The sequence below is a fragment of the Trachemys scripta genome, chromosome 4 (assembly GCF_013100865.1).
Source record: "Trachemys scripta elegans isolate TJP31775 chromosome 4, CAS_Tse_1.0, whole genome shotgun sequence".
NCBI classification, from domain to species: Eukaryota; Metazoa; Chordata; order Testudines; family Emydidae; genus Trachemys; species Trachemys scripta.
The window spans coordinates 73,645,497-73,709,901 of record NC_048301.1 but is presented as its reverse complement, the minus strand read 5'-3'; the positions used below and the strand labels follow the sequence as shown (position 1 = coordinate 73,709,901).

Here is a 64,405-nt window from a genome sequence, read left to right as displayed (position 1 = left end):
GCGAGGCGATATCACCTCCGTCGCGGGCGAACTCACCGTCCAAGGAGCCGCTCAGGAAGGTGGCCACGTCTCGGTCAGAGGGAGGTCTTCCGATACGCTTCTCCACAACGGTGCGCAGGGCAGTCGTCGCGATGGACCTCACCTTGGCGTCGGGGCACGTCAGGAGCCGGAAGGCGTGTGTGACGACAGCGATGTCACATAGGTCTCCCATGCGGGGGACGTTGGCGCCACCGTGCCTGTGTGCGATGTAGATGAGCTCATTGTCTCCTTAGCAGAGTTTAGCACTACAGCTGGTTTCGGGGATTTTTCACCAAATGTTTTGTTGTTGTTGTTGTTTGTTGCTAAAATCAAAACTTTTCATGGGAGAGGGTTGGTTTCAATGAAAATGTCATTGGGACTGTTTCTTGGGTCCAGGATGAAGACCCCTGAATAGCCCAGTGGATATAGGAGATCCAGGTTCAGAGCCCTTCAGATCCATGTTCTGAACCAAGCAGAGCGGGCACTGGAACCTACCACTACAGTGGGCTAGGTAAGTGCCCTGACCACTGGGCTATAAACTCTCTCTCTGGCCCAATGAATAGTTGATGATGTATCTAGTGAAACAGCTCCATAGACGAGAGTGAGAGAGCCCCACCACAGAATAGGCAATAGCCTGTTGGCTCAGGCATTCACTGGTTTCTGTACAAAAAATTTTTGAACAGTCTTGGTTTTGTCCCAGTATAGAACGGGAAACTTTTTGAAATTTTTTTTTTCACATGAAAGGAAAACCATTTCCCATCCAGCTCTCCTTAGCACCAGGTTACATGATTTAGTTCACTACCACGGTCAGACAGAAAACTGACTAAGACACTGTACATGAAAGATCAGAATAAAAGGCAGGGTACCAAGTTTAGGGAAGTGTCCCACTGGTGCCAGGGATCAGGATTATAGCTCATCATTAATAATACAGGCATGTGAATAAATGAATTATACAGACAATACCAAACAGGGAACAGCCGTGAACACCAAAGAGGAGAGGAAGATAATCCAAGGAGGCCTAAACAGATTGAGTCTTGTTTTATTTCCTGCCCATGTTTCCAATCTGGGGAAATGAAGCTAATCCACCTGAGGAAAAGCAAGCTAAACCCAAGGTCCTCAGTGGGAGAGAGGAACCCAAGGAGAAGGCACTGATGAGAGGGACTCAAAGGTGGAGAGTAGGCAGCAAATAAGTGTGTGAAGTTGCCAATGCAATATGGCTGTGAAAAGGCCAATGCAATTTGAGATCTGCATAAGAGTCTTCACGTCTCTGAGCAGGGAGGGGAACAGTCCCTCTTTGTATGGCTTTGGTGCAACCATATCTGAAATATCAATCCATTAGCCATTGCAGCTGCTCAGCCTGACATGATGCTCCCAAAAGTGATTCATGCACAGGGTGATGCCTCCACCACTGTCCTTCCTCCGGGACACTGCTTCGGGAGGGCAGCTTTAAAGTATGCCAGAGGCTGTGTGGGAGCCCTGCTGGTGGGGATTGTGCAGTAATTTGCTGACTCAGTGCATCCCCAGCTGTCATATTCACACCCTTTCTCAGCGGAGACCCTAGATGAGCATTCAGAGGTGTGAGATATTAATATATACGTTAGCGAACATCTTTGAAAAGTCTAGTGTAGACAATGCGCGCTGCTTTTAATGTGTTACGATGGCTGAGTGAAAATGTAGGGGGGAGCTTTAACTCGACCTGTTTAGCACACCTTATAATAAACACTACATAGGCTTTTCAAATGTGCTAGGCAGACCATATTAGCTAACACATGCTAACATCAGACCTTTAAATCCTAGTCCATACAAGACTTTAGAATTTGTGTTGGCTACCTGTGAGCCCCTCAAAAGCTGCTGGGGGCCCTCAGAAATGGTCTTCACCAGCAAAAGCCAAGATAGACCTTGGATGAATTGATCTTATGCATTCCTTTCTGTGTACTGCATCACCAAAAATACTGGCAATTTGGAAGTTATTCTGAGAAGAGCAACAAAATGAGCCAAGATCCCTGTTCTTTACAGTGTGGCATAGGGCCCTGAAATACTTTCCAATTTACTATTCAGTGTCTGATGTATCTTTCGTGCTAAAACACTGGAAGCAGATGTAGCCCAACCAGTCATCTCATACCCTGTTCATATACTGACCTCTATTTACCCATGGAACAGCAACAGCACAGGCAGAAGCACCGTTAGCTTCGCCTACACTGCCCCCTCCAGGGCTAAGGGGGGTTTCATCTCCCTGGCCCATTCAATCCATGATCTCTCATTGTGATGGGGGTGGACTTTTGTCCAGTAAGCACTAGACTGACACCCACCACTTCATTTCATATAGCTGTTTCATGTAGCATTTCACTACCACAGTGTACCTGGTCTGGGTTTGAGCTAGTGACCTGCAGGTAAAAAGCTGCACAGACCATTACTGCTCCCCTGAGCCATCCAACTCACTAGAATGGAATTGCTTCTAACATCAAGATTATTGTGAAGCACTTTCAGATCCCTTGACATGATAAGACATGCAGGGAAATGTAAGTTGCTGTGTTTTGGTTTTTAAATTTACCCTAAGGTTGTCCAACCATTTGTCACAATCTAAAGAGAATGTATGTTGTTCCTCTCTTTATTTTCTCTCTTTTGATGTATCTTTGTTTTCCTTCTCTATGATGATGGTCATATGGAAAATGGACACTTGCAGGTGCAAAACAGCCATAGATCATAGACAGCACAGCTGTGCAGCAGCTTGGTCAGAGGGTAATGTGTGGTTAGGTGAACAGGTTACAGTTCTCTTGCTGGATGGTGAGTTTCCTTTGAGATATTTCTTTCCAGCCATAGCTGTGTTTCTTCTCTACCACCAGACACTCTATCCATACCTGCACCCAAATCCTCCTATATCCACTTCCTTACACCAGCCATCAACGAGATCCATCAAGCTATCGCCCCTGTTAGTCGCAATGGGAACAATGTATAGAGTATGTGCTGCTCTTGCTGTCTCTTCTCTGACTGATGGCTACAAAACCTCCTGGGGCACGTAACAACCGGAAGGCTGGCAATTAAGAGTGGCAGGCAAGAAGCTTTGGAGGTCCAGAAAAGACAGAAAACCCTGGTAAGAAGCAAAATATTTTGTTTATAGGTCAGTAAGCAGGGGAGGTAAGGGATTTGTTTAGTAGGCTAAACGGGTGGGAAGGGAGGAGATATGAATATGTCCCCACTAGGCAGAGATTGTTACATGCTCCAAAATGACTGTATAGGGAGCACCGTGACAGTACCTGATGCTTCACCTAACACGTAGGCTGACAGAATTCCTACCCCTAACAACTTACCGTCTAAACTCCAACAACTACACCACATGGGACAGGTGTTCAGGTGCAGAGACATCACTGGCGGCATCAGCATAGAAGGCTTCACAGAAGGAGTAGGTTTTCAGAAAGGATTTGATGAGAAGAGAGAGAAGGCACATGGCACCGATAGAGGGGTCTGCTCCAAGCATTGGGCACAGCATGAATGAGGGTCAGAAAGCAACAGGGGGAGGTATGGAGGCATACAGGAAGTGAGAGACGGTGATAGCTGGAACTGCCAGCCAATAGGACAGCGTTGGAACTTGATTAGGGCTGAGTTGACCTCTCTGGCTACCAAAAAAAAATTGGATGTTTGCTGTCTTCTGAGTTGCTCATTGGCTGGCTAATTTTGCAGCCCTGGTAGAGCAGGCTCTGCTAGTATATCTAGCAGCAGTGCTCCCGATCTGGGACAGATAGCGAGAGTCACAGATAAGCTGTCAGAACTTGAAAATGGACCTGAAGATGCTCCTAGTCTTTATTGCACCTCTCCTTTATTCAACTCTAGGCTTCCCTGTTCAGGTGAGAGCGATTCCACTCAACCCTTCTGTTTACTGTGTTTGATCGCTGCTTCTTTGACTGGTGGATGAGCCTTTTTAATATTTCCCAGCTGTGTTTCTAAAAGAAATACATTAGCTTGTAACATTATTTTTATATCAGTCTTTGAGATTACTTCTTCCATTTGCTCTTCATTTGTTGTTGTTGGATTTTTTGAGTTAACATGCAAAAATGAAAACTTAAATATATTGGTTTTGCAGGAACGCAATGGACATGCTGGTGCAAGTAAGTAGGATTTATACAATACTTTAAATATAAAAATGTAAAGAAATTGCTGACCACTTACCAAAATAAGACTGTATGAAACAAGACTCTTGTAGCCAGATCCTCAGATGGAGTAATTCGGCGTAGCCCCATTGAAGTTAACAGAGTTATACCCATTTACACCAGATGAGGTTCCTGCTCTTGGTAATAAATGTGCCACTAAATTGCACTTATCTGGTTTCCAGTGAGATTTTGGCTTTCTGCTCAATTTCCCATCTATTTCATAGAAGCACAAATGAACTGTCAGAGAACAATACAACTTTTATTGTAAAGCACTGTCCTTACAAACACTTTACTGAGTTCAATAATGAATAGCAGCAGAAGGAATGAGAAATTAAGAGGTGCAGACAAAGGAGTAAAGATGTTTTCAGTTGAAATGTGAAAAGAGATGGAGTCACAAAGGCATACAGCAGCACTGGTCAGGTGGCATAGAAAAATGCACATGGACCAGCTGTGGTGAGGACAAGGGGAGTTTTAAGAAATAAGGTCAGTACTGTATGTATATAGTGAGTGGAAGAGAAATAGAGAGATGGTGTCAACTGGAGAAAGGCCAAGGTTTTATACACAAAGAGCAATTTTGCACTAGATCCTGGAACAGGTGGGGAGCCAGCATAGTTGTTTGAGGATGGGGTGTGCATATGTATGTATGCGCATGTGATTGTACAGGTCTGAAGGCAGGTAGCAGCAGCAGTACATGCAGACAACTGGAGAGTTGGGAGGTAGAGAGGCCATTGAGAAATGAATTGCAAAAGTCCTGGAGAGAGGAGATGAAGGCAAAGCTTTTAGTAGAGGTAGAGGGGAGGCAGTTGCAAATGGGTAATGTTGTTGTACAGCTTATATGTATACACCTAGAGAGAGAGACAGAGACAGAGAGAGCACTTTTCATTAGTAGATTTCAAAGTGCTTCACAAACTTTTTAAAAATGTATTCATTCTCACAGCAGCCCTGTGAGGCAGAGAAGTGCTGTCATCCCCATTTTTACAGCTAGAGAAATGAGCCACAGGGAGACTAAGGGACTTGCCCAAGGTCACACATGGAGGCTGTGGCAGAGAAGGGAATTGAACCCAGACCTCCCAAGTCCTAGGCCCTAACCACTGGACCATACAAAGACATAAAACAAGCAACCATAAAGCCTCATCTAGGGCATTCACTTTTATTTGTTTCATCATGAGAAATAGAGGGAAGCTATTGAAAAGCTCTAGAAAAGAGCCATGGAAATAGTTGGAACTCTAAATGGGACTTAAGTGCAATAAGAAATTGCAAAGACTGTAATGATTTATCCCAAAGGAAGAACTGTTAAAAGGGATTTGCGTGAGATATTCAGAACTGTTAACTGGCTCCTTTGTTCCCTGTTTCATAATGTGAGAACAAAGGGACACTCTGTGAAATTAGAGGTCAGTAAATTTGGAGCCAACTGAGGGACACACTCCATTGAGTAGTCAACCATTGGAGCTCACAGCTGCAGAGGGTCCTTGATGGAAATATTATGGGATGATTGAATTTCACAATGCACAGAAGAAGTTTTAATTTACCTTTGTTACAATTTTTATCTCTTCTGTGAAATCTGGTATTTATGGCGTCACTAAGGAAACTTTGAACTGCATCATTCTATGTCATACCTGATACCCTAAGCCCATGCAATCAGGCATGTGGCACTGACAGGTGCATTCTGGGACTTCTACCTGTAGACACCCTAATAATTTAAGACCATTTAATGGCAGCTTGGAAATGAGAAAGAGGGTGCAAGGAATCTTTCCTTCCACTCAGCACACACATGCAGGGGGCAAGCATAATTTGGCTGGCAACCCTTGGGAGTTTGTGGTCAAGCCACCTGTACTAACAGCCCCAGAGGGGAGCAGGTCCGGGAGGGATGGAGGTTCCTAGTGAACACCAAACAAGCACCAGTCAAGCCCTCATGCTTTTCCCAGGTGGTGCACCAACTTCCTCCCCCAAGAGGTGCACAGATATTATGATGAATGCAGCATAAAAACAGACAGACAAGCACATAGGATGTGCCCCTCTTACTATGCTTCAGCTCAGGGGTGAAGTTACAAGGTTTGGGTAGTTTATCTTGCTACGGTTTTAACATCCATGTTTCCTCTTGTAGATGTTACTGTTTATCCTACGAAGAGTGAAGTGACCCCTTCTAGTGACATTTTACAGTCCTCTCAAGGTAAATGATGTAAAAACCTAGGCCCAGTAACTTCCAGTCCTCTCCTGGTTAATATGTCTGCCTCTAATAAATTCAGTCATGATAAAAAATATAGATCTAAGATAAAGCAATGCAAATCCAGCATCTTGTTTACTCAGACTGTAAATCACAAGCATCTTACTGTGAGATCAGGAGCACTGCTCTGCATTGTCTCTATCTTTGCTTGTTTACAGGAGTGTCATATAGCTGGAGTGTTTCCTGGCACACAGTGTTAATGTGCTCTGGACAAGTTAGGCTTGAGAGTGCCGCATCATGTGCAGGCGTGCAAGGGAGCATTCACCTTCTTGCACCTGGGCACATTCTGTTCCTTGTTCTCCCCAGAAACTTGTCCTAAACCCCGCAAAGTGAGCCAGGAGGGGCCAGGCCAGGCATCCTGCTTTTTCACACAGGCCAGTGGAGCCTCCTCGTGTTGTGCTCTGAAAGCGTGGTGCAGCTGCCTTAAAAGAACAATATGCACCAGTGCTTTGTTTGTAATTGATGCTTCTAGCATTTTAAAGAATTCTTGCTGGGATCCTCAAAATCACCCAGAGAACCTTTCCCCCAAGGAAAGAAATGCAGCAAGTTTGGAAGTGATTTGGAACTACATACTCTGTTATCGTGCTCCCCATTCTCCAGACCCCTGAGTAAGACTTCAGGAAGCTTTAACACCTTTGGTTCCTTCTACAAACTACACCTCCACCGTGTAGACAGAAAATGAAGGGTTTGGCTTTACTAGGATTTTACAAGCCAACCAATGTAAACAATATAAAAATGCAACAATACAAAATAAGATCTAGTTTTCCATCTGTCGCTCTCAAACTCAATAAGGCTAAGAAAAAAGGTACCCAGTAATGCCATGTAAAAGCTGTGTCCTGTGTATTCTGATTTTCAAGACAGGACACCTAAATAGGGCTTCAAACTCTTTCATGTGGACACTCAGTTCAGTACGTAGGTACCAAACATTGGCAGTGAAATGCCAACACAGGTGCACAAATAAAAAATGTCATCTTGTCTAGATGTCCAAACTTCAAACTTATGTTTGCCACATTTAAAGAAAAGTTCTCTAGAAAATAGATACATTTTAGTGGAAAAGCTTGACCACTCTTCCTTATTTTCTACTGGTCACATCTCGGCAGACATGTAGGGTCTGAAAAGCAGTGGAAGCATGGCAGTTCCACTCTGCAGGGGAGGCAGATAGTAAAAAATCTTGGCTGAAGGGGCTGCACCCTTTGAATGTCCCAGACCTGCTCTGCCAGAGCTCCATCTATGATAGGACTGGAGGAAGCAATTTGGCCTTTGGCCAGGAGTTCAAGATCTAAGGCCAGATTTACAAATGTATTTAAGTGCCTAAAGATGGAAATTGGTGCCTAGTGAGATTTTCAAAAGCACCTAAATGAATTAGGCACTTGACTGACTAATAGAGTCCCCCATATTTAGTGATTTTTCATATGTTTCTCAATTAGTTCAAACCATCTCTAAAATTTACTGCCACTGAAGAATTTTTCAGGTTGCACTGAGCTTTCAGGTTCAATGGATCAGAATTGACTGAAGTTTGCTACAGTTACATTTGATTTCAGTGGCGTTACACTGATATAAAACCGAAGTAAGAGAGTGGAGAATCAGATCCAAAGGCTTTTTGGAATTTGTTCCCTATAAAAGGAATTTTTATTGTGGCTTTTAACTATTCATTACGTAAGAAGAGATGGGTCTATTCTGTTCTCCCTATGTTTGTGTAACATCCATTCATGTCAATCCATTTGGTTTGAGTTGTGCAAACCAGATTCAGTGGGGCCAAAGATTGGGTCCTTAAAGGGTGGTAGTAAAAAAAAAATAATTTGACTTATTCATGAAATTGTTTTAACTAAAAAATAATCACAGCTCTTGGGGGATTGCAAGATTTTGTGCTTCTTAGCAGCATAAATACATGGCTTTATGTCATGCCTGCTCATAAATTTCTTTTGGGCGTGATTCTGATTTCATACATGCTGGTGTAAATCAGGAATATATTGAATGAAATCAATGGAGTAACCCCAGTGTGACAATCAGGACCGGTATATGCTTTGGGAAGGGCAAACTGACATCCTTGCATTTCTGTGCAGAAGCTGAGCTAGCTACAGAGACAGATACACAGGAAGACGTTTTTAACCGAATTTTGAAAGCTAACGCAGGTAATAACTTCAAAGTTATAGAAGTATCTTGGGTGTTTTCAGTGTTTTTTTTCTGCTGCCTTTTATAGCAGTTGGCCCAAATATTTCTCTGGTCTTATGAACATGAAGTGCTCTAGATAAACTTAGAGAGAAGACACATACCTTTTAGCTAAGCAGTCTTTAAATCTGCCAATCTGTCCAGTTGTGCCTAGCACATTTAGTGTTGAAGATTATATATATTTTGGAGACATCTGAACTGTGGAGGCAGATTAATAATGGCTTCAGCTGTAATTTTGGATGTCTTTGTACTTTTTGGATTTAGAAACAGATCTTTGAATATTTAAGTCATTGTTTAATTGTCTTGAATGCAAACATCTTGTGAGTAGCCATGGGTCTTCAGCCATGATAAGGCTTCAGGATATTTGGTGGCTGATCAGACCCACTCTGTCCCCATTTCAGCCTCTTTTTTTGAGTCTTCTGGATGCTTTTGGATCTATTTTGTTAGTTTTCTTCTCCCTCTGTTCTCTGCTTCTCCCCCTTTCCCCCTTCCAACAGTCTTTTGAAATGACTTTACTCCAGCACATAGAAACAGTCTCTCATGTATCTCTCTACATACGCTCTTCTCTCTGTCCATTCCTGAATCCTCCATTCCTACGCCCTTTTTGCTCTCTCTTTTGAATTTTGATTATTGAAATGTTGATATTTTTAAGGTAGCATAAGCCTCTCTCTGCCAATTCCATCACCCCTCCCTATCTAAACCCTACCTAACTGAGCCAGAACTTCCATTCAATGAAAACAACCCTCTCATCTTTTCATATTACGTTCCTCTTTCTCTCTGCACAGACACCACCCAGCGCTTGCGTGAAGGTGACATTGTTATGACAAAGAGCCGAAGTGCTATTGGCTGTTCAGATCGCTCATGTTTTTGGCCCCAATCCAGCGATGGCATTGTCCGTGTCCCCTATGTCTTCGCTCCCGACTATGGTGATTTGCATTTCTATAATATTTTTTTAATTAATTGTCATTGAAATGTTAATTAAATTCCAAATGCAAACTTAGAAAAAAGGGACAATGCAAATATTTGATGCAACACATGCCACTAGTTCACTTATGACACACATACATAGATAAGCTGTACATTACAGTGAGAAAAGGGAGCAAATCGTCGCAAGGTGATTGCACCCATCCTGCCAACGATTCTATTCTCTTGTAGACAGTGATGGCACTTCTCTGTAATGAGGTATTATTATTAAATACACTTTATAAGACGTATCTATTGCATCACCCTTCGGATGCATTCATTATTTTTTGAATCACACGTGTAGCAAAAGGGTTGCCCATAATAACAGACAGTAGCTGGACCATCCCCAGATTAATCAACCACCACCCCCTTCATCTAAGACAAGAAACGCAGAAACCAGCCTGCTGTCCAAACCCTTCTCAGGCCAAGTCCTGAATACAGAGAAGGATCTTGCACTAGGCCATAAAAGCAGTTAGGGTGAAATTCAGCATGAGATCGACTTGCCACTTAAATCCCTCATAAGCACTATTTTGAGCATACATTGACTTTTATGCTTCAAATAATTGTTCTTGTGTGACAAGTAATTTAACCCTTTCTTCCCCAGATGAGGCACAAATACGGTGGATTAGTGAAGCCATGGCAGAGTTTGAAATTCTAACGTGTATTGATTTTGTGAATCACACAACAGAATCTGACTATCTAAATATTAAGTCAGGGAAAGGGTAAGTCCTGCTGGCACTGACTCTTATTAAAAATGTTATTCTAGCCCACTTTTCATGTCGCTGCTTCTTTAACCTTGAGAGGATGTAGAGAGGACAGTGAACTGGATTTATTTGAGAAACTCCAGGCCGTTTGAGTGTGCAAAGTATCCTGCTCAGTGTTAAGCAATGAGGAGCAACATTAGGAACTAACCAAATGCAGACTTAAAACAGCTCACAAATCCAGGAAAAGCAGCATTAAGGTAGAAACTGCATCCCCAGTGCTGCTGTGCCTGGGCACTGTGACACACACTTGAGCACAATACATGGCAAGCTGCCATGATTCTTAATTTGCATCAGGACGTATCAATTCTAATAGAGTATGGAAGAATTAGTCCTCTAAGTCAGGGGTACAGCAGGCTGTCAAGGCCAAAAATCCATCCAAGAGGAGGACTGTCCAATATCCCTGTGATTCAAAATGCCTTCAAGTTTGCTCATTCTCTAAAAGAAGCCGCAAGCTAAACTTTACAGTAGTTTTAGAAAAAAATCATGTTTCTAAGGAACAGTGGGTGAAATTCCCCCTGTGCAGGAGGCCAGCACACCGGAACGGAGGACTCTGCACCACTTAAGGGCTAATGTGGAACTTAAGTGTTGCCTAGGTCTTGCACTGGCCCTCCGCCCTGGCGTGAGTTTTACCCTAGTATGTGCCCCTAATATCACAACAGACAGAAGAGAATGACCATTCACTCTTTTAATAAACTGTGATTTGAAATTCTCTGCACAGTCCCCAAGGCTAGTTGATATCAAACTTTTCCTCTCTTTTGGTGTTTGTCATTCTCAGCTGCTGGTCCCACTATGGAAAAACTGGAGGTGGCCAGATTGTGTCTGTGATGAAGCAAGGCTGCATGTGGAAAGGGGTAATTCAGCATGAACTGAACCATGCACTGGGCTTTCTACATGAACAGGGTCGAAGTGACAGAGACAGTTATGTAAAGATTATGTGGGAGTACATTAGTTCAGGTAGGTACACTTGTACTCTTCTTTAATGCAGATACTGGATTAATTAATGTTTTATTGTTCCAAGCTGGTCCTTGTTCCTGGAAAAGAGGGAAAATTGATACATCTTCTAAGTATGATATTGTATATTACAGGTAATAAAGGCAACTTTAAGAAAACTGATAATTCCAACAACCTGGGCCTTCAATATGACTATTCCTCAGTGATGCACTATGGCACGTAAGTTGGAATGTGGGATTTCTTTTCTTGAAGGCACATAGAGCTCAAATCTCTTGTTGAAACTTAGGAGACACAATTACTCTTCATAATTATCAGCTTTACGTTTTTTCTGAGGAAAATATGAATGGTTGTGATTCAATTCAAACAGACCCTTTCTGCAAGATAAGTTCATTGTCCTTTATCTCCCCATTAAAGTCATTTGAAAGTGAGATAAGGGTTGTTCCAGATTTACTCTCCTTACATGACATCCAGATCAAATTTATACAAAATATATTTTTGCCAGCCCTGTTGTTTGATCTTGTATCTGAAAGTCTCAAGGCAGCAGCTTCCGAGAAGAGCTCCTCATTTGTCACTGCTGAGGACGTTGATTACTAGGCCTCAACCATAGATAGGTGTATATATGACCTATTGGTGAGTATAGTGTGTTGTGGAAGTGAGTCCAGGCACACAAATAGGCATGGGCTAATGCTCTGTTATTAGCAGTACTACATACTACTTCTCTGTATTCCAATACCACGTGCACTAGACTATCTCTACAGGTACTCATGTGGACCTCATCCCCATAGTATCTGAACACCACCAAGTTAAATATGACAACAGTGTGCTCTCTCTCTCTTCCCAGCCACTAAGAGGCAGACTTAGAGGGCTTTTTCACAGTGGGTAAGGGTGGTTGGTTTGGTTTTGGGGGATTGTTTTGTTTTTAGTGAATCAATGGAAAGTTGGAACAAAGAGGTGGGCTTTACATTTAGTTCTCAGTGCAGTGAGGTTAGTGGTCCTTCTATTATGTGGTAGTAGGGTCTGTAGTCTTAAGACTGGCTCCTGTGAAGCTTCTCTCTTCCATGGTCATGATCCTCCATCATTTCCTTGTAGTTTCGTTGTTCCCATGGAAAACAGATTTCGCAGGAGATCATGATCATGGAGGGAGGTGCAGCTTCACAGATATCTAGGACCAGTTCCATGCAAGGCTTTGAAAATCAGGACCTTGACCTTGAATTGGTCTCTGTGTTAAGCCCTCAGTAGAATTGGGGTTCTCCAGGTCCAGTCTGGTGGCTTTAAAGGACACATTTCTTCAGGTGATCTTAAAGTCCACTGTCAGCTCAAATTTGTCCTCAAATTTAGATTTTTGTAAAAATAAGCTTTAAGACAAAGAGAAATGTCATAATGATTCCCCCCACCCCCACACACACCGTGGAAACTATTTTCCTTCAACAAAACCTATGTATCACTTAAGCTAAAGTGTACTTTATTATTATTGGCCAAATTCATCCTTAAGGTAACTCCATCAATTTGGCCCATTATAACCATAAGGCTTAAGTATGCTTTAAGTGGTATGTAGGCCAACCTTGTGCTGGTCCTCTACATAGGGATGAATGTCACTCTAACAGAATATTCAGAGAATACCATGTACTCAGTATGCATTACTACTGTTCCATATGAAATGGTTGGTCAGAAGAGTTATTCTTCTGACCACAGTATTCTTGCAGCAAGTTAAAGAAATATGGGCTCGATGAATGGAATATAAGGTGGATAGAAATCTGGCTAGATCGTCGGGCTCAACAGGTGGTGATCAATGGCTCCATGTCTAGTTGGCAGCTGGTTTCAAGTGGAGTGCCCCAGGGGTCGGTCCTGGGGCCGGTTTTGTTCAATACCTTCATGAATGATCTGGAGGATGGCATGGACTGCACTCTCAGCAAGTTTGCAGATGACACTAAACTGGGAGGAGTGGTAGATACGCTGGAGGGTAGGGATAGGATACAGAGGGACCTAGACAAATTAGAGGATTGGGCCAAAAGAAACCTGATGAGGTTCAACAAGGATGACTTAGGACGGAAGAATCCCATGCACTGTTACAGACTAGGGACCGAATGGCTAGGAAGCAGTTCTGCAGAAAAGGACCTAGGGGTTACAGTGGACAAGAAGCTGGATATGAGTCAACAGTGTGCCCTTGTTATCAAGAAGGCTAACGGCGTTTTGGGCTGTATAAGTAGGGGCATTGCCAGCAGATCAAGGGACGGGATCATTCCCCTCTATTCGACATTGGTGAGGCCTCATCTGGAGTACTGTGTCCAGTTTTGGGCCCCACACTACAAGAAGGATGTGGAAAAATTGGAAAGAGTCTAGAGGAGGGCAACAAAAATAATTAGGGGGCTGGAGCAAATGACTTATGAGGAGAGGCTGAGGGAACTGGGATTGTTTAGTCTGCAGAAGAGGAGAATGAGGGGGGATTTGATAGCTGCTTTCAACTACCTGAAAGGGGGTTCCAAAGAGGATGGAGCTTGGCTGTTCTCAGTGGTACCTGGTGACAGAACAAGGAGTAATGGTCTCAAGTTGCAGTCGGGGAGGTTTAGGTTGGACATTAGGAAAAACTTTTTCACTAGGAGGGTGGTGAAGCACTGGAATGGGTTACCTAGGGAGGTGGTGGAATCTACTTCCTTAGACGTTTTTAAGGTCAGGCTTGACAAAGCCCTGGCTGGGATGATTTAGTTGGGAATTGGTCCTGCGTTGAGCAGGGGGTTGGACTAGATGACCTCCTGAGGTCCCTTCCAACCCTGATATTCTATGATTCTATGATTCTAAGAGTTATACAGTTGCAATGTGGGATGGGAGTAAGTGATGTACAAGTATTTTTACTGCTGTAAAGCATATGGATTACACAATTAAATACTGTAAAAAACAATTAGATTTAGAAAACATGATCTTTCCTGTTTCTGCAGAAATGCTTTCTCTAACACCCCTGGGAAAGCAACTATTATACCAATTCCTGATGCATCTGTACCTCTTGGACAAAGATATGGACTGAGTAACCTGGATGTGGCCAAAATCAACAAGCTCTATAACTGCAGTAAGTGCTTCATATCTATCTTCTGTTCAGAGCCTTCACAGAGGCACAAGTGTAGCCCTGCAGAGAGATGCTGTATTTGGAACATCCTGAAACTTCTACACTAAATCCGTGGTTGTACACATTAAAAACACATGGCATTCAGAGGATGCACCTGAAAACCAAAGATGATTACACAATATGTGATTTGTTTCCAACTCTGTTGGACCAATTCAGCCCAGGTGTAAGTGGGTGCAGTTCCATGGAAGTGCACTGAATTTGGCCTATGTAGTCTTTCCATTGTGTACCTCCTTTCAGTCATTTGACTTCCGTAGAACTCAAAAAACAACTGTAAGAACTTCAAAGAGTTTGTTATCACATGTGTCTCTGATTGCAGACATAGGTAATTTCAGAGTTGAAAAGACCAGAAACAGCTGGGGGCCTCTCACATCTGGAACCGTTTTGTGACAACTCCTCCATTCAAAACCTACATATTTTTAAACACTTAAGTTTTAATTAACTTTAAAAAAACTTTAATATTTAAATCTTTAATTTTAACTTTTTGTACCAGAGAAGGCAAAACCTCTCCCATGCAAAATACAAAAACAAATTCTAAGTCTCAGGGGAAAGCAGGATAAATAGAAAATTTCCTCCTGACAAGAGGATAGTCTGCTGACTCCTCCCAAGCACAAAACTGACTAAAACCCCTTTAATATAAATACCATGGTGTCATCTCATTTTTGTTTAAATATACTATATAGCTTGACTTCCCTCATCCCCAATTTAAACCCATGCAGCTTATTTGCCACTATCTCAGCAAAATTAACATTTTTCTTAGATATGCAAAAAGAAACCTTAAATTAATGTCCCTTTGCTCTGTTCTGGACTTTATCTGTAAAAAGCTGGTGCGTTTCCCTTTTGCTAATGTACTTACATTTTCAATATAGATATTTATGAATGATCTGAAAATTAGAATTACACATTTCTTCATTTAGTGGTCTGAATTTTAACTATCACAGATGTGCAGAGACCTTGAAATTAATGTTGGCATCAGGGCCGGCTCCAGGCACCAGCTTAACAAGCAGGTGCTTGGGGCAGCCAAGGGAGAGGGGCGGCACCTGCGGCAATTCAGGGGCGGCAGGTCCCTCGCTCCCTCTAGGAGCAAAGTACCTGCCGCTGAACTGCCGCTGCCGATCGTAGCTTTTTTTTTTTTTTCCAATTGCCGCCGCCGATCGCAATCGCGGCTTTTTTTTTTTCCTTGGGGCAGCAGAAATGCTGGACCCGGCCTTGGCTGGCAGATGACAATATGGAGAACATTTCATTCTAAACAGAGCACAACTATACCTGACTTGAATATAAAAGAGTCTCTAAATCTGATTCTAGTACAATCATTGTTTTTTCTGTTAGATCGCTGCAGCACCATCCTTGATAGCCCATCTGGGTCACTGAGCTCTGACAACTTCACGTCAAAATACTCAGGCAATGCTACCTGTTTCTGTCTCATCCGAATCCCATCCAAACGGGTAATTACAACGATTTGATAGCTTCTACATGTAATTGAATTGATATCTGTGTGATTATGCATTTTGCTGTGCTTGCTACACTCCAGTTTCCACATATGGACATAATACAAATTTCAAATTAAGTTCCTTCCTTGGGATATGCAGCTAACATAATAGATATTTTCTTTCTCTAATTTATAACATTCATAGTCACATGCTTAAACTACGGATGGGAAAAGACAGGAGTAGTTTTGATTTTGGAAAACTTCATTGGTTGGACCTTAGTTTTGCAAAACCAATGGAAGTGGCAATTCACATTCAGATTCTATTTTATCTGAACTTTCAGGGTATGGGAGAAGAGGCTGGATAACTAGTTCCAGTTCGGGCTCATATCTGTTTTGACTCACTCTGATCTAACGGAACCTGCCTGAAATGAATTAGGCTGGTGGGTATTAAAAGGTTTGTTTCCTCTTCTCTTTCAGGTTTCTCTGCAGTTTGATGCTTTTAGTCTGAAGTCCTCCACAGACTGTAAAACTGAATATGTTAAAATATATGATGGGGTCAGCCAGTCTTCTGAGGTTCTACTGGACAAGACTTGTGGGACAAAGAGTCCCCCAACCGTAACAGCTTCTGGTAGAACTATGCTTGTGGAGTTTGTCAGGGATGGCATTGGTGCAGCCACTGGCTTCAAGATCTCCTACACCTCTGGTAGGTCCAAGCCCAGGAAGAATGGCAGAGAATCAGACGTAAACAATGTAAAATCAAAAGTCTTTTAGCTTTACCATCATCCCTCATCTTGCTTTGCGGATATAGCAGCTCAGTCTTGTTATGATTCTGTAACTAATTTCAGTAAATGGGGCACATTCACTAACACTAAGGAGGTCATCAGTGTGATGTGGTTCCCAGACTCTACAGTTTGAATCATCTCTCAGATTTATGCCATTGCAAATCTCTTTTTATGACTCGAATAAAACTTGTGCCCACTGGAATATGATCATCTGAATTTTACCACAACGGATCATAGATGAATTTTAAGTAAAATTTGGATCACGTTTGCCTAATGTATTGCGAAGGGCAGAATTTCAAAAGCACTCGGTGTTGGCCTACCACTGCTCCCATTGGAGTCAGTGGGTAAAACTCGCTTCATAGACTTCAGTGGGAGCAGAGGACAATGGAGAATGCTTCTGAAGATATCCCCTAAGACTGTAGCCCTCCTAATGAAAATTGTATTACATTAGCCAGCTGAGAGGATCAAAAATATGTGTTAAATAACAGCACAATAATACAGTTTGTCTGATATATTATTTTATTACACAAGATAAATCATTGTTATGTATAAAAATGTGGCTCCTCTGTGATGGATGCAGCTCACAAGCCTACAATTCAGAGGGATCAGATAGAATCAGACAGAGGCAGATTACTTGGGAAAGAAGTCACATAATAACAGGCAATATTTCTGACCAATAATTCTTTCTACCAGGTAAAGATCTTTAGAATTCATTCCCCAAAGAGACATTTTTCTCAGGACCACTTATCTAATCACTAAGCTTTGGATTCTGATGTCCCTGTGTAACATCCATTCACATTAATGGTGGTTATAGACATGTATGGAGGGGAAAGTATGCTAATTCTCCATGCCGGATTTGTGTGTCAGCTTGCGGGACTACATATCAATTACTGTAGAGAGATGCACAAGTGTCCTGACTGTAAAACAGAGCATGGTCAGACATTCCAGTATTCATATAGTTCACAGAAACCAATGTTCACACAGCAAGATAGTATTGCAAGCTAAATATTCTCTCTCTCTCTCTTTTTTTTTTAACAGTAAAGACACCACGCACCACGTGAGAGGATCAGCATATGAGACAAAAGGGAAGAGCCTATTCTGTGAAAATCTAAATTATGCTTTTTCTACTTTGCTTCCTTTTCTTGCTATGATCAAAAGGAAATTTTAATTCTGTTATGAATCAAAGTCTCCAGCTTCTGTACCAAGTGTGCTCCCTGATTCAGGTATAAATGGGAGTTCTATGTACCCTATGCCACCCCCTCGTGTCATATGATATCTGCCCTCGACAAGGGTATATAATCTTATTGTCTGCACAGTTAAGTTATTGTCTCTTTATTTAACTAACAGCATTTTAATAAAATCTTCATTAAAAAAAAACAAACCTTCTCCCTTTCTTGGACTTTTTTATTTTTTGGCACTCATTGCATTAATTTCTAGTTTGGGTTCTCTAGTGTTTTAATGGACCTCTTTTCGCCTCTGTGCTTCCGTATATAGAAATTATCTGGGTTTTTTACAATAGAGATGATGTTTGTAAATCCAGAGTTAAGATATTGGGGTTCATTATATGCCTGATTTGGATCTCTCTTCCTTTAACATTTAATAGAAACTATCTATTCCTATTACCTTTTTTTATGCTCACTATAAAGTATATAAAGCACCTCAAACCCATTATCACATCCTGCCAGACAGTGTAGAAATGACATTTTTATGTATATAATGGCCACAGTATTTGTTATTCCTGTCCTCTATTGGATGGAATTAGAACTGCTCTATGGTGTTGTCACAGTTTCAGGGTAACTGCACCTATATCCCCCATTCCCTGGTCCATTCCAGGAGTTCCCAGTCAGGTCTTAGGTTTCCAGCCATCACCTATCTGTGGGCAGGGACTCTTGTCCCACTCCCTTCTGCCCAGGGATTTTAAGGCTGCACATCTCCCTGCCCTTACCCTGTGATATCCCCAGCAAGCCAGTCTATCTAATGGCCAGTGCCTGTGCATTGCTGTCTCTCCCCAAGGGCTGTGAGCAGTGCATTGCTAGCAGCTACAAGTTAACACACAGCTCTTTCTAAGCAAGCCCATTTATTGTTATGTTAAAAGCATTACAGAGAAAACATAATAAAAACAACAAGCCGATTTAATCACACACTAACCATACCAGGTGTCACCCATCAGTCATATGGGGCCCTAGCAGGCCAAAGTCTTTCCAACCCTTCTGCAAAGGATGGGGACCCACTTGGACAGAAGGTCCTGTCCACTTGCTGGACCAAAAAGAAGACTCTTAGTTTAAATGCAGCCTTTTTATACTGAAAGCCCTTTCTTTGTCTGTTGGTCTCTAGTAAATCCAGTTTGAACTTGTACATGTAAGCCATCCCAGGGGGTCGTACCTCTATGGATGTGTTTACAACCTAAGTAGTTCACCTTAATCACCCCTCACTGTTTTTGGTTCCTGGAGGAGCTGTGGTAAACCTCTCCCTTAGAACAGCATACAATTTCTGGCCCACAGTGATACAATATGGTCTCCAAAGATATTGCATGGGGTTGCAATATCTGTCACAGGTGTGTGAGAAGTCCCAATACCGCAACAGCTAAAGATTCTAATTTAAAAATACAAGCTATTCACAGTATTACACGCCACAGCAATCAGCAGACGAACACAGACATGATTTGTAGACTCCAGGTAAAATAACAGGACAAGAATGCCCCTTAACCAGAAAAATCAAGTCAAGATATTGCTTGTGATGCTGCAAGCAAACTTACAATTCATTTTTAGATGAACAGCAGACCAAAAAACCCTGTACAAGCACGTCCAATCTCACAAACCCTTTCCTGTTTTCATGTTATATTGCCCCCATAGTCACCTCACAAGGATGCTGGTGAACATTTCAGATCTCATGAGATTTGTGAGTCACATATTACGGAAAACATTTAGACAGCCACAGGGCACCATAATCTTGAAAAACGGAGAGACTGATTTTCTGCTGCTTTGCATCTTTCTGCTGCTTTGCAGAGTCATTTATACCCATGAAAAGTTATTCTGATTTAGGAACAGTCTACATCCACTTTGCACAAATGTAAATAATAAGACAAGACCATTTCTGAATGCCAGATCAGGCCCTGAGTGTGAATACTGAAGGCCTGGCTGATCCTGACTGTAATGTTAAATAAGAATTCAATAGTTCATCAAGAGAGAAGGCCCAGAACTTGTTTATCAACTGTCCAAGCACTCAGCTCTGTCGGAGTCTGTTGAAGCCTGTGGAAACATATAGACCCAGATCATAGGGACTGCCTATGACACTTTGGGGAATCTGTATGTACAACTTATGAATTCTGTTTGATATTGGGGGCTTGTGATGGGGTGCATACCCCACACAGGCTCTGAAAGAATTAACTGCAATTGGAGAGCTCAATTAGGGCATCTGCTCACACCTGGTGGGTGGGCCAGGCCCAATTTAAGATGAGTCCCAGGTGAGTGGTTACTATAGGGAGAGGAAATCTGGAGCAGAAGGCAGGGTTTCAGGGAAAAGATCTCTGTAGTCCTTCTCTTGGCAGTAGCACATGGAGAAACCTGCTGGAGGAAGTTTAGAGGGAGACTTAGCCTGAGGATCCTCTCCTGGGTAGAGAACTCTGGCAAGAGATCAGGAAAGACATAGAGAAGTTACCATTGTGGCACAGATTCTAGAGGTGAGCACTGATAAAAGGGGCAGGACCTGGACTTGCAGGGAGAAAACCCTGGGAGGCAGTCAACTGAGGAATAGAGCCCAGAGGAAATTTAAGAGAGATGAAACCTCCTGCCTGAAGAGGTCATAAGTGGTTTAAATTAGCAAGCACCTCCCCTGAAAGGAGGGTCAACCTTGAGAGGCTGTGGAGCCAGCAAAGCTGGAGAGATCATGACACCCTGGAAAAAAGGGTCTGTAAGGACTCCTTGGGCCTGGAGTCAGAGTGAGAGACTGGGAGGGATAGCTCAGTGGTTTGAACATTGGCCTGCTAAACCCAGGGTTGTGAGTTCAATCCTTGAGGGGGCCACTTAAGGATCTGGGGCAAAATCAGTACTTGGTCCTGTTAGTGAAGGCAGGGGGCTGGACTCAATGACCTTTCAAGGTCCCTTCTAGTTCTAGGAGATAGGCTATCTCCACTAAGTAAGTAATAAGGACTTTGAATTATTTGTTGGTGGGTTACTCTGTCAGGGGAGGGCTATAATTGATGTAGCCAGAGGATTATTAGAGGAGCTATTGGCTGGAGGTGCTAGAGGAGATCATGCTCTGCACAGTAGTAGGAAAGGGTGGACCAGTGGTGAGGCCACTTTACATATAAAGAACTCTGTAGAATTTACCTTAAACTGCAGATGCCATTTTGAATGTAGGGCTCTCTACCTTCTGTGTTGTTCTGTTCCCTCCAAAGCAGAGGTAACAGGACAAGTCCAAAGGTTGGTGGCAAAGGGCTATAACAATATAGGGTCACTGACTGAAGTGCTCTCCTACTGAAATAGAATTGCTCCAAACAATAGGCTGGCTCCTCTCCAGGAGAAGAGTCATGTGCTAGGGGTCTGGGATCAGCTGAAGCGGTAGATGTGGGAGTCATCTGACAGAGGGACTGGAAGGTTATAAGAGGGCAAGACCTGATCATTTTTGTGTCTCTGGCTGTTTTCACCAGCTCAGGATGAGGGAAGTTGCTTCAGAATCCTGAGCAGGTAGGGGAAGATCCTGCCTACCTGAATGCAAATAGTACCCCAAGGACTTCCCACAGAAGAGTGAGCTAGAGTGGGGGCCAGTGTGTTCAGGATGTCTGTGTACTATGATCTGTAATCTATGTTAAGAGCCATGAAGTGAGAATTCTGTGCAAAATGTCTGTGTGCCTGATGTGTTACATCTTCTCAGATGCCCCTTGGGGAGGCAAACCAGAAGGCTCACACCTCTGGGGTGGAGCTCTAGGAGAGGCTATGTCTAAGCTACTCTGGTATTTTGGCAGCAGGAGGGAGCAATGATCCTGCAGGTGGGTTGTGGGGCTCCATTTCTGTGAGGAGGTAACAGTCTGAGTTGGTGCCAGGAAAAGTGCCAGAGAAGCAAAGGGAGGAAACAGTGTGGAGCCAGCTGAGACCCAAGGAAGATTAAAACACATGGCTGGATGTCCTCCAAGTAAGCTGGTGAGCCACCAGCAGGGAGAATAGGGCCAACTCTCTGACATGCTGTACCTAGTACAACCCTGGGGGTGGCAGTAAATCACCTTTGCATTACCCCAAGCCCAGGGCAACTGTGTGGTAGGGTGATCCCCATTGCCAGACAGAGCAGTCTCAGCTGCTCTTACATCTGGCTGCTTGTGGCCCCATAACATCTTCTCTTCATGGAGTGTGGCTGCTGCCTCAGTTTCCTGACTTGATTGCTTGGTTTAGCTAGTAGGCTAAACCGGCCAACTCCACATCTTGCAGTCCCAAATAATATGAAAATCTTTACAGTCTCCTCTGTGTCACAGCCCTCCCTTAGGGGTCTTTTGAGGGTCCATCAATCTTTCCCTTCTCCAGGTGTAGCAGCAACACTTTCTGCTGGTCACTCAGAATTAAAGGGGAACATGTGTCCTCCCTCTTCCACTAGCTCCAGGTTTGGGACCTTGACATAAATAAAGCTGACACCAGGCCTGACACCTCCCCTGCTTCTTTCCAAAGTCTACTTACTTTGCTTTGGCCCTGTCCCTTAAAAACCCTCTCAGAGGTTGGCTCACTCACCAAAGAACATAATTCAAATATTATTAGAGTTTTTAAAATTATAGATGACTTTCTAACACACAAGGTGTTGACTCAACATGAGGTAATTCTCTTTTGGACCACTGACTGATAAAGAAAAAATAATCCCTGGAGACATGGAAGTTGGTGATTGCCTGGGGATCAGTGATCATGATCCAGTTATAGTCAATATGGGCAAACAAAAGACAGATCCAACTAGCCCTACACATACACACATGTGCTGCTTCAAAGGTCTAATTTCCCAAAGCTGAGGGAAATCATGACTGGAGCTGAGTCAGAGGGAAAAATATAGACAGAAAAATGTGAACTAAAATGGCCAAAAAGTCATGATTCCACAATTAAGGAAGAGGGCAACTTTGGCTAAAACCCATCTTGGTTCAGAGGTGAAATGAAGGCAGCAATTAAAAATAAAAAAGCAATACCTAACAAGTGTAATAAAGGGGAAGTAGACAGAAATTCATGTAAATTTAAAATCATTAAGTGTAGAAAATTGATAAAGAAGCTAAAGATGTCAGGGGGAAATCCATGGCTAGCAGAGCGAGGGACAACAAGGAATCTTTTAAGTATAAGAGGAACAAAAGAAATCCTAGCAATTCTATAGGGCTATTACAATATTACGATTTCCATCTCATTAATGATGAAGTAAAGGAACAAAAATTCATAAATATTTATGTTCTGTATTTGGAAAGAAGTAGGATAATGTAGTTATCACATAAAGATGATGAAGTACTTTCCAGTCCATTAGTAGCTAAGGAGGATGTTACTCAACATCTACTAGAGATGTTAAAAAAAACATTAAATCAACTGATCCACATAACTTGATCCCAAGAGTCCTATAAGAGTTGACTGAGATACCTGACTTTGATGATAATTCTAATAAATCTTGGAATATTTGGGGGAAAGAGTGTACCAATGCTGTAACAATATTCAAAAAGGGCAAGTAGGTTCACCAGGGTAACTATAGGCTGGTTAGCCAAACATCAGTCCTGGACAAAATAATGGAAATGCTGATTTGGGATTCAGTTGATAAAGAATTGGGTTTAATTATATTCCGATCAACATGATTTTATGGAAAAGAGGTTTTTTCAAAGAAACGTGACCTTGTTCTTTTGGCAAGATTACAAGTGTGGTTGATAAAAGTAATTGTGTAGATGTAATATACTTAGAGTTTTGTAGGGCATTGCACTTAATACTGCATGACATTTTGACTAAAAAATTTGCACTCAACAATATCAATAGAGTACAAGTTAAATGGGTTAAGAATTGGCTAACAGATCTCAAAGTAGTTGTCAATGGGGAATCATCGCTGAAGAGGGGTGTTTCTAGTGGAATTCTGCAGGGATCGATAGTAGCCTGATGCCATTCAACATTTCCATCAATGATCTGGAAGTGAATATAAAATTACTGCTGATAAAACTTGCAGACAACACAGATTGGCTTGTCCCTATCATTATTTACCACTCAGCCAATCATACAGTGGCATCTAGATCAATTGGTAAGCTGGGCCTACTTAAACAAATGCTGTTTTAATACAGACAAATGCAAACATCTACATCTAGGAACAAGGGAATGCAGGCAAGAGCTACGGAATGGGGGACTGTATCCTAAAGCAGTGACTCGGAAAAAGGATTTAACTGTCATAGTGAACAAGGGACTCACCAGGTGTGGCCACTGTGGTGCTCTGGCAAAAAGGGCTTCATTTGATCTGTGGATGTATAAACAGAGGCATAGTGAGTAGGGAATTGATTTTTTGCCTCTTTATAAGGCATTGATGAGATTGAACCTGGAGTACTGCATCCAGTTGTGGTCTCAACATTTTAAAAGGGATGTTGAAAAATCAGAGAGAGTACGGAAAAGAGCCACAAATGATTTGATGGCTGGAAAAAATGCCTTACAGTGAGAGACCTGAAGAGCTCCATATGTCTCAATTATCAAAAAGAAAATCAAAGTGACTTGATTACAGTATAAGTGCCTTCCTGGGGAGAAAATACCAGGTTCTAAAGGGCTCTTTAATTTAGCAGAGAAAGGTATAACCTTAGAGGGCCAGTATACCCTGCTACAGGCTTCCATGGGCTGTTCCAGTAGCCAAAGATCTGCTACAAGCTGTAGTTCCTGGGCCATTCCCAGCTCTACTAGTGGGTAATCTTGAGCGAGTCACATCCCTGCTCTGTGCCTCAGTTTCCCTGTCTGTAAAATGGGGGAATGATACTGACCTCTTTTGTAAAGTGCTTGATATCTACCAATAGGGATTATTATTATTTCAAAAAAATTGCTTCCGTTATAGATCATCATTATAATAATTTATTTGAGGCCTTTGGGCACTACTGCAATACAATCAGGATTGGGGCCCCATTGTGCTGGGTGCTACATACATGCATATGAAGAGACAGACTTTGCCCTAGAAAGTTTATCATCTGATGCAGATAGGCTATGTGCACAGATGTTCCAATACAAAATCAAGCTGGGAAAGCAGCCACAGTGACTCTGCTATGTAGAAGGTTAATGGCCAAAGGACAGTAGGTTGAAGATAAAGCCACTGCAGCTACATACCTTAACTAGCTGTTAATAGGGAAGCAAGTAGGCATGAACAAGGAGTGAAGGGTGAAGATGTTGTGAGTAGAGGACACTGTAGTCTTGACTTAAGCCAGTCATGTCTACAAAGGACACTCCGGAAAGTTAAGGCAATGAACTAAAAGTGTGAAGCCAAAGTGCATAAATTAAAGTGTGTTAGTTGCACTCCCCCATGAGTGGTTTCATTCAGGAGTAGAATGCCTTTAGGATTAAGTGAGACAAGGTGAGTGAAAAGAAGAACAGGAGTACTTGTGGCACCTTAGAGACTAACAAATTTATTAGAGCATAAGCTTTCGTGGACTACAGCCCACTTCTTCGGTGAGTGAGGTAATATCTTTTATTAGACCAACTTTTGTTGGTGAGAGAGACAAGTTTACATAGAGCTCTTCTTTCCAACAGAAGTTGGTTGAATAAAAGATATTACATCACCCACCTTGTCACTTTAATATCCTAGAACTGACATGGCTACAACACTGCATACATATAGGATTAAGTTACAGCAGACTAAGGCCACTTTACTCCTGAATGAAACCATAGGGGCAAGGGAGATGACAGATTTGTTTTAATTTATGCCCATTGACTTCATACCTTTTAGTTGATTTGCCTTAACTTTCTGGAGTGCCCCCATGTAGGCGTGGCCTGAGTGCTGTAACCCAAAACTGTCTTATCTGGAAAAAAAAATTGGGTTTTGTTGTCATTGGGTGGGTTTTTTGGGGGAGGAGGGAGTTTGGGGTAACTAATACTTGTGGGCAATCCTGAGGTAAAGCACAGGCACTTTTCCTCGTAGTAAAACTAAACTAGGCAAGATCAGCACTATGCCCCAGTCTGGTGTTGACGTCACCTAGTTTACCTTGCGGTAGAACTAAAGTGCCTTGTCTTCATTGCATTTTTACTTAAAATAGCTCACACACATTAGTTAACCTGGGGTAAAAAAAAATGCACATTTTCAGCAGTGAAGACAAAGCCAGAGAGAGACCACAGCATGGATGAGTAAAGTTAAAATTTTGTTACATTCTCCTTCCAAGGTGCAAATCCAAAGAGGCAACCATGTGCAATATGGGGAGACTTTACAGCTCCTGGAAAGCCGGCTCTTACCAGAGCTGAGAATGTGTGGTGTCCACATAGTATTCCCAAGTTCCATTTCTCTGTACCCCCTCCCATCTTGGTACCAGTCTCAGAGTTCAGATTCCCACATCTATATTAGCGAAGAGCATTCATTCTGGTGTTGAAAATGAACCAGTGTCTGAAAAAATATATTGCAGGCAAATGGTAAAGAGCAAGGTAAATCGGTATCCTTCCAGGCACTCTTTTCTTTCTTCCTGGCACTGGGGGAAGATTTTCCTTGAGTTTTCCTTCATGATGGCATAACTGCAATTACAGAACATTCGCAACTGTAGCATCTGTTAATGCAAAGACCATGTATATACAGCGTTGACGTATAGTGTGCTGGTGCTGTACACTACCCTATGGAGATCCAAATTCAAGGTCTGGTTCATTTCCTTAATCCTGTGCCATCAGATGCTGAGAGCACTGTGGACACAATGTACTTAGGTCCCTCTCCTCAAAGGTGGTAATGTGCCTAATCCATTGAAATCAATAGGAGTTAGGCAGCTAAATGTGTTTGATCTGATCCGTAATAGGTTTTGGATCAGGCACTGAAATCAATGGGCTCCCTTTGACTTCAACAGGTTTTGGACTAGGACTTTAATCATTAGAGATGAGGAGCTTTAAATCACTCTGAGGACTCGTTTGGCCTATGCAAAAACGTCTCCTCACATAAAGTGTGTTTTATACATATGCAAACAGTCAAAAAAGCGGTGGGACTTTCAAGACTTAAAATCGGCCATAATCTTAACGCTGTAGCCTTTAATCTCACATCCTTCTGCCCCACAACATTTGTCATCATCCTTTCTTAGGTCTCATCTCTAGGGACAGCTTTTCAATAGAGCTTGGTTTCCATTTAGACACCTAAAAGATAGCCATAGTTTCACAAGTTCTCAGCGCACAGAAATGCTCACTCAGACACTTAGGGTCAGATTTTCAATAGAGCTCAGTACCTATTACGCCGAACTCTTGAAAATGTGGCCATTTATTTTTGTAACAAAATGACTATATGCCCCTGCCCTGGTGATGGGCAGGTTATAACTACATGCTCGTATCTGAGAGGGCCCTTAAACTGTTGGACCCAGATCCTCAAAAGTATTTAGTTGAGTGCCTAAATACCTTGAGGACCTGGGCCTAAGATCAAGGACATTGTCCTTTATTTGTGTGTGATTCACAATGTACACTTTTAGAGCAGTAAAATAATAACTTAGCCCAAAACAAACTAGTCTCACACTTTTATCAACATGAAAATTCACCAGCCCTCCCTAAATTTTTGCAATTAGACTTACCAAAAGTGTAGTTCAGCATGAATCCAGGAAACACCCAAGCAAAATCGCTGTGAAATTCTACCAGCACAAAGTTCTCCGAGGAGGTAAAGTCTGCAATCTGCATTGTTCCACAGTATGGGCCAACAGCTGGAGATGTGGATCGGCTCCCATCATGAATAAGCAAATAGTCATACTTACAGTCATCAATGTCCTCCAGCTCAAAGGAGACCATTGTTAGAGATATCTATAGAAAATACAACAAGAACACTTTGCTTGCAAACCTTTCCCTTAACCTTTATCTTGTCTATTTAGATTATAAATTTTTGGGGGCCTAGACTGTCCATTGCTATTTGTACAGTGCCCCAGGAGTCTGGCCCTGATCTTGGGTGGGCTTTAAGTGTTACTGAATGCAAATTTATTTTATTATAAAATTGTTTGAACTCAAAAGGCATTTGGTTTGGAGGGTGGGTCATTTGGGTAATCTCCTATCTTGTGGCAGGATTAATTTCACTCTCTTTGGCAGGAAGGCATCAGATACAGTTTTGAATCTCTCTAGAAGCAAATATTCAAAATACCAGTGTAGCATTTCAGCTTCCTGGCTCTCACCTAGGCTATGTCTACAGTACAAGCTAGGGGTGTGATTCCCCTGCTCCCATACACGTACTTGCACTAGCTATCAGCGAGGGTGAGTCTAAACAGCAGTACAACAGGGGTAGCGGCAGCAGAGGCAAGGCTTAGCTGTTCCGATTATGCACCCCTCCCCCCAAAACCAGTGAGTATGTACTCGGCATGGCTAAGCCATGCCTCCACCGCAGTTATCTGTGCTATTGCAGCTACACTGCTCTTCAGACTCTCACTAGCTCAATGAGAGCTATTGCAAATATGAGTAGAGGAGCAGGAGGAATCACATCGGTAGCTCATAGTGTAGACATAGCCCTAGAGATTATTTTGAGCTAAACCTACCACTTACGAGACAACGTCACCATCAGTTCACATCCAAGGCTAAAATGGTTTTCTTTAACTAATAAGGCCTATGGCACCTACTGAAGTCTTTATTGTGAAGGCTTAGGTTGGATTTACACAGTGCACAGGGGTAAATTTCATTCTTTGAGTAGCTGATGTTGCTTCTTAGGATGCGCTAGAACAACTGGTATTCTGTACTGCAAAGAGAAGCAGTCAGAAGGCATTGCTGGAGCCAGCAGAATAGCCCATCAACATCTCACCTTGCGATCTGCTGGAGCACTGATGATCCAGAAGCAGTCCTGGTTTTTGGGGTACCTGTTGGGGTAGTTCGGGGAGGTGATCACTCCACTTGTGCCCGTCAAAGTGCTTCCACATTTCACTAAGAAGAAAAGAAACCACACAGATAATGTTAATGAGCTTATTAACAGCTTGTGAGCAGGAAGAAAGAATCCGAAGGGACATCAATATGGGCCTATTCTAGAGCCAAAAGAAAATGTCTCCTACTCAGTTTTCTATGGCCAGCATCTGTGCTTCCATTTGTATTGACGGAGCTTAGAGCATAGCATTGGTTCTCCTTTGGAGAAGAGGGGGAAACTGCAACTTAATGCTGAATAAAGGTCTGAACTTAAATAACTTTAATGTAGACAAGGGAGGGTTTGCCCCACACCCACCTCCCCTGGCACATTCCTAAGCCCATCCCCACTTTTTTCCCAATTTTTGTTTCTTCAACCAGCAGGGAGCAGAATTGTAAATATGACACATTTCTACTTATAGAGCATCCTCTCTGTTCACCAAGAATTCAGCCAATGCTTGATTCTGAGACCAGGCTTGTGGTAGATAGACAGTAACTTGTTCTAGTAAACTAGTCCCAAAAATGTGTCTGAAATAGTTTCTTATATATTTGTATAGCCAGTAAAAAGGAAATGAGCTTTCAGGAGCACTTATTTGATGTAGAGAGTTAATAATTTTCTATGCGGTGCCTGTGCAGCTCCAATTGCAAGAAAGTAGCTAAGGAATCAGATCCTGGGTAAAATTTACTTTTGAAAATTATACCTAGTATCATAGTCCTACAGCAAGGGAGAGTGACAAAAATAGGAGGGAAGTGGGAGGGAACAAACTGCTGGCTACAACATTAATTAATTTTTTTTTTTCCTTTTGTGAAAAGTCAAACAGTGAGGTGTCCTCCACTTTTTCCCCATAAAAACCAAAGTTACATTTTGGAGTTGAAGTAATAATAAGTAATAATGATCTTACTTGTATTTGATGCCTTTCCTTCCATAGCATTTCACTAATGACAGAGAAACTATAGCCACCAAGTAGTTTATTTCCCCACTGCTCCCCCCAAAATACAGTAACCTCTCAAGAGAAGTTGGGAGGGTCCCAAACACACACAGAAGCATTGAAATCAGGAAGTGAAAAATGACCAGAGCCAAGGGAAAGTACCGGAAAAGTTTAAGTAGGCAGCCTGTAATTACTTCCTCTGAAACTTGCCAAGACGCTGGGGTCAGTATCCTGTCTTAGATAAAGTGCCATGGGACCTTCAATAACCACCAAGTGGCAGGACCTTGGTTTTACATCTTATTGGAAAGAATTCTCCTCAGTACCCTCTGGCATCACACCAGTGTGGAATCATTGGTTCAGCATTGACTTGGGGGTCAGATGGCCACCTGCTGAAGCACCAAAACCACTTTCTGCTGCACCTGGATGTTTCTTGGGGGGAGGGTCTCCCCTGTCCAAATACTAACAGGGCCCTATCCTACTTAGTTTGTGTAGTAAGCCCAGACCTCACAAGGGGGTAAGTCCACAGATAAGCTGATTTGAACCAACCTAGAAAATGATAGGCCTGAAACCTGTAGACCCAAGCCATCCCTTTTCCCCCTGCCTCACTTCCCCCGCTCCCAATTGTTAAAAATACCTTCTATGTGGCCCCTACTTTCTACCTTGTCATTCATGAGATCTAAAGTTGCATAGATATCCAGATGGCTAGTGGAGTGTTCTGCAGCCATTTTTCACTCTGTGGCTAGCAACTCCTATTGCTCAGTTACTTTTTTTTTTTAAACAGGTAGCTGTAAAGACCTCAACTAGCCCAACAAGGCTTCCTTGACCTCCAGAAGAATGAGTGAGACCTGAGAGCTGTTGGTGTGAGGGCCAGATAGGATCCTATTTTTCATTTATTTTTTTTCTTCATTCCTAGCTTCACAAGCTGCTGGCTTTGAACAGTTCTTATGGATGGTGGAAGGGATAACATGGAAAAAAGGGTTTACCACCAAAAATTCAAATATAGAAAAACACATTTTGCAAAATTCCACAATGAATATTTGCTAAGCACAAATTAGAAATGTCACCAAGCTCTGTAAATGAGGCACTGTCCGCACCCTGGCTATAGGAGGCTTGGAAACCTGTTGCTGCAGTAGCCTCATCGCTCACAAACTCTACAAGCATCATGTTTCTAGAAGCCACCAATGAGGGTAAGGACCCCATCCCACACAACTTGTCCAGTAAGACACTGGAATTCCTGCTGCTTCCATCATAAATTCTGATGTAGTCAGAGGTACAGTCTGAGGAAGGCTGAAGATCAAAAGCATCAAACTGCAGGAAAACCTGAAGAGGAACATGAAAATTAAACACTTCAAATCTGCCCTGACTTCTACCAGGAGCGCCGCCAGCTTTTCTGCCGCCCTAGGCGGCAGAAGGTCCCGCCCCGAAATGCTGCCCTCCACAGAGGCAGCGGAAGGTCCCGCCGCCGCGGTCGCCGCCCCCCAAATTGTAGCACCCTAGGCGACCGCCTAGGTCACCTAATGGGTTGCGTCGACCCTGACTTCTACTCTTTTCCATCCTTATTTGACCCTGACCTACATCCCATATCTGTGTGTGGATTTCAGTGTGAATCTGTTTGTCAAAGAGGATCTTGGCTGAAATCCTGAACTCCGTGTACTGTTCCTCCCTTCTCAGGAGAGCTCTCCTCCTCTCCTTTCTTGTCATCAGGAGACTTGCTTCCATCCCCCCCTTCTTACCCTTTCTTTACCCTCCCCTCCTTTCAGTGGTGCCTCTTCCATCTCTCTAGTCCCCTCCACCTACCTTCAGTAATGACACCATAGAGACCCTTCTGCTGCTTGCCTACCTTTCATTCGCTCCCAGCCTGCTCTCCCCAGCTCTTCACCTTGCCAGTGCTGCTTCAGTCCCCACTCTCCTGTCCCCAGCCACTTCTCTATGCTACATGCCCATGAAGCTTCCTGGTTTGACAAGAACAGCAGGACCAAGTATAGAAAAACAGAGAGTGAGGGACTGGACTTGCATGAGAGTCTCATCTGGATTCCACCTCCCAGCAGCCAGAGAGATTCCCCTCTCCCTGCCACCGTTCCCCAGAGTGGCCAAAGGAAAACCCTGTACAGCAGTAAATCTTTGCACCTAAAACCTTATTCAGAAATCATTTACACTGGTGTAAATCAGAGTAACTCCACTGACATCAATGGAGTTACACCAGTATAAAACTGATATATATGAGAGCAGAATCAGACCCCAAAAGGGTTATGCTATTAATCTGTGCATCGGAAAGTGATATATTATCTCACAGCTTTTTAAGGTCATAAGTGACCATTAGATCATCTAGTCTGACCACCAGTATATCAAAGGCCATTAAGTGTCACCCAGTTACTCAGGCACTGAGCCCAATAACTTGTGTTTGGCTAAAGCATGTCTTCCGGAAAGGCATCTCGTCTTGATATAAAAACATCAAGAGATGGAGAATCCACCACTTCCCTTGTATTTGTTCCTATGGTTAATCACTGACACAGTTAAATAATATTTAATATATAATATTATTAAAATTATGACATTAAAAATCTGATAAATAATGCCATGTATTATTAACACCTATTCAAACCTCCTTTTTCCTAACAAAAATCACCTGATGCTGTGGGATGCGAATGAGCCACAGACAGTTGCTGTTGTCTGGATATAAGGATGGGTAATTGACAGAAGAGAAGGTGTCACTAGGTTTATGCAGCACATTGCTACAGCAATCTGAAGAACAAAAGAAAACAGTTGTAAAGAAAATGAAAGATGCAGAGAAATCCTCTTCAAGGGAAAATCCAGTCACAGCTATTTCCATCCATTAACGGCAGTCAAATTTATAAAAGAGAAATTAATTGTCATGTTCACAAATGTGTCAATGCTCATCTACTAAATGCATTAAATAACTGTAAGCAAAATAATGGAGCTAGTAAAATAAGCTAGAAGGAAATTAGCAGCTATCATAAAGTTTCTTAATTAAGTACATAGTGTTTGGAGCACTTACTGCAGCTATAGAGCTTGTTGATTTTAGCCACGTCAAGATTACTCAGTCCCTCTCTCTGTCCGATGGGTACAGAGGGATCAGGAATCGGTACAATAGTTGCTTTCCCAGAGGTGTTAGAGAAGTCATATCTGCAGAAGCAGGGGAAATCATGTGTCTAATTCAAATCCCACTTTAAGTGATGCATTTGTATTATTGTGGGAAATATTCTAAGTAACATTTGTCTAAGATTCTGAAGAGATTAACTAACTAGGAAAGGGCAAGCAAAGAGCCTTCACAGATATCTCTGGAAGAGCACTGAGGAAGCAGCTTTGTGTCCAGCAACACTGAAATGAAAAAACAAGGGGAGAATGTATTGTTTGGGGGATGATTCCTTCCAAACCTTTCATTAGAATGAACTCTGTATCCCAACCAGAATGCTCTGAAGAGCAAGGTTGCTGTCTGAGCTCCTGATTCTTTGAATATTTGAAACTGCTACTTGCTGTCTCTTGCCTCCAGCTAGACAGGATTTATTTATCTTAATTACTGGTTTGCTTTGGGAAAATGCTCAGAAATTTGCTGCCCATTAGTGCAAATGTGGGGCAAGGTGCCTCCTACAGGCTTCTGTGTTAAGGGCTAAATAAATAAATAAATAAAAGTCTGTTTTTGTATTCTACGCAAAAGAATAAATGGACACAAATCTGACATCAGGAATCATAACATTCAAAAACCAGGAGGAGAACACTTCAACCTCTCTGGCCATTCAGTAACAGATTTAAAGGTGGCAATTTTGCAACAAAAAAACTTCAAAAACAGACTCCAAAGAGAGACTGCTGAACTTGAATTAATATGCAAATTAGATACAATTAACTTAGGTTTGAACAGAGACTGGAAATGGTTGGGTCATTACACTAATTGAATCTATTTCCCCATGTTAATATATCTTCACACCTTCACACCATCTCGATTATCACTTCAAAGGTTTTTTCTCTCTCCTGCTGATGATAGCTTATCTCAATTGATTGGCCTCTTACAGTTGGTATGGCTACTTCCACCTTTTCATGTTCTCTGTATGTATATATATCTTCTTGCTGTATGTTCCAGTCCATGCATCCGATGAAGTGGGCTGTAGCCCACGAAAGCTTATGCTCAAATAAATTTGTTAGTCTCTAAGGTGCCACAAGTACTCCTGTTCTTTTTGCGAATATAGACTAACACAGCTGCTACTCTGAAACCTGTTACTCCACGGTCTTTCTCTTCCAGCCCCATCCCTCTTTACCTTTGCCAGGGCTAAGTCAGACAGTAGGAATAGATTCCCTTCGTCATAAGTGTTCCCGCATTTCTAAGGGTATGTCTACACTTCAGGCTGGAGGTATAAACTCCAGCTTGAGGAGACGTATCACGTGATCAAACTAGTGCACTAAAATTAGTGTAGTTGTGGCAGCAGGAGAGCTAACCACCCAAGTACGTGTCTGGAGTCTCAAACAGGATTGTGCTTAGGGCGGATAGCTCCTCTTGTAGCTCATGCCACCATGGCTATACTTTTTTTTTATTATTATTATTTTTAGTGCACTAGCTTGATTGTAGCTAGCGCGGGTATGTCTCCTCAAGCTGGAATTTACACCTTCGGCTTGGAGTATAGACATACCTTAAGTGAATAGCAATAGCCATGCCCTAGAAAGAGCAATTCTGTCTCCTAAGTTTGAATAGGAGATTAGAGCCCCACTCGCATCTATGAAAGGAAGCCCCAGCCTCCAACTTACAAGCCATAGTGCATCACTGAGGAATAGTCGTAGGGAAGACCCAGGTTATTGGAATTCACTTTCCTAAAGTTCCCTTGTTCCCCTGCAAGGTATGAAAGCAACATTTCAACCACCAAGACAGGATCAAGACCAGAAAAAAAATATTAAAGTGTTACTGCAGTCCTCACAGAGCTGTTAGAATACTTAAAATATATTTATTCCCATTGGAGATTGTCCTGAGCATGGGCCTGACACAAAGCCCACCTAAGCCCATATGAGTCTTTCCATCAACTTCAGAGGGTTTTGGCTCCAGTCCTAAAAGCCAAGTAAGGACTTCAGAATTTGATCCACATGAGCTATGGTCCCAATTCCACCCTGTGATGTGCATGCACTTGTCTGTCTTAGGAGTTTCTATGGTACGCTTCACTGGCATCTGAATGTCAGTGACTTCAACAGGATCTGCACCTGTGCATCCAAGAGCAGAGTTTGTACCCATATTGTATCTATGCCCTGAGAGGAAAACGTGGCTGACTAGCTAGGCTGAGCACTGGGAAGATGTGTGCAGAGATAGCTAAGGTGCTGCTCTGCAAAACCTTGACTTTCCTCCTTGTGCAGTAGCAATGCACTTGGCCATTGCCAAAGGAGCCTTAGAACTGCAGAAGAAGGGAGAGGGTTTGCCATGGAGTTGTACCAAAGTATACCTCTTAAGGGCCAAACACCGAGATCTTTATTCAGGTTTTGCTCAGTCCTTACTCAGGCAAATTCCCATTGACTTCACTCCCAACCTGCCTATAGCCAACATAACAGCACAGAATAGGATCCTAGTAAAAATGTTCCTTCTGTCTAAGATACTTTTACCCCCCCTACCCATTACTGTAATATCTGAGACCTTCACAACCTATAATGTATTTATCCTCACCACAGCCCTGGGAGGTAGGAAAATGCTCTTATTCCCATTTTACACATAAGGAATTAAGGCATAGAAAGACAAAGTGACTTGACAAGGTCGCACAGGAAGTCTGAGGCAGAGCAGGGAGGTCTCCTAAATCCTAGGCTTAGTGCCAAAACCACTGGGCCATCCTTCCTTTCTCCTTCACCCTTTGACCTGAGATTCTCTGTTATTGTTACTAGTGGCTGGCAAAGCAGGAACCATTTGGATAAGTCCCCCACATTGAATGCTTATCGGAAATTCATCCCAGCTATCTAAGTCTCTTGAGTCTGAGTCTGCAAAACTGAGCCAGAGAGCTTGAAGGAAAAAACAGTCTCTTCATTTAGCGCTTTCACTCCTGGGCCAATCCAGGACTATGAAATGCAGGGAAAATCCAAAAATTAACTGAACTTTTTCATATCTCAAAAAACTGATTGGAGGTTTGGAGAAAGGTTCAGGTTGGTTCTTATCAGCATTGATTCCACCAGGCCAATGTATAGTTTCATGATAATTTCCATTTGCCCCATTTATAGCCAAGAGGAGGGGAGTGAAAAGCTGCCACAGTTTACTGTGATTTTCCCCCCTCTATGCTGTTCTCTTTTATTAACCAGCAGATATGAAAGGGTCTCAGCATCAGTTGTTCATATAGAAATGTCAAAACCATGTAAGCAATAAATCCTTTGCCTTTCTCTAGCACCCTCCATCCATGGATCTCAAAACACCTTTACACACATTAATTTTCTTAATCAAGTCCCCTGTGAGTTAAGTTAGTATAATTCCATTTTACAGTTGGGATAACTGAGGCACAGAATAGCTACAGCAAAATTTTCTCTTAAATTATAAAGTTTACCACATTCCTTCATCTTATATTCACTTCAGAGAGCTGAAGGTGTTCAGCACCTTTTACAATAAGGACACTTGTTCAGGTGCCTAAATGCAGGTTTCAATGCCTGACTGCCGGCACCCAAATGTAAATATTTTGGCCTAAGTGACTTGTTCAAGGTCACACAGGTAGTCAGTGGCAGAGCCAGGAATAAAACCCAGATCTCGTCAAGCACAAGATCATCCTTCCTCTCATGATAAACTGCCCCGAGTCGCCCACCAACATTTACAGAGAAAAACTTAAAAAAAAAAAAAGGGTATAACAGATTCTTTTTAGCTGACTGATGAGGCAAACAAATGTAAACAATAACATATCATTTGGGGAGTCTTATGGACAGAGGGAAATGACTACCTAGGCGCCAGCTCAGTAAAATATTTAAGCATGTGCTTATCCAGAAACATGCTTAAGTCCATCTGTGTTCAGCAATGCATTTAAGCGTGTGATTAAAGTTAAGCATATGCTGAAGTGCTTTGCTGAATTGGGGCCCAGAACCTAAACACTATAAGCAAGGAGAAAGAGCTAGAATAGAAGTTCTGGCCTAAGGAGCAGAACAGTATCTTGTATTAAAAAAAACCTGAGAAAAATAAGCCAGGTTTCAAGGATCTAAGTGGACGGCAACAAAACAGCAGGCAATATGTTGTCAAAGCAAAGAAATGGGAAAACTTCCAAGGTGAACTGTAGGGTTGTTTATTATTAAAAAAAAAAAAAAAGCAATACTGAAACCCTGGGAAAAAATAGTAGGTGGAAGAGCTGGGAAATTGCAAAAGATCTCAGGGCATGATCCTGCACTACTAAAGTCAATGGGAATTCTGCCTTTGACATCCATGGGAAAAGGATAGAGCCTTCTTCAGAGCTCTTTTTCAGGTCTGAGAAGGGTATGTGGCTCAAAAGCTTCTCTCTCTCACCAACAGAAGTTGGTCCCATAAAAGATATTACTGCACCCATCTTGTCTCTCTAATATCCTGGGACTGATATGATTACACCGACACTGCATACTAACTCCTTCTTTTCTTTTTATTTTTACTCTTCTTGGCATCATAAAAATAAGTAATAACTATAAAGACCTGTGAAGCCACCTGCTTTAATCTCTCACGGTCTCTGGGGAAACTCCAGAGCTAAATCCCTTCTTTTCATTAGCCTTGTCCTCACAGCATCCAGGTGGGTTGTCCTCTCATTATGAGCCCCGATTCTGATCTCATTTACATTTGAGTCAGTGGGGTTGCACCACTGTAAAATGGGTGTGAATTAGATCAGAACCAAGTCCACTACCTTTGGTAAAACCTTGAATTTTTAGCCCCTTCTCTTAAGGGTCTCCTCTTTATACTTCATTGAAAAGCACCACAGAATCCTATGGCATTATATAAATAACAAATAATTATAATATCTTGCAAGAAACCACCTGTGATGTCTAAGCACAAGATAATACAATTGAAATTTACTCAGGATAATGTGGGAATGGCTGAAAATTTGTGCTGCAAACTGTTTTAGGGTCTGGTGGAGCAAACATGCTCACATCCCACTCACAGGGAAAGCACATATATTTCAATGTGTCTGAGAAGGAAGAATCAAATACATTTGCTGAAGTAATTTGTCACTATTTGGTATTCTGTTCCGCAGTCCCATCCCTCATTATGTAATGTTTGGTAAACATTTTAAAGTTGTAAAGAATTAGGATAAGCACTATTACTATCACCATCAACACCACACACCACTCCCTTGGACATACCTGCCATAACGTATTCCCACATGATCTTAACATAGTTGTCCCGGTCACTCCGGGCCTGTTCATGTAAAAAACCCAGCGCATGGTTCATTTCATGTTGAATTGCTCCTTTACTCATGCAACCGGTTTTCATCAGGCCCACCTTCTGCATACCTCCAATCTTTCCAAAGTGAGACCAGCAGCTGAAAGGAACATGCAACCAATAACCAAAGATGTCACGTGCAACAAGCTATAGTCCCATAGCTGAAAAGCAACGTAATCAACCAAAAATATCAACAAAAAGAGAAAAATGAAAAATTGTATGAGCTCTGACAACTCACTCTCTTAATCACAGGCTCCTGGAGTTTGCTACCAGCTGGGACTATTTAAATCCAGGTCAAGCAGGAAAGAAAGAAAACTGAAGAATATGCTTCTAGTCACAATTAGGACTGATGGAACTGACCTCTCCCCAGGTACAACGCTTATGTAGTTGGTTTCTGTTGTGCGATTTATAAACTGGACACAAGTCAGGGTTGTGAACTCCTGCATTGCTTCAGCAATCCAAGTCCTCTCTTCCACAGCTAGGAAGAAAAGGGGGAATACGTAACAATGGTATTTTGATTATTATGTGGCCGTCCACTCCACTAAATCTCTGCACCTAGTTATTTTCCTATCACAGAAGTCAAATTGGATAAGAGTACGGAGGGTTAAGGGATCTTCAAAGTGATTAGGGTAGTAATAATAATTATACTTATCCCTTATGTACATTGCCTTGCACGATGAAACTACTATACAGGCAATAAAAGGTAGGTAGGTCAGTATTATTATCTCCATTAGACAGATGGAGAAACTAAAACAGAGAGGTTAAGGCCAAAATAGTCAGTCTGGGATGTGTAAAGTTAGACAGCTGACTACATTTAGGCAGCTAAATAAAAGCGGCTTGTTTATCACAGATACTGAACACCTGCAGCTCCCACTGAAGTCACATGAAGAGGCAGGTGTTCAGCACTCCTGAAAATCAGAGCATTTTTATTCAGTGCCTAAACATGCCTTTAAGTGCTTGACTATATTTGAAACTTTTGGCTTAGGTCGGCCCCCTCAATTACAACCCACTTTTCAAAATTTGTCCCACAACAATGTTGTGCCTCAGTTTCCCCATCTGTAACATTACAGTAAATAATCCTTACCTAGCCACAGGGATGTTGTAAAACTGAATTAGTTACTGGGCACAGTCATGCCTCTGCATCAGTGTACCCCATTGCCCCTTGCCTCAAGAGGAGGTTCTGCAGGTCCAGGGATATGCAAATAAGAAAGGGATGAGGAATGAGCGGGACAGTTGTACGGATAGGTGGGACCACATTGTCCACCTGCCCCCAAATGGCACCACAGTGATTCCCATGAAAAGTTAACCCAGACCCAGGCTGTGTTAAATGTCCATGCCTCTTCCCCTGAAAGTGAGAATAACTCTTTAGGAGGGGTCCCCAGGGAAGTCACTGGTGGTTGCAGACAGGCAGTGCTGCTCCAAAGGAATCAATCTGCATGGGAGCAGGGTGGTGAAAGTGGCACAGAGCTCATATGAAGACAGGGCTTCTATAGAGATCTTCCAGGTTAAGGCACCAATTCTGCAGCCTGTTCCACAAATCCACTGACTGACCACGGATCCACTGACCCCAGCAAAACAATTAGGAAGAAATCTCTCCAGGGAAAACCTCATGGAGATTTCCTTTGTCTTTTCCTCTTCACCATTTCCCATGGGAGAGGACAATAAGGCCTTACTGTTGGTATGGCTCTTTCTGAGATCCTTCCATAAAAACTAGTGTGTGAGGACAAAATATTTATTACTAAAAGTAATAATATATTAATACAAATATATTCACTGAAGTAACAGATTAGACATGTTATTTGGTCCATAGCTGTTAAATGTCAGTAAATATAGACTAGTATGTATGAATCCATTGGTATTTTTGTAACTAAATACTGTCAATTAACCACACCTTTAAATATCCATTTTACTAAATTATATACTATTTTAGCCAAACTGTCCTAAGAGCAGCTGATGGGAAGGGTAATAGTCATAAAGGCTGCCTTGGGTTAAAATCACTTTTGACACATGATACAGAGATACTGCCGTGAAATAATCCTCATAATCTGGTGTTAAAATCCATGCTAATTTCACAGGTACATTTACACGGGACTTACAAAACTCTGTAGAAATATTAACTGGGACGTTAACTAGCCCATCACGGGACTTGGGCCAGAAGCAGCTGCTGTCACAGTTTATGGCACTGCGTTTCCTTCTCAAGACAATGTCACCCTCATGCAGAGTTGTATCGCTCTCTAGGCAGAAAAAGAGAATAAAGAACATACTAGACATGGGAAATGGGGTGATTTTTCAAAGGCACAAATGGGAATTTGGCAGCCAACTCCCAATGAGTTTCAGTGTCCTGCCCATTTTGTCTTAGAAAATGTCCTGAGTGAGAAGTTATTTCTAATAATCTACAAAAGGATTAGTAAATATGTTTGTGTGGAAAACAGGCAGCAGGTTTAAAACAAACAAAAGGAAGTATTTTTTTCACACAATGCACAGTCAACCTGTGAAACTCCTTGCCAGAGGATGTTTTGAAGGCCAAGATTATAACAGGGTTCAAAAAAGAACTAGATAAGTTTGTGGAGGATAGGTCAATCAATGGATATTAGCCAAGATGGACAGGGATGGTGTCCCTAGCCTCTGTTTGCCAGAAGCTGGGAATGGATGACAGGGGATGGATCACTTGATTACCTGTTCTGTTCATTCCCTCTGAAGTACTTGGCATTGGCCACTGTCAGAAGACAGGATACTGGGCTAGATAGACCTTTGATCTGACCCAGTATGGCCATTCTTAAAATAAACCTTGATGTGCTGGGACAGGTAAGGCCTTCCTGACTTCCAGTGAAGAAAATATGATAACCTATAGGCCATTGCACACTTTCAATCGCTGACATTCTGTCATGTGAATTATAGTGTATACATTTGCTAAAGGAGCTTTGGGATCCTTCAGCATGGAAAGTGTTTTAGACACGTAAGGCATTGCTCTCCTTCATTGAGACTTGCAGAGTGAAAGAAAAGTCTTAACTGGCATCCAGAAAGATCTTCTAAACTGTCCAAGAGCCATTACTGTCTCTAAGGGGATTATTCAGTATGTGCCCCTAATTAGTCTCCAGGTTAACTTGTGAAGTATTACATGACATCATAATATGCCCCCCAGTTCTGACTTCCAAATCTCCACTGCTATTCCCATCCTGTGTTTTTCATGGGCAGTAAGTATCGATTATTGCGCCAAATATACGTGAAGTTTTGTGCGTGCAGACAAAGAAGTGACAATGTCACACAGGAAAGAAAAAGGGACAGCACAAGTGAATGAGTGACCCCCAAGTGTGGAGAGTGGCCAGAGGAGAAGGTAGAGACAAATGACTACATTCAGCTCTGGCATAAGCAGACATATCTACCACTGATGTTGAAGAGAGCTGAGCTTGCTTACATCAAGACTGAATCTGGCCCAGCGTCAGACAGCCAGGATGGGGATCACTTATATAAAAAGGGTGAAGAGATTCTGCTCTCTTCTTTTACTGGTCGTATTCATTGGCAAAATAGCATTCCTTGGGGTAATTATTCAGTCAGGGCTGGCTCCAGGCACCAGCTAAGCAAGCAGATGCTTGGGGTGGCCAAGGGGAAGGGGCGGCACGTCGGGCTCTTTGGTGGCAATTCGGTGGAGGGTCCCTGTCCCTCTCGGACGGAAGGACTTGCCGCCGAAGAAGAAAGCGGCACGGTGGAGCTGCCGCCGATCACAATCGCGGCTTTTTTTTTTTTTCCCGCCGCTTGGGGCGGCAAAAACCCTGGAGCCGGCCCTGTATTCAGTAACCCTGCTTGATTTCCTTATCATACCAACATAAATCATCAAGTTAATGTGAGTTTCAAAGAGACAACTGGATTCGTTTTCCAGGGCCCACCATTAGGTACTGACACAGAGGATTATGTTTGAAGTGATAAAAAATTATGGCCAAAATTTTCAAGCTCCGAGTCCCTAAAATTGAAATTATAGTAGTAGCCTAACCTGCAGAGGACCTGAGCAACTCCAGCTCCCATTGAAGTCGACAGGCTCTGCAAGTGTGATTCATCACCTTGGAAAATCTCCATAATCACTTATATTTAGGGGCCTAAATATGGGTTTAGAAGGCATCCAGGTCTGAAAATTTTAGCCTATGTGCCCTATTCCCCTCCCAGTTACAGCACTGTAAATCAGAGGTAGCTCTTTTGAAGTGATAGGAGTTATGCTAGTATAAGCCTTGTATAACCGAGTGGAAAATTAGGCCTGAAGTATTTAAGTGTACGGAATAAAAAGGACAGCCTTATCCATAAGAACCCCGAGTATCTATAGAATAGTTAAAATCAAACTCACCCATTTCATTATTTCTTGTGGCTACCTGCAAAAGGAAAGGAAATCTTTTAGTATGTTCACATCATCAAAAGAAAACTATCATTAGGTAGAATCACAACAAACTCTGGGCTACGCTGAAATATTATAACTTATTTTTGGACAGACAGGTCGATCTGCAGAGATGCAAAGTCTAAACGGCCATGGCAGCATGAACACACCTGGACAGGTTTACATAGTGCAAAGCTATAGAAAAATGCTAAAAGGGCTGACAGTGGAATAAGGTTCATCTTCAAATTTCTGAGCAAGTCTTCTGTGTTCTGGAGCTCTGTTCCCCAAAGCCCCAGCTAGTTTACTTGAAAGATGTTTATATAAGAAAGCTGCTGCTTTTAATAAGTGGACCAAACTTAGATAACATGATGTATTTTCACAAAATAAACAAGCTGCACAAATTCCCATCAGAGTTGCAGGCTTTCATTTCATACTTATTTATCTTTAGAAAATAGAGGAAGTGGAGCAATAGGAAAGAAAATAAAGTAACCTTTAGATGACTCAAGTTTAACTCTATGAGGATCCCAGGAGCTGCCACAGCATTCCCTCACCCCCAGTGCAGGGTCTGGGAATCTGAGCAGTCAGGGGCAGGGAGTGGGTGGGTTTGTCTTAGGGGAGATGGGCATTTCTCCCTCCCCCATGAAAACACAATTGGAGCCATGCTGTCAGGGAGTTGGGACAGAACCACACGGGGTCCAGATCCCTGGTTTCTTCTGCACCAGGGCAATCTCCACCTCTGACTGTCCTTCAGAGAAGAACTGAGAGGGAGCACTGTGAGGAGAATCTCATATTGTTTCCCTTTCCATTGGCAGGTTATTTCCAGGTAGAGGAATGATCTGGCTCTGCCAGGCAAACTCCCATTGAAGTGAGAACAAATCCATTTACACCGCTACCTCAATATAACATGACTCGATATAACACAAATTCAGATATAACGCAGTAAAGCAGTGCTCCGGGGGGGGGGGGGGAACGCTGTGAACTCCGGTGGATCAAAGCAAGTTCGATATAACGCGGTTTCACCTATAACGTGGTAAGATTTTTTTTGGCTCCTGAGGACAGCGTTATATCGAGGTAGAGGTGTACTTTTCTATTTGTGAATTTGCAGGAGCAGTTTGACATCATGCTTTTAAACTTACTAAAACATCATTAACCCTATTCACATATTTCTGTGACATTTAGGGTTACCTATGCTGTGGCATTTTCCAATAATACAATACTGAGGGGCAGACACAAAGAAGCCGTAGCAGAAGACAGCTACTTGGATGGAACGGCTCCTCAGTTTGCTACTCTAGTATTTGGTGAGCCTCCCAAGAGGCTGAAAAGCCCAGGGCCACCCTCCACGCTAGCTGCTGCAGATCAAACTCAGAAACCACATTTCCGCAGCTGCACATCACAAAATGACCAGGGGAGCCAGCAGCAAAAATTATTAAATGCCAAAAACATGGGGAACAAAAGACCAGACCACCATGTAGAGTGTGAATATGGGTCACTCGTCTGAGTGTGCATCAAGGAGGGCTGGAAGGGACCTTTGAAGTTCTGCCATGGAGTTTTCCATCGTCATTCTGCGGAACCTTTATTGACTCCACTTGCAGACCATGGGTCAGATTCATCCTTGAAGTCAAGGGAATTACATCATGAATTAACTTAATTTGTTGATAGCTACAAAGAATCAGATACATCTCCAGGCTAATCAGTGACCCAACCTCTGGTGTCAACTGCTAGTCTAGTACAGCATGGATAAGCATCTCTCAGAAGTGAATTTCTTTCTGGTACCATCTGTTTGTCTGCAGCAATCTGCCTTACTATTCTGGTATAATAATTTTAAGGGCTGGGTTTCATTACATGCCCAAACAATGTGACTACACCACTGTAGTTTACATTCTCTTTCCTTCCCTCCCTCTTTTCTCTCATCTCTATTGCTCTATGACACTCTATTTTTAGCCACATAGTCCTTGATCTGATGTATTATCATTGTTCCTTCTTAGTAACTCTGACATGATGTTAATAAATGTTTCTGCATTATCGAAAATATTGGAATTGTATTTGTCCTTATAAAACTGGAATCAGTGTATTGTCTCTCCTATTTAGACCTGTTGTTCTGCTAGCAGGGGGCCTGTAGGACCTAACATAATCTACTCATTCTGGAAGGGAATGCTAGAGACTACACGTGTTCACAACACTGAGAGAAATAGCACGGCTCTGTCTACACAAAGGATTTCCAGACTGGCTCCTGATAAGGACCCTATGTAGACCCACCACTCTCTTCAGCCTCACCATTGTCCACCTTGAGGCTTGAGCAGGTCATTGCAGGCAATCAAGGGTTAGCTCAGCTAGGCGCTCCCCTAGGGGGGTTAGTTACACCAGGAATTTGGAGTCTAAGTTCCTGGAATAAACATTAGTGAAGTTCCTCAGCCAAACATCATAATAACCAACTACAGGAGAAGTATCACCAAGCAACTCATATGAAATCCCAACAAAATTAAACATGGTTTTATCATTTCCTCCTTATGGCCATCAAGTCAGGTCCCAAAGTTCTTATTACACCAGGTCTGAAGCAGGAGCATAGGGCCCCCTTATTGGTTAGGCAATAAGAAGGCAGACACAGTCAGTGCCCTCCTTGAATGAGTGTGTTACAGTTCCCACTGGCTTTCATGCAAATTGTGCATGCACATTTCACCCCCCAGTTTACCAGATTAATGATTCATAGATCACATAAGCCATATATCATTTGCGAAATGGCCACAAAAACACTTCGCCAAATGTCGGGTTCATCTACCCTGAAATTCCTGGTGAATTTAGTGCTGGGTGCAAGGTTAAATCAAATAAACTGTCTTATGGACCTACACCCCATAATGAACTTAACACAGATATTGCTTCCCCGGGAGATAGTCGATATTATGGTAGAGAAACAATGACTAGGTGTTGTGTATCTGTAGGGAGATAAATTTACATTGGTTTCAGACCACAACTTGTTTAAGTGACTTCATTAATACAATTTTAAAATCTACTAATGGTTAGAAAGGGGCTGGGTGAAAGCCAATGATCTTGGTGCTTGTGCGTTTTAGTGAATGGTTCTGGCATGTTCAGCTTAGTGGTTCAGCAACACTTGGGTTTTCTTCTGACATTTGAGTTCAGATGGCCTCCAGAACTAAAAATGAAATTCAGAGAGATACCACAGAAGATTCCACAGGCTGTGTCACAAAACCCACTAAACTCCCTCACGGCCTTCTCAGAACATGCTGTTCTCCTTTCTTACCTTCAGCCATCTTATCCTGCAGTTGGTTCCACCATCTAGCTCTTCTGCAGACAGCTGGCAAGCCCCCTCTACTTAATTTTACTCTGCAGTGTCTTCTGGAGGAGGAAGCAGTCACTCACCACTGCTTTCTGTAGCAGTGAGACCAGGAAATTCCTCCACAGTTACTTCTCTACTACCATTCCTTAAACTCTGGGCTAAGTGTCCCTCCAGAGTTCATGGGGATGCAGGGAAATCCCCAATGGGCAGTCCTCAGTTCTTAGGAAATGGCGCAGGAGGGATTTTGGTGGCATGGGCCCATTGGTAGGCCTTTCTTTCCAAGGTGGCAATAAAGGTGGTGGGCTAACAGGCTGCCTAGGGAATTCCAGAACCTGAGGCCAGGGGGACTTTGCCTGGCAGAGGACTAGAGCTAATGCGGGTGCTTGGGGCTTGTTGGAGGAGATTGCGGCGAGGAGGTTCCTGCCCCACATCCGCTGGTTTCAAAAGATCCCCCAAGTCAGGTGAAACTCATCTGCTTTTATTTTTCTGCCCTAACTGGAAATTTCCAGAGATTCATTGAGCCTCTCACTTTGCCCACAGGAATGTTCTTCACGGAAGATTCAGGCAGGCAATTTTTACCTTGTTTGTAGTATTGTTACAAGTAATGTGTGCATGTCTAAGTTAAAGGGGGTTTTATTATTATTTAAATAGCCTAAATTAAACATTTAATGCTTTGTTACTGATGGAGTTTTTTGCGAATGGCTGCAGGTGTAGAATTTTTCAGAAGGCCTGCCATGGTGGCTTCTATATACTGGTCTCCAAGGGATGGGCCAGATGGGACTAATCTGTCTTTACTTCCTCTGATTCTATCATTCCACAGGGTTCAGGTTCCAAACCAAAGGTTCAAACTCTAGATTTCACGATATTTCTTAGTTGTATTTACATATACTATTCATGCCCATCACAGCTGAAAATATAGAATCCTAGAATCATAGACCTGGAAGGGACCTTGAGAGGTCATTTAATCCAGTCCCCTGCACTCAAGGCAGGACTAAGTATTATGTAGACCATCCCTGACAGGTGTTTGTCCAACCTGCTCTTAAAAATCCCCAATGATGGAGATTCTACAACCTCTCTAGGCAATTTATTCCAGTGATTAACCACTCTGACAGTTAGAAAGTGTTTCCTAATGTCCAACCTAAACCGCCCTTGCTGCAATTTAAGCCCATAGCTTCTTGTCCTATCCTCAGAGGTGAAGAACAACAATTTTTCTCTCTCCTCCTTGTAACAACCTTTTATGTACTTGAAAACTGTTATCATGTCCCCTCTCAGTCTTTCTCTTCTCCAGACTAAACAAACCCAATTTTTTCAGTCTTCCCTCAGAGGTCATGTTTTCTAGACCTTAATCATTTTTGTCGCTCTTCTCTAGATTCTCTCCAATTTGTCCACATCCTTCCTGAAATGTGGCACCCAGAACTGGACACAGTACTCCAGTTGAGGCCTAATCAGCGCACAGTAGAGTGGAAGAATTACTTCTCGTGTCTTGTTTACAATACACCTGCTAATACATCCCAGAATGATCCTTTTTTTGCAAAAGCATTACACTGTTGACTCATATTTAGCTTGTGGTCCCCTATGACCTCCAGATCCCTTTCCAGTCATTTCCCATTTTGTTTGTGTGTAACTGATTGTTCCTTCCTAAATGAAGTTCTTTGCATTTGTCCTTATTGAATTTCATCTATTTACTTCAGACCATTTCTCCAGTTTGTCCAGATCATTTTGAATTTTAATCTTATCCTTTCCTATGCACTTGCAACCCCTCTCAGCTTGGTATCGTCCACAAACTTTATGTGTATTCTATATGCCATTATCTAAATCATTGATGAAGATATTGAACAGAACTGGACCCAGAACTGATCCCTGCAGGACCCCACTCGTTATGCTCTTCCAGCATGACTGTGAACCACTGATAACTACTCTCTGGGATCAGTTTTCCAACCAGTTTTGCACCCGCCCTATAGTAGCTCCATTTAGGTTGCATTTCCCTAGTTTGTTTATGAGAAGATTATGTTAGACCAGGGGTTCTCAAACTGGGGGTTGGGACCCCTCAGGGGGTCGTGAGGTTATTATATGGGGGGTTGCAAATCCCCTTTGCATCCAGTATTTATAATGGTGTTAAATATATTAAAAAGTGTTTTTAATGTGTGTGTGGGGGGGGATCACACTCAGAGGCTTGCTATGTGAAAGGGGTCACCAGTACAAAAGTTTGAGAACTACTGTGCTAGACAGTATCAAAAGCTTTACTAAAGTCTACATGATCTGCTACTGCACTCTAGTGGCTCACCATGTAATCTGTTACTAGGGTTATTTTCAGGAAAATGCAAGGGACCTCCACCAATGTGAGGGTCATGTTTACCACCCACAATCCAGTGCTGTGTGGTATAGAGAAGTATCTGCTTTATGCAAAAAGAACTCTGCATTGAGAACAGTTTGAGCCCTGTATGGAACCAGGATCCATTCTGTAATGTCTGTGCCTCAGACCCACTGCAGAAACCTCCTTCCTCCTCTTTCACCAGAAACTTCAAGCCATGCAACCTTCTACTTCCCTTCACAAACACATTTACCTAGTGGACACATTCCCTATTCTGCTAGTGTCCAAACCCCCTCTAATCCCAGGAGGACAGACTCCTCCTCCTAGCTGATATAAGAGTTTGTGGCAGAAGAAGAAAGTCTAAATTTGAATCTTGAGCCTTTTAGCACCAGGGATGGGGCAGATTTGCTTGAACAGAAGCAGTATGTGGGAGTCTTAAACAACGGAGCGGAGAGAGTTCCACAGGGCTCCACCTGCAGCATAGCCGAGGATTGTTTTTGGGGAGTGGGCTGGGAGAGCATCGGGGAAGGAAGTGGAGAGAAAACCTGTGACTTAATCTTTCTAAAGATTGGGAAGGGAAATAGCACAGCCACCAAGGCTGAAGTAGGCTATGTCGCCCTGTGCCTGGGGAGGGAAGGAGGAGGGAGTATTCCATTCCACAAGCCCCATAGTACTCTGTGGAGTACAACCGAGCATGGGCAAACCAGCCAGGATGATCTGACCTTCTGTACAAACATAAGAGTGAGAAGAATAAATGAGTTGCAGTAAAATTCACCTTTACTCAGCCAGCCAAAAGCCATATGATCTTCCAGCTAAACTTTATGGGTCTGCTCCTATCCCTGCTTCCATTAAAGTCCATGTGAGTTTTGTCATTGACTCCAATTTGAGCAGGATCAGAACTTTGGGCTTGAGGTTTCCAGTCTGCTTGTTGAGATGTAGCTCAGCAGCCAGTGGCTAAGAAGGAAATATGGAGTTTGGGCTTTGAGAGTGGACAGTAGGAATGTGTAACAGAAACAGGCAATGCCACTTTCTCCAATGGGACCAAACATTTCTGAGGTTCAAACTTTGTTCTGGTGCATTTTTCTTGTGCCGAGTATATGCAGTTCCTGTCATGATGGGGAGCTCTGCCATCCTGTCAAAAATGAACACCCTTATCTCCCCCCATGGCAACACTAGTAACTGCAGAGGGGTTGGTGGGAACTGAAGACGGGAGAGGGTGACATTGCTGTGATCAGAGTAACTGCAGAAGTGGGGAGGGGCTGGCAGAGACAGATGAGGAGAGAGGGAGGGAGGCTGGGACAGAAAGAGGGACAGACCTGGAGCCATGAGATTTAAATGGTGAAATCTGTCCCCAGTGGCAGCATTGACTTCAGTGGGGTCACGATTCCACCTGAAGTATGTAGCTCAGCTGCTGCAAAGCTCTCATCAAATTTGCAGTTATCAAAGAAAATTACCATAACTGTGGTTCTAAGATTACCAGAAATTGCCATGCCAGCAAAACATGCCTGTAATTCTAATTAGAGTTGCTAGGAGTTTATATCAAACTTTCGTGCTACTGGAAGAGGCCAGTGCTTCTTCTGGAAGGCCAGCAACAAAGTCAGATTTCAGAGTAGCAACCATGTTAGTCTGTATCCGCAAAAAGAACAGGAGTACTTGTGGCACCTTAGAGACTAACAAATTTATTTGAGCGTAAGCTTTTGTGGGCTACAGCCCACTTCATCAGATGCATAGAATGGAACATATAGTAAGAAGATATATATACACACAGAGAACATGAAAAGGTGGAAGTTGCCATACCAACTCTAAGAAGCTAATTAATTAAGATGAGCTATTATCTGCAGGAGAAAAAAAACTTTTGTAGTGATAATTAATATGGCCCATTTCAGACAGTTGACAAAAAGGTGTGAGGATACTTAACATGGGGAAATAGATTCAATTTGTGTAATGACTGAGTATCACTGGTTTGGAGGGACTTGTGTTCCATCCTTTGAATCTCTCTCTCTCTCTCTCTCTCCCTGGTTATCATATTGCTATAAAAAAATGGGGGGAGGAGAGGGGAGTTTTTGAGATTCTGAAAAAATGCCAAAAAAAAATAAATAAATACCCCAGCAAATAACTAGCTGTAAAGAATTCTTAGACTTTACAACCCTGCCTGTGTTGGCCTGGCTAGGTGTGTGACCAGGACTTAGAAAAATACAGGAGTGGGTCTAGATCCATAGTCTGCTCTTGGAAAGAGAACTTGATCCTAATAAAGAGACTTGTTTTCTCCAGATCCCAGGAGGGGTGGTGTGTGTCTTCCCAGCCTTTTGGTACAGGAAAGAAATATGGACACAAGCACATGCGATTCTAAGGGGTTAAGCAACAAATATGAAAGTGCATTTTAATCCCAACCAACATTGTATGTCATGCATAGGTTTGATTATAGAGAGAGCTTTATTCATCAGCTGAGAGAGAGGATTATGAATATTACTATGCAAGATCTCATGTTTTGCTGTGGTCTTGCTAAATGTTGGTGATCAATGTGCAAAGAGAACACACCCTCCCAGGCCACCCCAGACCATGTTTTGGATAGACTGCTGGATGGCACACAGAGACATAGCTAGACTGAAAGTCTCAAACAGGCAACACAATTAAATAAATATCCCTTCAGCAATAATCACCTGGCTCATGAGCTGTGCCCCTGTGAGCCCTGTTCAGAGTCACACAGGAAATGTCAACACTGCAACTGGGACAGCAAGTGTAGACATCTCCGAGCTAGCTTTGCTTGAGCTAGCTTGCTAAAACTATCAGTGCAGATGTGGCAGCATGGGCTAGCTGCCTGAGTACATACCTAGGGTCCCAGATGGAACTGTGCTTAGGTGGCTAGCCCATGCCACCCTGGCTACAATGCTATTTTTAGTGAGCAAGCTCGGGTATATCTACTCGTGCTGCAGTCACAGTTCCTGATTGCTGTGTAGTGTAGACATATCCTCAGTCAGTGTCACTCCTGGCAGGTAAATTGCAATCTCTTTAACTACGCTATCTTCTAATTGAGAGGCAGGAGGAACTCTCTGGCGCTCACACTGCAGGAATCTCTAATGAACTAAACAGCAGGCTAGTCTTTGTTTCAATTATTTATTTATATTTAAAATAATAATAATAATAATTGAAAAAAAGCTTCTCCCAGGCTCTAGGTGCCCTAACATCAGTAATAGCCTAATAAATTCTGAGCAGCGTTCAGTTGTCATTGCAATGGGAATTCCTTTCCATCCCTTCCTCATCATGGAAAGCATGCCTTCAGCCTTCTCCCAAAATCTTATCAAATAGATAGCTTTTGTAGCATGCCCTGAAGGTCACCACATTCGGGTTATTTTGGACCAAGTGGGAAAACAAGTTCCAGAGACTTGGAGCCCTCACAGAGAAGGCTCTCCCAGCTGTCACCTCCCTTTTTTATCAGGAGGGAAATCCAGCTCAGGCTCCCCTTCTTACCCCAGCTGTATAGCACGGGGAAAGCGGTGATCCCTTAAGTAGGCTGGTCCCAGACAATATAGGACTTTACAAGTCATAATCAACGTGAGGATATAGATATTCAGGCCTGTTTGCAAAGGCTAGGGTGACCAGATCACTGACAGGAAATATTGGGACAGGGGAGCGGAACAAAAAAAAAAAAACCCACCAAAAAAACCATTTTGCAGGTGCCGGGGGAATTAGCAGGCCCCGGCCACGCTACCGCTGCCCTGCCCACCCCCCCCCAGGCCCCGGGCACATGCGGCACGTCCCGCCGCCCCGCGGGGAAGGAGCTGCTGGAGTGAGAAGCGCGGGGCTCCGGACCCCGGCAGCTGCGGGGGAGAGCGGCTCAGGGCCGCGCGAGTGGGCATGTAAAGTTTATCGGCTGGGGGAGGGACCCCGGCCAGCTCCTCTCCCTGCCCTGTAGGGGGGTAGCGTTCCCGCCCCATGTCAGCATGTCTCGCCGGCCGCCGCAGGCCAGGTAAGGGGCCGAGTTCCCCCTCCCCCCTCGTCCTGGCTCCTCAGCTGAACGGCATTCCTCCTCCCTCCCAGGCTTGCTGCTATAACGGCGGCAAGCCTGGAGGGAGGGGGTGGTGTCCGGCTTCCAGTTCCTGGAGCTGGTGAGTAGGGGCACCGGGCAGGCAAGGGGGGCTGGCAAGGGGGCTGCTCCCCCAGGAGGGCAATGGGAGGGCTCAGCTGAGGAGCCAGCACGAGGGGGGGACTCGGCTCTTTACCTGGCCTGCAGCGGCCGGCGCAACATGCTGGCGCAGGGCGGGGACGCTACCCCCCTACAGGGGCGAGGAGCCAGTGTGACGACACCGGCCGGGGTTCCCCCCGAGCCGATAAACTTTACATGGCCACTCGTGCGGTCCCGAGCCGCTCTCCCCCGCCGCTGCCAGGGTCTGGAGCCCCCCATCTCCCTTCTGGGGGAGCAGCCCCTTGCCAGCCCCCCTTGCCCGCCCGGTGCCCGTACTCACCAGCTCCAGGAACTGGAAGCCAGCCACCACCCCCTCCCTCCAGGCTTGCCGCCGTTACAGCAGCAAGCCTGGGAGGGAGGAGGAATGTCACGTGCTTGGGGAAGAGATGGGGCCAGGGCGGGGATTTGGGGAGGGAGCCAATGGGGGAAGGAGGGGACGGAGTGGGGGTGGGGGTGGGGGCGAGAGCCCTTCCGGGAGGGCAAAATTGCTTGTTTGTCCAGTGTCCCGACCGCACATCAGTCAGGACGCGGGACAAACAAGCAAATATCGGGACAGTCCCGATAAATTGGGACGTCTGGTCACCCTAGCAAAGGCCTATACTTTAAGAATGTAGGTATATGGTTATCATTTAGCTAGTTATAGAGGTATAAAAGAAAGAAAGAATCTGTGTATGGGCCTTCTCTCACTGAGACAGTCTGAGGCCCTGTTCTTGGGCTAAGGCCTTTGGCCAAGCAGCAGAGGCAGCCATAAGCTGGGAAGCGAATGGTCACATCCTCACATTCCAAACTAGTCATATTCAAATAAGGCAATCTGGGGCTGTTAAGAAGGTGATCCGATCTATCACCTCCAGAGAAAGGGAAGAGCCTAGAAGATGTAAAAGGAAATTTAGTTCGATAGTTTTCTGTCTGGTAAGACCTCACTTATCAATAGATATAGCTGGGAAACCCTTATGTCTTTATAGATGTAGGTGTGAAATCAAAATTTCTGTATTGTTTTGTCATTATAGTTCCCACTTTGCTATGTTTATTTGCATGGTCTCTGTCTGGTTCTGTGATTGTTTCTGTCTGCTGTATAATTAATTTTGCTGGGTGTAAACTAATTAAGGTGGTGGGATATAATTGGTTAGCTAATAATGTTACAATAGGTTAGGATTGGTTGGGTAAATTTCAGTAGAATGATTGGTTAAGATATAGCTGAGATTATTACTATATAAATTAGGGGCAAACAGGAAGTAAGTTGGGATTCAAAAATAAGGAAAAAGGAACTTGGATTTAAGTTTGCTGGAAGTTCACCCCAATAAACATTGAATTGTTTGCACCTTTGGACTTTGGGTATTGTTGCGCTGTTCATGCGAGAAGGACCAGGGAAGTGAGAGGGTGAAGGAATAAGCTCTCTAACAATCGACACCTTAAACTCTATCCAGAGATTGATGGGCAGTCAGTGGAGAAACTGGAACACTGCTTTCATGTACTCCCAGAGGGATGTCCTGCTCAATAAGTGAGCCACTGTGGTCTACACCAGCTGGATGTTAGATGGGTTATGTTAGCTAGAGCTGGCTAGAGAGAAAAATTGAAAGAAAACCTGACACACTATAGATTCCAATACTCTATTACAAATGTATATCATTACATATCCTAGAAATGGGCGTTCACACATATTCTCCAAGTACAAAGACTACAACAGGCAAATATATAAATGGCAGATTCCATTTTCAGATGAAATCACTTGTCAGACATCTGCCTACATCATCATGATGTATGGGTCAGAGTAGGCCTTTCAGGCATCTCTCAAGATGAAACTGCAGAAATAAGGGGAATAGGTATCATTTCTATTTGTATGCAGAGATGACATATACTTGGGAAGTATAGTATTTTATGCTAAAAATGACATAATCTACAAGTTAGCAATAGTACCTAATGCTTCCATAGTGTCATTTGTCTGCAGATATCAAAGTACTTTACAAATGTGGGTCTGTACGATTAAACCCCATTTTACAGGTGAAGAAATTTAGGCACAGAGAGGGGAAGTGACTCTCAGAAAGTCAGTGTCAGAGCTGCGATTAGAACCCAGGTCACCTGAGTCCCCCTCCCCAGCTCTAACCACTACACTCTACTGCAAAGTAGTAATACTAGTATTTCACAGAGCTTTATATTTTCAAAGATTGTCTTGCTAAACCACACAACCCTCCTGTGTGTGAGGCAGGCATTACTATACCTATTTTGCAGATAGAGAAACAGATGCAGAGGTCATGGCCAAAGACCAACATTTTCAAACTTGGGCAGAAATAAAGCACTTAGAGTCATATTCAAGCATTGAAATTAGTCGCCTGATTTCCAGGTCTAAATACCTCCTGCTCCCACTGAAGTCAGGGGAAGCCTAACTTTAGGCTTTGAAAATGTTGCCTGATGTCACATAGTGAGTCAGCTGCAGAGTTGGGGTTAGAATTTAGGGGCTGCTGGCCCCCAACCCCATGCTCAGTTTACTAGATTACACTGCATTCCTTACTGCCTTCATACTTACTGAATGAGTATTCAGCCTGGAATCCAAGATACTGCAGGAAGTAGTCACTGTGGAACTGGACAAGCACTGAGTTTCCAGAGGAGATGAAGCCTGGAACTATGTCATTCGCACAGTATTTACCCTCAGAATGGGCTGTGGTTGTACCTCCATCGTAAATAACCAGGTAGTCATGTTGGCATTGAAACGAATCCTCCAGAAGGAAGGACAATATAGTCAATGATATCTGTCAGTGAGAGACAAGCAAAGTGGACATCTCCACTATGTTCTCAGTGCATCATTTCTGTGAATCATACAGCCATTAATGGCAGCCTGTTGAGATATTATTGGATGGGTTAGGGAGCCGGAAAACATTCAATTAATAATGAGCCAAATTCTCTGCAGGAGTAACCTGATGATTTATCCAATAACAAGCCGTTTAGGCAGGGCCTTTAGCATTTGTACAGGCCTAGCACAATGTGGGCACTACTGGAAATAACAATATTTAGATAGTCCCTTTCATCCCAAACTATACAAAGGGATCCCTTACACTCATCACTGATGGTGCACCATAGCAACTGCTTTTCACTGCACAACAGCTGTATATGTACAATTGTAATAGGAAAGGAGGGCAAATCCATATCCAATGGGTGAAGATATTTAGGTGACTAGAATGTAATTACTCAAGCTGAAACGTGGACAGGTCACCAATGCTAACCTTATGTGCACTGGCTAATCCTGTGGGGTTTTAATTCTACAGGACTGGCCAGTTTCTAAGAGTTTGGGCAGACGTGAGAGGACACTGTGGTAGGTTGGAGGAATGGAGCATCAGAGAAGTCTGAGAAGGTTTATTCAGAAGCCGTGATGAGGGATGAAAGATCAGAGAGAAGCAAAGAGCTGGGAGCTAGTTTAACATGGTTGTCATCCTTTGGCTCAGAGCCCTTAAGAGGTGATGCTTGTTTTCAAGATTTTAAGGCCTAATGGCCCAACTCTTACAAAATGTGCCATGGGATCTTTAGTAACCACAGGGGATCTGGACCTCAATGTTAAATTTTATCTGAAAGATGGCATCGCCATCCACAAAGCAAACACCATGCTGTGGCAACAGGTCAGTTCTGACTCAGAGGTGTGAAAGCTACTTACTGAGTCACCAACACCACTTCCACAGTATGGCCGCTCTTATGTTCTTATGTTCCTGCATTTTCCTGAGTTTTCCTTGGAGGTCTCCTATTCAAATATTAACTAGGCTCAGCGCTGTTTGCTTGTGAGACTTGATGGGCTCACACTGACAGGTGGTAAGTCAGCATGCTAATGTGTCCCGTTTGGAGACTGTAAGAACATAAGAATGGCCATACTGGATCAGATAAAGGGTCCATCTAGCCCAGTATCCTGTCTTCCAATAGTGGCCAATGCCAGGTGCCCCAGAGGGAATGAACAGAACAGGTAATCATCAAGTGATCCATCCCCTGTCGCCCATTCCCAGCTTCTGGCAAACAGAGGCTAGGGACACCATCCCTGCCCATTCTGGCCAATAGCCATTGATGGACCTATCCTCCATGAACTTATCTAGTTATTTTTTGAGCCCTGTTATAGTCATGGAGATAGAGATGTATGGATCTGCATTAATTTGGTTTATATCTGGAAAATTCCAGCAATATTTCATTATATCTTGGTGAAATTGCCATTAACTCAACTCACTCACCCCTGTGTCAGGTTTCAGAGAAGCAGCCATGTTAGTCTGTATCCGCAAAAAGAATAGGAGTACTTGTGGCACCTTACAGACTAACAAATTTATGCTGAAATAAATTTGTAAGTCTCTAAGGTGCCACAAATACTCCTGTTCTTTTCACCCCGGTGTGTCCTAGAAACACAAAAACATTAGTCTGGTTTGGCTTTACTTTAAAAAAGTAGATGATGTTTAAACAGGTCAGAAAATTCAAGCCTTCCTCCATTTGTTGCACTGGTAGGCAGGTGATGATCCCCTACCTGCAAAGTAGGTGCGGTTCCCCACAATTTTATTCATTTTCTTTGAAAAAGGCAAGTTCAAGAATGTTCTCTCTCAGTTCTGTGCCCACTGAAACCAACCCTCTTACACAGATATTTTAAATCCAGACAGGTTGCAGTAGAAAATGAACTTAAATCAGCTGGAGAAACTATCTGGAGAATTCTGCCTGTGTACCAACCAGGGTAGAAAAAGAGAGGGCAAGTTAGGGGTGGGGAGAGAAGGGGAAGGTAGGTGGCAGAAGGAGGTTCTGCTATGCCTCATTCTCCACCGGTGAAAGGCTTTCTGGGAGTAGTAAACCTAAAGGTGCCCCTTTTGCAGCTTTAACTTGTGCCTGGATTGGGCAGAGAAGAACCAGGGACAGCGCCAAGGTTCTCAGTGGGCACAGAGGAGAAGCATGCCCTTCCAGTTTGATAATTTGACATTCCAAACAGCTGCTGGATATTCTACTGAGCAGAATCCATTTGATTTGCCATTGCTTGTATCTCCAGGGCAGCCCTACAGCAGGTAACCTCAGCTCACCTTGGATCCTTCTGGTGCTATCATTATCCAGGCACAGTCTGTTAGCGGAGGATAATGAGAAGGATACAGTGGAGACTCAAATGTCCCATTCATGGCAGTAAAAGTCTTGCCACATTGCACTGGGAACAGAAAAGGGATTAAATGTACATGTGGACCCCCTTATACACAAACACACACAGATTCCCACGCAGAGATGTCCACGCAGACACATAACCCTATGCATACATTGACATGGATTATGCCTTACAAGGAGGCCTCCTTATGCCACTCTAGCAGTATAAAGAGGGGTTGAGCAACCTGTACAAAATACACCCACTGAAGGACTTTTTTCCATCCCATTGTAATGGCTACGCCTTGCATCATCGTCACTTGAACATTTTTAATGTAATTTGTCTTGCGTTTGATTTAAAATAATCATCCACAGCTCTGAGGCATAAATGAAAGTTGTCAGACATGGTCTCAGATCTTATTGGGAGAGACTGGAGACTTACCAGAACTGTAAGAAGCCTTAAATTTGGGCAATTTGGTGCCATCACTGACCAACTCCACAAGCATCATGTTCCCAGAAGACACTACTGCGGGGAGCTGCTTTGGTCGACACAATTTGTTCAGAAAAACAGTGTCTCTCCTGCTGCCTCCATCGTAAACCAGAATATGGTTGGAAGCACAGTCTGAGGAGGACTGGATATATAAGGAATTAAACTGCAGGAAAATCTGGAGAAAAGATCATGAAAGGATTTACCAACACAGCTCCAACTCTTCCAACAGTTCACTCCTAGCAGCTGGGTTGATTTTATTATTAGTTCAATTGCTCAAGTAAAAGTATTTCATCTAAAATGTTTATCTCATAAGTTCAATTTTCATTTATAAGAGCTCCTGGAAACCAATTGCACAGTTAGCCCTCAACAGTCAGCAAAGAGCATTTCATTCCATAGCCACTTCTTACTTTGTTTGCTGGGATACGAATCAGCCATACAGAGTTGGTATTCTTTGGGTATGATGACCGGTAGATAGTAGAGGAAAAACTTCCAGTCAAATTAGAGAGCAAAGTACTATGGATCTCTGGGGATGGGGAGAATGAAAAGATCTTAATGATACTGGATGCACAGAAAAAGCAATAATAGAATTAAGTTCTCAGTATGATACACACACTCTTAATTTCCAGACAAAGTAATGAGTCTGATATGGAAACACATGTAAGGGAGGACAGTTTAATTTGACTTCTTACAAAGGGTTGGAATCCAGAAGGGAATGTCTCCTTCTGATTATCTATAACCACTAGGGGACACATTCACTCAACCTGTTGTAGCGTGGTAGAAATGACATCTCCATATGCTAGCCTGGTCCCGCCCTGTTCCACTGGGAGGATTCACCATGAGGCATGGTGGCCAGTAATGAAGCTGCAACACTTTATCAGGGTTTCCCTCTTGAGGAGGACAGCTTTAGTCGATGGCTGAGGCTACAACAGCTGTGGGATATTCTGGGGCTACAGAAAAGCCCTATTGATGAAGGCTACTGAATCAACGCATCCTTCGGCCAATCTGGCTGTACCACATTCTTAGCCTGGGCCAATCCCCAGCAGCTGTCTGCTGTTGCAGCCTCCCCCCAGCCATCAGTTGCCAAAGTCTTTACCCATACAAGTTGTTATGGGACCGAGGGTGGATTTGGGACTATGTATACTTTCCAGGGTGAATTCACTACTGTGCATGGGGCCAGCAAAAGGGCAGATATGCACCAGCTAAGCCTCCCATAAGCCCTATGTGCAGAGGTTTGCATACTGGCACTGGGGTGAATTTTACCTCTATATGCTATCCTCTATATTGGTGGTTCTCAACCTATTTACCACTGTGGGCCTCATATGCAGCTTTCTTTCTTTCTTTCTTTCTTTCTTTCTTTGTGTTCCATTCTATGCATGAAGTGGGCTGTAGCCCACGAAAGCTTACACTCAAATAAATTTGTTAGTCTCTAAGGTGCCACAAGTACTCCTGTTCTTTTTGCGGATACAGACTAACACGGCTGCTACTCTGAAACCTGTCATATGCAGCTCGTTATGTGGGATGCACCCACAGGATATATATACTACCTGTATGGCCCTGAGGATGTCACATGAGCTGCAACTATGTGCTGACTGGGCTTCAAGCAGCCTGCGTGTTGAGAACCACTGCTCTATATGCTTAAATTAATTAGTGTTGAGCAGGGGGCCTTTGATTTTTCCTTTGTTTGGCTGGTTATTCCAGAGGATCTTTCCTTCCATCCCAGCTCATCCTGGAACTTTTTCCAGAGGAACTGCCTCTTGTCATTCCAGAAATGCCATCCATGTCCACAAATGGCTTTTAAAATGTGCATTACTGCACAGATATGTGCGAATGTCTGATCTCTACACGGGCTCTCCCTAACTGCCCAGCTGATTTGCAAAAACCAATATGATGAGCAATTACATTTTTTTAAATGCTGCTCTATCATTTGGGTTTCACATTTCACCCATTTTTATCACAGATTGCAATCATCTTCTAGGGGAGTATATGCCAACTAATCCACAGATCTGCACCATGAACTCACAGGCCTGGAATCTGTTGCATATTGATTGTATTGCTCCATTCAGAGACTGTACAAAATATATTTATTTTTAAAGCATGAGATCGTAGCACAAGAGTGGATTAAAATGAATAAGGAGTAATATTGGGCTTACTTACCACATTCATATAACTTATTGATTTTGGCCACATCTAGGTTACTCAGTCCAAACCTCTGTCCAATGGGCACTGTGCTATCAGGGAATGGTGTAATGGTTGCCTTTCCAGATGTATTGGAGAAAGCAAATCTGTAGTGATATGAAGAATAACAACCTAGAAGTTCACTGAGTTTTTCCATTGTTTTACCTTCAAAACTGTGCAGAGTTATTTAATTTGGACTATTTTTGAGTGTAATATTCTGAAAAATATACTTTTAAATTAAACATTGCCTTTTTATATTTACAGTTCAGATGCTACTAACCAATCAGTGTTTGATAATGCAATATCAACCTAACCTCATTCTCTTACCTGTGATAGTGCATCACGGAGGAATAGTCATACTTGAGGCCCAGGTTATTGGCTCTGGTTGGCTTAAAGTGATAAAAATCACCTGTCAGTTACAATACATCATGTTTTAAAAGGTGAATCATAGTCCAGTAACAAACTAAATCAGCACAGCAACAATTTCTACTTCTACATCAAATCAACATAGCATCCTTCACACTTTGCAGTAAGAGACAATCACATACTGAAATGAAAAGGTAATATGCTTTAGATCTATGGTTACAGTCATCTACATTTGTGTATTTGGCATTATATGTGCAACCCACTAGTCAGTACTGTATGTGATTTGCATCCACCTCTGTGCCCATATTGTCTGTGGACTGGACACAGATGGGGTGTGTAACACACTCTGACCTGTGGGTTACCTAAACTCTCTTCATGTTCATATTGAATGGGGAAGGATGGCCATGAAGTTAAGGCACTGGCTTGGGATTCAGGCTATAGGGGAACAATTCCTAGTTCTGCCACAGAATTCCTGTATGCCATTTAATTACCCTGTGCCTCAGTTTCTTATCTGTAAAATAAGAATAATAGCACTTCACTACCTCACGACACAGGCAGCAGTTTCTTTCTTTCCCTTGGGGTGTTCAACCCCTGTTCAACCCCAGGGCCCACTCCCACTCCACCCTTTCCTGCCCCCACGCCACTCCACCCCCGCCCCATATCCTCCTGCCTAGTTCCGCCCCCTTCCCCGAGAGCACGCCCTGTCCCCACTCCTCCCCCATCCCTCCCAGCGCCTCCTGCACTCCATGGAACAGCTAATCTGCGGCGGGTGGGAGGCGCTAGGAGGGAGAGGGAGGAGTTGATCAGTGGGGCCACCGCCAGGTCAGAGGTGCTGGGGTGGCTGGAGGGGAGCTGGCTGCCCCTGGGTACTAAGCACCCACTAATTTTTTTCCATGGGTGCTCCAGCACCCACGGAGTCAGGGCCTATGCCTCAAGGGTGTTGTGGGGCTAATCATATTTCTTTGCCTCTCATGGTGTTAATGGAGGGATGATACTTTGGTGATGGTGGCCATATAAATAAATAGAATAAAGAATGCCAAGAAATTACAGTGCAGTGCTTCTATTTTCAAACACAGAGTTGAAGAGCTAAGTAAATCCATATTCAAATGATCATCAAGATGAGACATTTACGAACTGATTTTTTACTTTTTGCACCTTTTTCGGGGCACTTAATGGGGAGGCCAGCTCTACACTCTTGCACAGTCAGCCCCTGATAGTGGGGAATTTACTTTGAGGAAAAGTTACAGGTTCAGAACGTAATACTTTAGGCCTCAGAACAGTTGAGTTAGTATCATTTCTCTCTCTCTCTCGGTCAAACTAGTTCAAGTATATAATATGGTACATACCTGGACTAATGTACTGCCATGCAATCACTACATATTTGTCCCTGTCGTTCCTGTTCTGTTCATGCAGCATCCCCAGTGCATGGTTTAGTTCATGCTGAATGATTCCTTTTCTCATGCAACCCCCTTTGTGCACTGACACCACCTGGGAGCCCCCAACCTTTCCAAAGTAAGACCAGCAGCTAGAGAATGAGAGAATATCATTCAGAATTTGCTGATGAAACCCAAAGGCTGGTGCTAACCCTAACTGCAATCCACAGCTGACTGGTTCAGGGGCTGTTGCTGCAGAAATAATCACCTGTGCTGGCTAGCAAAATCTTTCTGTTCCTGGGGGAGTTTTTGTTTTTTTTAATTCTTGCCCAGTGATTGGACTTTTCAGCCAACATTAGTGTGCACTTTGAGCTGGTTTGTAGCTATAATTTTACTCTTGAACAGAATCCATAGAAGAAAGAAATTGTTTAAAACCCTTCAAAATGTGTGAGCTGTGAACAGCATGTGGAAAGTGCAGTACCTGTCACAGTTACTAAGCCAAGCTAGGAACGCTCACCTTCAGAGAGATAGGTAAAAATCCCACTTTAGATTACAAGTGAAAACAAGTCTGTTAAAGTTTCTACCTGCTTCACTAACCAATTCACTGGCTGTCTCTACTCAAGAAGGGCCAGGTCTATGCTTGCTTTGAGTCAGGAATAGTAACTTGATCCAAAGTCCATTGAAGTTAATGGGAGTCTGTAGGGATCAGATTCTGTTATAACATCAGGGGTGCTGGAGGTCAGAAGTGAGGTACTTTGGTTGCATTGGGGTGTAAGCATGAAAGGAATAGCAGAAGGTGCCATATGTCAAGATACATGGCCTATGGGCTAAGCTGATGTGGAGAGATAGGACTGGAATATCAGGGGGGCTGCAGATCAAGATTGAGGTGCATCAACAATGTCAGGAAGATCTAATTGCTTAATGCCTATTCTCTCTGCTCTGGATCAAGCCAATGAGTAGTCCCTCAAGTCTAGGAGTACTCATTTTACTCACAATTAGTTTTATAAATAAAAAAGCGACAGACTCAGTGCACCGGGACCTACCCATCCTTAGGAGAAATATATATATAGTCAGTTTCCGTTGTGCGGTCTACAAAGTGAATACAAGTCAAGGTCTCGTATTCTTGGATGGCACCAACAATCAGAGCTTTCTCCTCATGAGCTGGGGGAGGAATAGATATAGTCCTTAGTTAATATAAACTGGAGTCATTAGCACACTTCTGTGTGTGTGTGTGTGAGACAGAGAAAGAGAGATGCTTTAGGGCAGCAATAGCCTAGTTCTCTGGCACTAACAACTTGCCAGAAGCCATAGGGCTGCACCTCATTAACAAATATATTTACATAAATGAACAAACATTCTAGCTACAATGGTGAAATAGGGGCCTGATCCTGAAAGTGCTCTGCACACAAGGCTCCCGTTGACTGCAATGGGACTCCCTATGCACAGCACCGGCAACATCAGGCTCTAAGGCAAGATCTTTAGAGCATCATAGCCCAGACCCTGACTTAAGAAGGAGCTATGGATTTGAGACCATAGAGCCCTGGGCGGCAAAGTTCCATCACACATGGTGATGGTGGTGGGAGCAGCAGCTCACCCCAAGGGTCTATTTGCCTTATCTCCAACTGACCTGTTTCTCACTTGGCTCCTATTGTCTAACAGCAAGTACAGGAAACTAGGCACCAATTAGCTAGCTCAGCACAAAGATCCAGTAGTGTTGGAGTGTTCGTATGCCCATGTGGGAGGCCACAGGAAGGAACTGGGAAACCTCCTTCTCCCTGTGGTCAAATGGGACAGGGGAAAAGGAATTGCTGAGACCCAACACTAACACCTAGGATGGGGGAAGAATGGTAAGAGCTGGAGGGAAAGTTGTGTCCCATCATTGGCCTTCTGGCATCCAGGGAAGTGGAAACCTTAGGAGGGTAACAGCGGGGCAGTTGTGTGTGAAGTAAAGCCCATACAAGCTACTGCATATGTTGTCTTAAGAGGCCAGCTTCAGAGCCCAATTGCTACATGTGGCATTAGGAGTGATCTACAGAAAAGATAAGTTTGTGCAGAGGACTCAGGATGAAGGAGAAAAATCTACCTACCACACACTCACCAACATCTGGCCAAGGGGAAGAGGCTGGGAGAAAGTCTTCCTCAGGAGGTCCCTACAGATTTTTGGTGGATGTGTACTGGAGGCGGGGTGGCCTGAAAGCCTGATTGACCCATGCCCTATTAAAACTTAATCCACCTCTGGCTGGGAGGAAGGGCATCTCTTGGCTCTCTCCTCTACTCCGTGCCCACAAGCGTTGGCCTGGCATCTGGAAAGGAGAGGACTTTCACCTCCCTATCTCTCTTCTTTTTCCCTCTTTCTCCTCCTCCCCTTCACCTCTTGGCTGATGGGAGGGAGAGATTGTTGCCTTTTTTCTCTTCTCTCGTCTGGGTGTGTGGGGGGGTGCGGTGTGGGGATGAGGTGTGGGAAGGGGGAGGAAGTATTCCAGTGATTCATTCTATTCTATGGGAAGGTGTTTGACAGAGCCAGCAGAACATTAATTAATGCAACTCTTAATGCAGCCGCATCATTGTGCTGAATGTTCCATGCTGAAATACAAGTCCTATGCTCTCAATAGCTCTTCATGGGCAGAAAAAACTGGCCTGGGAGGCTGCTAGTTGGCAACTCCTCATCCATGTTAGCAATGTTAGAATGAAATCTTACTGTAGGAAGAGGAGATGACATAGGGGATGATGACGAGTCCATTAGATGATTTGGGCCAAAAGCACCAGTTAAATGGACAGACTATGGCATTGCGATGTCTTTTTGGGGTAATGTCACCTTCATATAAACGGGTTTTGCTGCCTGTGTAGATGAAAAAAATAACTGTTACTCTCAGTTAAAAAATACTTAAAAAACAGAACCGTGGGTATCCTACCGTACATATAGTGACTGAAGTTCCACCAAGGGCCTTGTTCTGCC

At 43.2% G+C, this 64,405-nt stretch overlaps 3 protein-coding genes across 3 annotated transcripts in view; 1 reads left to right on the top strand and 2 right to left on the bottom strand.

Moving 5' to 3' along the window:
* The first annotated feature begins 3,791 nt into the window (after window positions 1–3,791).
* LOC117877257 (astacin-like metalloendopeptidase) lies at window positions 3,792–17,902 on the top strand. The gene is made up of 12 exons (XM_034770200.1): window positions 3,792–3,860; window positions 4,097–4,121; window positions 6,268–6,333; window positions 8,451–8,519; window positions 9,342–9,482; window positions 10,124–10,241; window positions 11,059–11,237; window positions 11,369–11,453; window positions 14,168–14,295; window positions 15,679–15,794; window positions 16,256–16,481; window positions 17,599–17,902. Exons 1-12 carry the CDS (start codon window positions 3,792–3,794, stop codon window positions 17,619–17,621), a joined length of 1,245 nt encoding a protein of 414 aa, XP_034626091.1. The 3' UTR covers window positions 17,622–17,902.
* Window positions 17,903–26,975: 9,073 nt separating this feature from the next.
* On the bottom strand, window positions 26,976–42,493 carry LOC117877166 (astacin-like metalloendopeptidase). The gene is made up of 11 exons (XM_034770004.1): window positions 42,360–42,493; window positions 42,163–42,187; window positions 39,926–40,063; window positions 38,190–38,307; window positions 37,751–37,929; window positions 34,235–34,316; window positions 32,496–32,623; window positions 32,106–32,221; window positions 30,574–30,799; window positions 28,459–28,577; window positions 26,976–27,479 (listed from the first exon to the last, which is right to left on the bottom strand). The coding sequence occupies exons 1-11, from the start codon at window positions 42,426–42,428 to the stop codon at window positions 27,207–27,209; spliced, it is 1,473 nt and encodes a 490-aa protein (XP_034625895.1). The 5' UTR covers window positions 42,429–42,493; the 3' UTR covers window positions 26,976–27,206.
* An 11,965-nt stretch (window positions 42,494–54,458) lies between these two features.
* Window positions 54,459–64,405, bottom strand: part of LOC117876488 (astacin-like metalloendopeptidase) — a 12,528-nt gene continuing 2,581 nt past the window's right edge. The window contains exons 4-12 of the mRNA XM_034768752.1: window positions 64,148–64,288; window positions 62,493–62,610; window positions 61,423–61,601; window positions 60,038–60,119; window positions 59,690–59,817; window positions 57,943–58,058; window positions 57,488–57,710; window positions 56,997–57,115; window positions 54,459–54,719 (exon numbers count right to left, since the gene is read on the bottom strand). Coding sequence (XP_034624643.1) covers window positions 54,459–54,719; window positions 56,997–57,115; window positions 57,488–57,710; window positions 57,943–58,058; window positions 59,690–59,817; window positions 60,038–60,119; window positions 61,423–61,601; window positions 62,493–62,610; window positions 64,148–64,288 — 1,367 coding nt within the window. The remainder of the gene's footprint in view (window positions 54,720–56,996; window positions 57,116–57,487; window positions 57,711–57,942; window positions 58,059–59,689; window positions 59,818–60,037; window positions 60,120–61,422; window positions 61,602–62,492; window positions 62,611–64,147; window positions 64,289–64,405) is intronic.

What these genes read in the sequence shown, in the direction of transcription:
- LOC117877166 (XM_034770004.1), bottom strand. Translation starts at nt 42,428, where the DNA reads ATGAACCTTATTCCACTGTCAGCCCTTTTAGCATTTTTCTATAGCTTT. An exon ending in CACAAGAAATAATGAAATGG is followed by an intron (nt 40,064 to 42,162) that starts GTGAGTTTGATT and finishes TTTTCTGCCTAG; the next exon opens with AGAGCGATACAACTCTGCAT. An exon ending in GTGGGAATACGTTATGGCAG is followed by an intron (nt 34,317 to 37,750) that starts GTATGTCCAAGG and finishes CATACCTTGCAG; the next exon opens with GGGAACAAGGGAACTTTAGG.
- LOC117877257 (XM_034770200.1), top strand. Translation starts at nt 3,792, where the DNA reads ATGGACCTGAAGATGCTCCTAGTCTTTATTGCACCTCTCCTTTATTCA. An exon ending in AATATTAAGTCAGGGAAAGG is followed by an intron (nt 10,242 to 11,058) that starts GTAAGTCCTGCT and finishes TGTCATTCTCAG; the next exon opens with CTGCTGGTCCCACTATGGAA. An exon ending in TCAGTGATGCACTATGGCAC is followed by an intron (nt 11,454 to 14,167) that starts GTAAGTTGGAAT and finishes CTGTTTCTGCAG; the next exon opens with AAATGCTTTCTCTAACACCC.